The sequence below is a fragment of the Grus americana genome, chromosome 12, assembly GCF_028858705.1.
Source record: "Grus americana isolate bGruAme1 chromosome 12, bGruAme1.mat, whole genome shotgun sequence".
Taxonomy (NCBI): Eukaryota; Metazoa; Chordata; class Aves; order Gruiformes; family Gruidae; genus Grus; species Grus americana.
This window is the reverse complement of record NC_072863.1, coordinates 4514491-4586579: the sequence shown is the minus strand read 5'-3', so window position 1 is coordinate 4586579 and position 72089 is coordinate 4514491.

The following is a 72089-nucleotide window of genomic DNA, read 5'->3' as shown; positions in this document are numbered from 1 at the left end:
ACAGCTGCTTTGCTGCACTGTGCCAAGACTTGCTCAGGAACTCCGCAGTTCATGGACCACTGAAGCAATATACAATAACAATTCCCGTGTTGCCATTAAATTTTGCGGAGTCACTGTGGATGCCAGGTGTCACTGACGGGAAACAGTAATAGTTTTTTGGCAGACTTTTAAAAAAATAATGGAAAATCCAGCAAACATAGTAATTGCATGCTAAGAGGGATGTTCCAGTGCAAATCCAAACTGATTGCAGTGAAACTAAATAATGTGTAAAACTGGTCTCACTGAGAGGAAATGGAGCGTTTTTCATTTATCAGGCTTTTTAATATGTGATTCAGAGCTCTTAGATATCTGTCTTTATTGTTCTGCATACTTTGTGTGGCTCAGTGTATTTCAACTGATACAAAAATTCAGAATTTGATGGGAAGTATTCAATGAAAAAAACCAACCCAACACAGGTATAACATGGAGGACACGTGAAAAGACTTTACTGAACTGTACTGCTCAGTTCTAGGAACAGTTACAGTTCAACTGGAAGTGTCTACAGCTATTAAAAGCAGTCTTAGGAAGAAAGTTTGGTTATCTCCACTAATAGTATGTGAACCAGCAAGACTAGAGAAGGTTCCCTCAGCTTTAATTTCTCCAAGATCTTCCTGTCTCTTACCAGGGCAGAAGAACAAGGACAGCTGAAAGTTACTGAGGAACTAGCACTCTCATCTAGCACCCTTTCCCCAAGCAATAACTTAGTTTGGTAGATAAAATACTAGCCAGTGGTTTTTTGGATAATGATTCTAGATTTGGGCATTTAAACCCATCCAGTGCCTGCTTTTAGTACCTAAGGATTTTACTGGATCCCCTGTTATGGTGCCTCACAGGAATTAAGGGTTTGTGTTGCATAAAACATATCCCTTTCAGAAAAAATAGACATACTTTGGAGAAACTGGTATCATTCGTTATATTTTATTGAGAGAAATGAGGATGCAAAGATTAATCTATATTTTGTTTTTATGACATTTAATTTGGTCTATACAAATAGTAGAAATGAGTGAAAACAGTTTGAAAGTGCTTCAAAAGTCTTAACGTTCTTTCAAAGAAGGTTTTGATGTTTCCTTTGATAAAGGAGGTAAACTGGAAAGAAAGAGAAGCTTCAGTTAAATCTTCCACTTATTGTATGTATTTTAGATTTTTTGACCTAATAAGTGTGGTTTGTTTTGAAGATCTGCAGTTCCACTATTTGCCTTCTCTTTTGGTAGTTTACAAAAATATGAGTATTCTGTGTATTTTGCACTTCAGGTTGAGTAACAAAGCTCTTTTAGAATGATACAATTGCTTTGTTAACTCATGGCATATTTTAACATGTTGAAAAGCAGTATATTTTTTGCACTGAGTCCAAAATCATGTTTTTTAAATAGGAAATATAGTCTAAAATTCTAATCCAAAGACAGTCTAAAACAATTTTTAATTATAGGGGGTTTTTATTTAAATGCACAAGATTGCCTTACGCAGACTTTTGTGTTCCAAGTTAAATTTCAGCTCGAAAGAATCTTCTGCATTTGTTACATATTAAAACTTCTGAAAACAGATATAAAATAAAACTGCTAGTAACTATGTGTCCAAGCCATCATATTGAAGTGTTTTTAATATTCTTTCCATTTGCAAATAATCTTGCCAAGAACTGTTAGCAAATCTCAGAGTTGCAAAGGCCATGGCATTGCTTTAACAACAGCTTTCTTTACACTTTACAGTCAGCTCATGTCAATAATTTCATTTCTTTGCTGTAATTCTAATTACCTGAATTTATTACAAATAATACATGCAAAAGTGATGTGTCAGAGTATTAACATAGTTCTTTTCTCAGTTCTGGTATTTTAATACATAATGATGTATCATTTCTCTTCCTTTTTGTTAATTTTTCTTTTATCAGATATGAATGTTATGATTCTTAAAATATTGAGTTGCTTAAAAAGTGCCTTGAGCATAAAACACACAGCTGCGGCTCCTGGTAATGCACCACCTTAACCCATAAAAGTTAACATCATCAGGCAAAATGAGTTCCTGCTACCTCTTGGGCAATCAACAGAAATTTTTATAGACAAAATATGTTCCAGTGTTAATTAGAGTTCCATCCCAAAGGAGATCAAGGTGACTCATATGCCACTAATGCATATAATATATATATTCATTTATTTTAATCCTTTTGGTTTGTTATGAGTTCAGGTACTAAAGGAATCAATGATATTTTAAGTATGAGGCTGTCAAAAACACTGCAACTAATAAGTGTTTAAAATTGTGTCAGTAGTCTTACATCAGAAAACAATAGTAATGTCCTGTATTTCCTAAGAAAATACAACCATCTCTCCCTAAAACACCTCCATTCAAACTTAGACAGCAGACTTAGCAGTAAGTTGGTGCTTTATAATTAGAATTTCTGAAAAGGAAAATTCAGTGAGAAAAAACAAGAAAAACATTTATTTTGCATATGTGGTGGCCAAGACGGAAATTGTGTGTACCTAGTTAGAGTATCAAACTCTGTAAAAATGGATCGTAAATAAGTAAACCCAAGACAATTCACTTTGATTATATAGGAGTATCTAAAGAAATAAAAGTCAAAAGGGCTGGTCAAATGTTGGATTTTGAAACAGTCAAATGATTTCCACGAAATAAGTTAGCTGTAATGGTCATATGAGTAACAAAAATATATACATTTCCTCTAGAGTGCATCTGGTCCTTGCAACACATGTTAAACAAAACTCCTGGTGCTGTGACAATGAAAAAGCAATACAGATTTGAGAAACTGTCTGGGAGAGAAAGGGAAGCAGTAGTATTATGGCGTCAGTATGTCTAGAAGGGGTAGAGAGATGGAAATTGTTTGCAAGGTTGGCTGGCAGGAAAATATTTTAGGATGCTATTTCTCAAATTGAGAAGTTTGGAAAAAAAATCTTAAGAACAAGCAAACAGTAGTCCAAGTATGATTGCACAACACATAGGTATAGGAGATAAAAGTGAAATGTGAATGGGATGTTTACTTCTCCAAGTCAAGTTATATGTTATAACTCCCAATTATTTAGTCACTGAATGTCCGTGTTTTTCCTGAGGAGCTGGGCTTTCCTCTGCAAATATACTGTTGGGGCACAGGAAAATTAATTAGAGGGCAAGATAGGGAAGAAAATGTGTATTTTTAAAGTGACACAACAGATGCAAGGAGCACATCAGAGGTAAAACTGAGACTAGATCTTTGGTTTCTTTATGAGGAATGTCATGCAGTGCAATGCAGAGATAGTCAAGTTAGCACAGACGTCAGAATTAATATAGGCTGCTACACCTAGGCTAATTACATTGCTGAAAAACTGAACACTTACCCTAGAACAGAAGAAGATACTTAATCTGTGTGTGATTCTGTTGTTTCAGAAAGGAAAAGTATCTTCTATTGTGAAGGTATTCAAAAATGTTATTTTTTTTGCAAAGTAATCTTGAAAATAGCAGGAGGGAAAAATACTATAGTCTCTGAAAATTTTGTTTACTGTAGTGATCTGGGACAAGTATTGTTTGCATATTGCATTACCATCTAAGAGTAATGGCATATTTACTAGAATGATACTAAAAGTAAACACTTCAATATTTGTAGTTATAGTTTCAATTTTTGCCTTTTTTTTCCTGAGGCACTGTAGAAAAAAGATGAAAATTTAAAAAAGTATTGCTTTATGACAATTGCAAGTGTTGGAAATTACAAGTGTTGCTAGACTTCCCTTGAATTATTCAGTGGTTTTTTTAAGGTTTTATGCTCTGTGTACAGCAGTGTCTATGTTTATTTGATCTATTATTTTTATATAGTTGTCTGACACTTCTTTATGAAAAAGAATAAAAGATGTGAAGCTTATCCGTGATGTCAAATTTTTATCATGTCCAAACATTTTACAGTTCTGCATGTTTCAGATCAAAGAATGCTAGGTTATCTTTTTACTTGTTTGATTTAATCTAACTGAGTAACTATTTTAGAGTACATTTTATATATACGGAAGTTTGGCAAATGAAGTGAAAAGTTTAATTGTTAATTTTTAGTACAATATTTATTCTCTAAAAATATTTTGGGGTGGATAGCTTTGTTTTCAGAATTTGGTTTTCTGTTAAAGAAAGAATTTATTGGTAAAGTATAGTTAGGAGATCTTGTTTTGCTAATACATTCACAAGGCAACTGGTAGCCTATTCTAGGGAAGAGCAGTAGTAAAGAATGTTAATCTGAGTTTTTAACAATGTGGACTGATAAACTATTTTTTTAATCTAAATAGTTACAGTTAGTTGTAGCACTTACAATACTGCTTTTGATTCCTGCTTGTGATGACTTTATTTTGTTTGCTCATTGTAGCTTAACGTGTTATGACCGTACAGTATAGTCTTTAGTTTATACCAGCTGAGGGTCTGATGCTGTAAGTTTGTCACTACCCTCAAACAACTAATGATAAGCTAGCAGTGAACTCAAATAGCTTTTCCTGTGTTGAGTTTTACCAAATTTTGAAATACATCTTTATTTGTAGAAAATGTTTGCATTATCTTGGGATTTGGAATCAGTATCTATTCTATTCAGCATATTCCAGGAATTGTATATAGGGAATAAAGTATCATATTAAATTACATAAACTTAGCTTATATATGGAATTGATTAGAAAATCAATGTTTTCTAACAGTGGGCAGGAAGGCATTTTTTTTTTCATTGGTGTTTACTTTTTTTGATTATTTTTGGAAATATCTCACCTCTGCCGTAGCTTTTGTATGCCTTCATGCATCTTGCTTCTGCCTCTCTAACAGCAAACATACAGCTTTTCATTTTATATGAAAATATACGGGTCCCAAATGCTTCCTCAAGGAAAATTCCTGGAGACTATAGTTCTTAGCTTACCACGGATTAGATAGCCTTTTCCAGTTTATCACATACAGAAACATTTCTAAAATAACTTATTTATAAAGAAGGTGTCTGAGACTGTTCAGTTAGGTGGAAATATGTCATTTGCTTTTAGATCCAGTAAAGGTGTATTCTTTTGGGAGTGCAACAGAAGAAATGGCAAATAGATTGACTATATGCACCTGCAAGAAAAACTGTCAGGAATAAAAGTGTTACACAGTACTCTACTATCCCTTGTGAGAGACAAAGAACTGTGTGGGAGAAATATTGAGTCAACATTGTTACTGGCAAACCTGATGTGTGACAGTTTTCCAGCTTCTGTTATAGCCCTTAAAAAATATTTTGCTGTCTAACGGTAATGCACGAATTGAATATTATGTCACATATTCATTGTTTAATAAGGAAATATTTATATTTCACATTTCTAGGGACCGTCTACGTACATTTTTTAGTGATTCAAGCTTTGTAGGGAGTTTATGTGTATGCAACACTTCCCTCTGTGATCCCCCACTGTATAGACCATTAGTGCTGCAGTTGCATTACTTCTGTTACCTCTTTTTGTCAGTTGAGCTTAACTGTCTCCTGGAAGCAGTGATTTCTTTCTACATCCTGTCTGCAAGATTTTTTTTTTATATCTCTTTCCTATCTAAATTGCCTATGCATTTAAGCTGGATTTTTAGAAAGTCATAGATGTTGACCCAAAGCTCCTTCTTTCATGGAAACAAAGATCATATGATTTGCTCTCTTGCTTGTTTGGGGTTAGAAAATCTGTAGTTATTAGCCTCCCAATATGGGTCAGAATATATGGAAGGTATAAAATTCTGAGCAATCAAGACAGTGTTTGTCCTATTAAAGCCTAAAACCTCTATGGTGAGTAATTAAAATTCTGAATGCTAATTCACATATTCTGTACTGATTCTTAAAAATAAAACACAAATTTTTTAAAAAAATTAAAAAATTGTATTTTTGACACCATTTGTCTAAATCTTCTTTTGTTTTATTACCCTTCTACAAAATGTTATAATGGAAAATTTGTAAGAATTAAAATGGATACTGATTCATGGGCTCAGTTTCTTTAGACAGTACATCAGAGACACATTACAATAAAAACCATTCTTATTTAATATTTCCAGTTGATAGATGACCAGTATTTGCATAATCTACTTTCCTGTCTTTGTAGAAGTATCATTTGGAATAGATGCATTAAGTATTTAGAAATGTAATTCAAATACTTTAAAAAAAAAAAGTCACCAAATTGACATTGATAATTGACCAATTAGAAGAAAAGCATGTAAGAAAATGACATCATCATTTGAAAACCAGTGACAGTGAAACCCTTTATGTGCTTTTATGGATTTGTAGTGAAAAGGAGTTTTATTTTCCTAAGAAGTATGCTGTAGCTGAGTTTAGGAAATGTGCTTTTATAGCTGTCCAATTGGATGAAATTGTACAATGTATATTGTACAATGGCTGAACTATCGATTTTCCGAACTTCAGAGGAAATCTTTCTAAATCTTTTAGGATTAATAAAATTATGGCCCAAATCCAAAATTAATGCTCAATAAGGTACATGTCGTAAGAGAATCTATCTATGTTTTCATTCTTTACTGAAAGGTAAGACAAGCCTATTGGCTGTATTTCATTGAGGTCAACTGCAAGAGAGCAAATGCATTCCACGTTTAGATCCTGAATCCACTGGTTTGTGGTGACTGCATTAAAAAAAAGAGAAAACTATGTCCAGATCTGTCTGACTGTCATTCATATCAGGACAATTTGGGTACCTCAGATAAAGTAGAAATGAAACTGCTACCAAAACGAATGTTTCAATTTTTATGTGTTGGATAATTGCAGAAAAGGATCTAACTTGTAAAAGTAGCACATATTGTATCTAAACTTGCATTCAAGTGAATATTTCTTTTTTGACCTAATGTTTGCTGGGAGTTCTCATTCAGGTGTGTGCTGTCAAAGTTTCTGTCTTGTTTCTTGTCTGTCTTTCTGGTAAAACTTTGTTGAGGGTTGCAGTTGTCACCTTTGGGAGTTGGTCTAGCCTGACGGACCAAAGCATATCAAATCTATCAGCCATTCTCTGTCTCTTGCTGCTCTATCTTTGCCTATTTTCAGGGAGAGGGTGGATAGAAATTGTTCCTATTCCATACACAGAAGGATGGAGTACTGCCTGCCTTATACAGTCCAGGTCAGAATGTGGCCTTCCTCAATACTATGTGAAATCAAAATAGAAGAGTTTTTGCTGTGCATTTATTTTTTGAAAGAGATTTAACCATCTGTCTTAGTTTGTAGTGTCCTGCAAAAAAGATTGGACATCCTTTTTTTGATTTTACTACAATGCTGAATTTGACCTGGGGCCATCCTAAAATAAAATGTGTTCTTTGTATAAAAATTAAGGGCAATAGCAAACAAAAATCATTCCTCTAGTCAGCGTATAACCAATTAATTCAGATCAGTGTTTAGGGCAGTACCTGGCTTTGTGTATTTTCCTTACTCTCTTTGAAATTAATGAGACTCATGTATGCAACCTTAAAAAATATTCCTGAAAATCTCAATCAGAGTCTTTTTTCTGGAGATTCCATTTCTTTCTTTAGGTTATTAATTGTTGATTTCCTGCCGTAATTTGCTCTGAATCCAAATTCATACCATTTCCTCTCTGTTTCCTTGAACAGCAGAGCAAGCATGATGGGGGAAATCCCTGTTAGGTAATGGTGTTAGGTTAAATGTAACTGTAAATTAAATGTATAACCACTACACAGAGATGCAAAGAGGGATTATTTATTGTGCTTTCCTTCTTTTTTTTCTCTGGAACTGCTAGTTTCTTTGCCTGTAATGACAAGAGAAGGCTCAATATTGAGTGGATATTTCTGGCAGTAATAGAGCAGCAATTTTAGTTTGCTAGGAAATTAATTTTGAGAAGAAAAATCTGAAAACAACTCTTGTTGCAAGAGTGAAAAGGACAATAGATATGTCAATGAAGGCCACAGGACAAGTTTTATCGATGCTGGATTCAGAGTATGGTTTCCATGGGCTAAGGAGATTTCCATAGTGGAATTTCAAACTCAATAATATATCAGACCTTGCTAACCTGAAAAGCAGGTAAATGAACATAAGCTATGTAATACTGAACTCCTACTATACCAAAATGATTTGGAGTTCTGAGCATTATGAAAATTTGATAGATACATTGGATATATCTGTATTGCTCTTTTTCAGCATAGTGCATTTGTGTATTCTGTTAGATTCCATGCAGTAGCTGCTTTTGTGGGTTGACTTTGAAGCCTGTTACTACATTTCTACTCAGAAATCAGAAAATATTTTACATAAATACTGTAATAAGTAATAAGCAAGTAATAAGTGTATACAGATATGATCCAGGCACAGGTCATAAAAATTTAGAAATTAGGTTTTTTTTTTTTTTCAGGAATATGTATTTGCATATAGTCAAGTATATATTAATTTCAAGGCTTTTTCCAGGCTTCATAATTTTCAAAGTATGAATTGATTATTGCCTAGTAGTAAGTATTGCTAAGGAGATTTGTTTATTAAGCCTGGAAAGAGTAGACCTGGCTGGTTTTATTGTTTGGTTTCATATGTTGACAATTTTCTCTGTGTGACTGCACAGAGCCCTGGAATAGGGTTACCACAGACTTCACCACATTTCTAAAAGAAAGGGAGATTAAATTAAAAGAAAATACCTGATGCTCTGTTCACAGAATTACCCTTGGCAGATAGGATGAAAGAAATCCCCAATTTGTAGTCCCGATTTTCCTTGAAATGCTATTTCAGGTAAAGTATGCCTCATTCAGAAGAGAGAGTTAGAAATTTTACACGATCCTAAATATTTCTGAACATCTGCTTTTCTTAAGTTACATTTTGTCCTTGGAAAGAAAATGTAGACTTCTGCAAAGCTTCCTCTTGTCCAGAAATGTTAGTCTGATCCAATCTATAAGCAGAAATACCACCACCTGATCTGTGAGACAAGATGTAACCAAACATGTCCAGAATTTCAGATGATTCAACTCTAGGTATGGATGTCAGGTATTTACAAAGAATTGTTTGTGATTAGGGCATAGAATGCAGAAAGTGGAAAAAATAGTAATTTTAGGGTTGATATTACAATATTATCCCTTACTTGTTACTGGCTACCTATGAACAGTTCCTTTTCACATTGAAAGTATATTGCTATTTAATTAGATACAATTACTGTTAATTAGAAAGGTTAAAAAAAAAATCTGTATTGGCAGATGGTACAGATTTTGGATTCTAACCTGGTTTTATATAGGTGGGAGTATTTGCAGTTTTAAGCCTCTTCAGTGGAAATCTCAAAAGGCAAAAAGAAATATTATTGTAGGCTTTTAGTACAGGTGTATAGCTATAACTCAGATAAGATGATCTGGGAAGTGCTTACAAGCAAGAACAGCTCCCCTCAATCTGACATTCTCTGGTTTTGGAGAACTAAAGCTCACGCTACTTGAGTGATTTTGCCGGAATAATCCCGGTACTTTGTCTTTGTGCCAGGGTTCTCACTGCGAGTGCTGAGCTGCTGAGACAGAATTCCTTTCTGAGCTCTGAGGCAGGCAGGGGGGCAATTCTCACTGTTATCCCTCTGCTTTTGTAGGAAGCAGAACTATCCAGTTCTGGTTTTGTGGAATGAAAGTGGGAGCAGAAACCACCACCTTCTCAGTCTTCAATAGAGTATGTGAAAATATTGTCTGTGTCTCCCTTGGGCTCTTAGAAAGATGACGCTGCCAGATCACGGATGGCAAAGGCTTCTTATGTATTAGCACATCGTATGCATTTCCTGTCAGGGTTAACTGCTCTGTGAGTGTTTGATTGCTGACAATCAAACAAATTTAAGACTGCCAGTAAACATTCTGGTTTTGAAAGGATATGGTGACGTATTTCCTGGAATGGACTTGTCTCACTAAAATGCCAGTGGTATGATAAAACAATATATTTGAATAACTCTTACACTGTATTTTTGATTTCTTAAATTCCTGTTAGGGGCTTTCAACAGGTGTCTTAAATATGTCATTATTAAAGACATTATAAATAGGATTAAATCTAGCTCCTTTTCCCACTTTTATATTGTATAAAAAGAAAAGAAATTATTTGATTTGGCATGTGTAGACTACAGTGTATATTTCTTACAGCCAGAGTAGAAGTATTCAAGTAAGATAGACTGTAAATAGTGATTTATAGAAAGGCATAGTAATCCAAGGTGCCTTAATTTAGTAGGTATCTAATTTGCTCACATAGCTCCTCAAATCCAGATTTAAATTTCCTGAGACACTGTGACTTGTGTTTCACAATTAGATATAATCTCAGTTTTTAGGTTGCAGCATAGTTCATGTGGTCTGTAATCATAATTATTCAGTTATATTAGAAGTTTTTTCTGTTGTATTACGCTGTGTGTCTGGAATATGGTTTTTCTGAAAAGCCTCTGCCAGGCAATGCTGCATCTTCCATTTCAGATTTCTTCATGACTCATTTCACTACTCAATGGAAAAGTAACAGCAAGGGAAGGAAACTAGCCTGCATCACAGAGGAAAATAGTTGGAAAGCTCTTTGCTTTCTTATAGCAAGGGAAGGCAATTTGTGTTCTGTGTTAGAACGCATCCTACTGAGGTGCCAATGAGGGCATTACTGTAAATATTACATAATGTAAATATACATAATGCTATGCAACCAACCATATCTATCCCTCCTACTTCAGGGAGAACCTGGTACGTTTTGCCAGTCTCTGTATCAGCTTTATGCAAGGTGGTGTGTGGGTCAGGGTGACTAAATCAGCCCTATTCTCAGCAGAGAGGAACAACAGTGAATCCAGCAGCTTGGTAAACTCGGTTTGTGGTGAAAAGATTCACAGACTGGGAAACTTCTTTGCCTTCTGACACACATTGTCATTTTGAGATTTATGGTAAGATGTAAACCCAAGTAATATACCTTAAAAAAATTGTTTCATTTATAGTTGCACAGAAGAGCAAAACAATTCCTTTTAAACTTCAGCACTTAGAATGAATACATTTAGTTAAGGGTGGTATACATATACTGTTTCTTTATTCTGACAAAATCCATAACATTTAGCACTGGCAGAATGGGAGTTGAACATTAATGTTAAATGCTGCATGCAATACAAAATGCATTACAGGCTCATTCAACATCTTCCCTGTAGAATATCTAAATATATATCAATACAGAACCCTTTGTTGCTGGTCTCTTCTGTATGTTTTGCCACCATGGGCCCATGAAATTAGGCATACAGATTATGTTGTTAAAATAAATGCTAAATCTTTGTGAATAACCTACAAAATAGAACTCTCACTGCTCAATACATCTTCACACCCTCTGAATGCCGTTAGCTGAACTTGGCACACTTCAGTGTTGAGCCATACTACTTGTACTTAGTCGCTATTTAATAAATTAAGGTACCTTCTTGATCTCCAAAGTGTCATGCCTATAATTTGTCTAACTAGACACACTTTCATAATCCATCAAGATATGATGGCAGCTTATAAAATTAGAACCATTAGAATATCTTAAAAGTTTCCCTTCATACATACCTTTTCCTGTTGCCTCATTAATTCATTTTTACGTCTTGGAAAATAAATGTTCAACTGATTTGTCATAGTCTTATCATTCAATATATAAAGGCAGCTTATAAGAAAGAGAAAGACTTTTTGCCAAGGCCTGTAGTGACAGGACAAAGGGCAACAGTTTTAAAGTTAAAGAAAGTGAATTTGGATTGGATATAAGGAGGAAATTTTTTACGATGGGACTGGTGAGGCACTGGCACAGGTTGCCCAGAGAAGCTGTGGATGCCCCATCCCTGGAAGTGTTCAAGGCCAGGTTGGATGGGGCTTTGGGCAACCCGGTCTAGTGGAGGGTGTCCCTGCCCATGGCCAGGGGATTGGGACTAGATGATGTTTAAGGTCCCTTCCAACCCAAACCATTCTATGGTTCTGTGAAGTATCAGGATTCGTCACTGCCTCTATCTTTAGAAAGATGGATAAATTGCTGTGAATCATCCAAAAGTGTCTTATAGAAATATGTATGGAAATAGGAAGTTCAGTAAAATTTTCCAGAATCTGATGAACTGGTTAGGATATGCTGTTAAATTACAAATTTTTTTTTTTTCCAAGAGAGTTTCATGTTTTGATAGTTTTAGTGAATCGGTAAATTTAATTACTAGTGAGTATCTTATTAAATGTTTATCTGTGAGTGGTTTAGCCCCAGCCGGTAGCTGGGTGCCACGCACCACTCGCTCACCCCTCCCCCGGCGGGCTGGGGAGGAGAATGGAAAAACAACGGCAAAGCCTCGAGGGTTGGGATAAGGGCAGTTTACTGGGACAGCAAGGGAGAGGGAAACAATCAACAACAGTGCTGATAACAGATATTCACAATGGGTGATAACAAAGAACAATTTACCGATCCCACGACCCACGACCCACGGACCGGACGCTCAGCCTGTCCCAGAGCCACGCCGAACCCGCCCCTGCCCGACCGGCCCCCTTTTATGGTGAGCATGGTGTCCCATGGTATGGAATAGCCCCCGGCCAGCTTGGGTCACCTGTCCTGGCTCCTTGTGAAATTAACTGTCCTTGCCAGAACCAGGACAATCTGATACAACTTTGTCTTGTTATATATTTTCTTTATGGTATCTATGGTTGACAGAAGTAATTTGAAATTATATTTTTGTTTGATATTCACTAAAATGTTCAAAAACTACCCATAAATTTCTTACGTTTTTTTCATACCCATTTGTCTTTGACATCTGCTTCATCTCTCTAGCTTAAAATGCAGCCAACCTTTTTTCCGAGGTGAAACAAAACTGTAATTCCTTCAAAAAATGAAATATTGTCACTAAAAAAAGGGAGCTACGAGAAGGCAACAATGTGATAAAATATTTGCAGTTTGGTTCGTAGACCAAAAATAACAAGTGCAGCTTCCAGTGCTGCACAAGCAATTGTCTGAATCAACTCCTGTTTTAAGTAAGTGGCCAAATTATAACTGACCTTCCTGAAAATACATTCACCCAACCAGTCGCTTCTAACTGCAGTCCTAAAAAAGGAGTATTTAATTTAAGCATTTGTGTATTCATGAAATTTCTTGAATATATTTAATTAAAGCTATGGTAAAAAGTCTTTTTTGCTGTCATGGAATAATAATAGCAGTTTCCTGCATTTGATCATGTTCTTAAATGCTTTCCAGAGGTTTGTGTCTGAAAGCAGGAACTTTCATGGAGGACTGCTAGTAATGGGGCAGCTTTCATTTATTACGCGCATTTTTGCAGAATTGTGACCTTACGTATGTGGTTTTGAGTGTATCACGTTCTTTGTTATACATGCACAATCCCACATACTTTAAAAGGATTAGGGGATGTAACAGCTAAAAATTGAGTTTATTTACTACAGCAGTTTGAACCATTCTTTGTTAGTATCAGTAATTACTCACTGTTCAGCAATGTAATGCAGCATCGTGTTATCAGCTTAATGAAATTATTACTTCAGTGTATGTGAGAAATAGAAATCTTAATCACTTACAAGGACACATTCCAGTAAAAGTTAATAAAAACTTAGTGGTGTAGACAGGTGCACAAAATCAGCTGATTTAAAGCAGGCTGCTTTGTAGCACTGTCAGACAAAATCGATATAGATATTACTAACCTGAGAACAGATTAGTAAGTGATGAACAAAATAAACCTCTCTGTTAAGATTTTCTTAAAACTAGGTGTCACATGCCAGTCTCAAACAACATCCAGCAAAATTTTGCACAGTATTTTAGATCCACATTTCATTTAGGATAAACTAGGAGAAAAATGTTACTTGTCTTTTGTGAATCCAGCCTTACACAGAACTCAAGTATTTCCCCTCTCTTTTTTCATATTAACTATATTTTGGAGTTTACACTCCAGTCTGAACAACAGTCATTGTATTATTCATTCTCATTATTTGTAGTTATGCTTTTCAATTTAGGTGCGTTATAGAGATGAAAAGGTCACCTGTTAATTTTTCTATTTCTTTTTTGTAACAATCGTCATGAATGAATGCTGACTTCCTGACAACAGAGCTGAGGGATAGTGCAATAGGTCTGCATTGTTTATCTTCCCAAGATATCTCCATTCCTTTCCTGTTTGCCATTACCAATCAGGAGATGTGCCTAAAATCATCATGACTATTCTTACTTGTGACCTATTTGCTTTCTAATATGCTATCATTTCATTTGGAACACTCATTCATTGACGTAAGAAAATGAAGTAAGCTTGTTCAAAATTTTCTGAGTGGACTTCCAACCCAGATGCCATTCAATATTTGAACAAGTCTGAAACTTAGATTTACTTGATGAAAATTACTGCTTTTGATCATAAGACAGGGAGGCATAATTTTGGCATTTTCATAAGAAGCCAAATTCTGCTTGAATGCATGAAAATAATTGCTCTGATTAGTGTCACTGTGAAAATAAGTTCTGATTAATTTCATTGTGAAAATAAAGGGAAGCTCATGATTTTGATAATTCTAGGATTCTTCTGATCCTGCATTTAATTTAGAGCAATGTAATTTCACCTGGATAAGGAAAAAAAATGTTTTCTTACAAGTCTTGCTGAGTGAAAATGCCATTTTCCTGCTACCTCTTCTCTTTCACAGAACATTTAGTTTAGAGAAACATAACTATTAACTATAATTTTGTCCCTTCAGGACAGATATCTTGGAGGTATGACAAGATATATTTCCTTAGGAACCTTACATCTGAGTATCTATTTTATTTTTGCTTGTGTTTGCTGTAGAAACCTAATTTTTTAAACCGACAGTTGCAAAGAAGTACTCTTTCTGACATTACTTTGTCTGCTAATATGTAAGAAAGGAGAAAAGAGTTGGGGGAAAAAAGCTTCGTGTTTGAAAACAAAGTCCATAATCAGATATCTGAAGATGGATTAAAAAAAAAAAAATTAGGATCCTTCTGTAATAGTTTAATCATGCTATCGGTATCTGGTGTTTATTTTTCCTAATTTGTAGTTACAACATGTAATGTCTGCAATTCCTATAATTTCTCATTATTATGATGATAGGAACTGAGCTATTCACTTGCTTTTCAAACAGTATCTTGTATAAGTGCACCAACGTAATCAGAGGACTACCTACCATCCTTAGCTTACGTTTCTTGTCTGTGAAGTTCCTTTACTAAGCAGAAAATGGAAACTCTTCTGAATAGTTTCATAGTAGGAATTGACAATGCAGCCATATGTATGTAAATTTTATGGATTGAGAACAATCTCATGAAGTAAAACAAATATGTCTGATAAGAAAACTATACTAGAAAAGATTGGTGTATCTCTTGTCTCTTGTTGATTGCTAATAGAACACTTTTATGTTCTGAATTCACATCAGCAAGCTATTATTTTGACAGGTCCTAGATGAAATATACTCCAGATATTTTTCCTTTAAGAAAGTAAGTTACAAGGAACAGATTTATTCTTTGCCTTGCTCATAAGTTTCAGGCCCATCAAAAATCCCCTTTTATCTGACTTCAGATTGTGTTGGTTGTCAGTCTCTGTACAGTGGTTTAGATAGCATTCTTGCTTGTCAACTTATTTAAAGAGTAATCTGAAATAGCATAAAGGAATTTCAAACATTTCAAGAACTATACAATGGTAAGAAATGTCTACTATGAAACTTGAGATATGAATTTAATAACTTTTACTGGTATGCAAAATAAGGTCATTCTATAACCCAAATCTCTGTAGCCATTTCAAAATGACTTACAAAAGACTCTCAGTGTGCTCTGGGTATCTTGCAGGCAGTTCATCTGTATAAGGAGAATTCTTGCTGAGTATGTGAGACTGGGGAATGGGTTTCAAGTATGCCAAATCCTATCAAAAGGTTGTACTTGATTTAAAAGACTGGATGTCTTTATGGTCTACTTTAAATATAACATTCTATAAAACTGAAGAATACGTAAGAAATGTCACCATTTATTGAAATAAAATTATTGAACTATTGAAAATAGTTTGCATGTTGGTAACTCTAAGGCAATATGATAACTTTCGATAATATAAAATTTCACCTATAAAGTACATTTTTAGGTGTATTACATATTTTGATACTTGTGAGAGAATGCAAAAGCTGTCATTTTTCGGGACAGTGACTTTGATGCTTGGGCATATCTGTGTTCTACCAGTAGGAGGAAAAGAAGAAATACTGGAGAAATCACTGCACACTTTTCTCCTTCTGCCTCTCCTGCCAATTTTAAGAATGATGTGGAATATACTAGTGCTTCACCATAGTAAATATATCTCCATCAAACATCATGTGCAGAGGGGCTTTCCAAGTGTTCCCAAATGTAAGCAATTTTGCATTTAGGAAACTTCTTGTCTAAACTGTTATTGCGTATGGTGGGTCTCCAAACTTTTCCCTTAGTTTTATCCTGTTCCTTTGCATAGGAGCACACATATTGTGAGGGGATGATTTTATCCTAGGTCCACAAAGTAACAGGATGAATGTCTTCAAAAGGACCAACGTGCTGCACTTAGATATGCTGTAAGATGACAGAATGGAAATGTTGTTTGTAACAGAAAGTGATATACAATAGCTAATATTGCAGAAGAATATTAATTCCTGAAACAGTGTCAGTGGAATATGTGCTCTCAAGGTACAGGCATGAACTTACCCAATGGCATGTATTGCTTTGGTATATAGGCCTGAAGAATATGCCATTCTTTCCCACCTCTTGCAAAAATGTAGCATCGTGGAGGTGTTTTTTCTCTCTGATGGTGAATATTTAATGCACTTTTATTTGGTAATCTGCTCAGTTGTGCCAGGCTTTGCTAAAAAGAGATAATTTTGCATGTTATAATAAAAGCAGAAACCTGACTTAACACAAGTATACAGGGAAAAAAAGTAATTTTGCCACCATTCCCTCCAGAGTTTGATTATCTCCGAAAGCACAGTTTAATGACTGTGGAATAGTTTTCTCCTCGGAGCCTTTTCAAAATGGTAACTCATTACTCTTTATCAGACTCTAGAAGTAAAGAGGTAGTTTGACATTAGTGTTGTTACAGAAATGTAGGCAGATGGGTTAAGGGACTTCTCCAGTGAAGATGGTGTAAAACCTGACACTAGAATCCATAAATGAAGTGGTTGATCTACTGGAGGCAACAGTTTTAAACCAAATGTTCGGGCTGCTAGACCATTTTACCTTAGTATGTATGTATATTGCTTTATCTGTGGATACTTAATGAACACAGAGATAAGTACAAACATCCATCCAAATAAAACTGAACAAAGATCTAGTAATCCTTTTTTTTAGCCTCATACGTTCATGTTCTGAAGAATTACTATTAAATGTATGAATTTGCTGAACAGTGTGTCTTTAAAGAAATATATTTCTTTTCCTTCCTAACATGAGAGTATGTTTATATAAGAAATATTTGTTCACATCACTATCTGTGCTCTCCAGATAACCAGCTAGGTCTTGGCTACTAACAATATTTTCAAAGGATTCTGAGTGCTTCTGGTTTGGGAGAGTTTAACCTCTGGACTGTGCCTTATGGAAATGTATACATTCATATAAATGAACTTTTCCTGTTAACCTGATGACATTAATTTGTACTGAGTTTGAGAAGAATTTTGGTGGGGTACATAAAGAAGAGAGATGTGACCCTGTGGTTACTCATAGGGATTTATTATGACCGTAGAGTTTGTTTCAGCTCTTCTTGCCCTATGTAATGTCAGACCGTTGGAATATGCAGGATTCTTAACAGGATTACAGTTTCAGAATTCATCCTGAAAATGTCACAAAAGTAGAATTTTACTCCATGTCTATCAACTTTGTCAAGAGCAATAAAGTTTTCATCATTTCTTTGGGACAAAAGACTTACCAGAGTGTCTAACAACATAGTCAATTTTTGTAGTACCATTGTGGCCATTTCAAAGTTATGTGAGTGTAGTTAGTGGGAGAGAAAAACAGTAGCAGTTACACTGTAGTAGTACAAGATAGTACCGCAAAGCTTCTTATCACTTCTAAGAAAGTTACCCCCTAACTCACAATAAAGAATGATAAAAGCTTCTCTTATTTTTTTAATTTCAAGACAAAAGCTAAAGTAAAAATAAATTTATATAAGCCTCTTTTCCCATCAAGTTAATCTTATCACATTGTCAGTGGTGTTTAACTGGGACAAATATCATTTTACTGCAATGATTTTCTTGATTGGAGTTTAAGGAAATTTCAACTTTGAGCTGTGAAATACACAAGCAGAGTTTTAACAAAAGAGATTTATGTGTTTATGAAATATGGGTAGCTCATTGCAGGCAGAAGAAAGATGTGCTTCCTGCCATGTAAGTGAACTGAGAAGACTGTGGTGTTAACATTTTACAATTTGATTGTTAAAAAAAGCTCTGGGGACCAGGTGAACATAATTTCATATTGGATGCTCCCTTGAAGATATCCCAGCCTTTCTAAACCAGAAGGAAATGAATGTGTTGCTGGATTTTTGCTTTATCATTATTTCCATATTTATTTTTTACATCTAAAATTCCAAGAGAAAGGAGCTACCTCTTTCAGGCATTTGAAAGCTTTATTAAAAAAAATTAATCATTTCTAACTAGAAAGAAATGTGGTCAAAATGCAGATGTATTCGAGGGGAGAAGTAGATCTAATTTATTAGTTTAAACAACAGCTCATATGGAGTGGATGAAAAGATTGATTCTAATCTCCAGCACAACAGTGGAAGCTTAATGGAAGTCCACTGAATGAAATGGTACAGATCAATGAAACGATACTGCTTTGGGGCAAAACCTATTCAAAGTCAGTGAAGACAAAATATGTTGACTTCATTTTTAAATGTATTTGAAAATTTTGGGGTGACTTTTCCTTTAAGTAAAGAATAGTGGACAGATAGAACTGATTGTATTTTAAATATTTATATGTATTTGTTTTTCATGTTTGTTTTACACAGTTGGAATTATTCTTGATTTGCATCCGGATGAGACTGGACTAGACCGATGTTTTCAAATAGGCACATACACACTCTTTTAAATTCTAAAACAGATCTGTAAATAAAAAGATGGATAGATTAAAAAAAAAAAGATTAGAACCTAGCATAGTAAAGGAAAAAAGACAATTAAGAGCCTTTAGTAGTTTCTCTTGAAGTCAGCTGTGAAGTTTAAAATTACTTTCATTTTGTCATTGCATATCTATTCATTGGTTTACATTTCAAAGAATTCTATTCCCTTGGTTTTCTCAGTTTACTTGGAAATTTCAGTCCATTTAGAGATTGCTATATGTAAGAGCATGACTGGTTTTCACTTTGCTGTGTGCTGTAGTCCCCTTCATGGCCTGTCAGTACCTTGGCTCAGGTGTGTTGAGAAGTGCTTCTGGCCCAGCATTTCCGTATTGTGTTCAGAGGCAGAGTAGTGGAGTGTACGTTCAGCTTTGGAGCTGAAAACTAGACAAAGGCTGCAGTGACAGCTTGTCCTGATTTTCAGAGGCTAGAAAGAAACAGATGAAAAGAAATCAGAGAGGTTCTGGAATCTTCCTTTCTATGCTCTTTTTTAAATTAGTTTCTTCCCTGCAAAAATAAATGATCACTATGTGAAACATTATTCCTCAAAAAGTGGTCATAATATTCAACTCAGTTGTTTTGTATCATGGGCGCTCAGTAAAGTACAGTACATTTATGGTTCCATCTGGAAAGAATCTGCAGTAATGAACTCATGTTGTTGTTTTGCCAATTTAACACTTCATGAAATACTGAAGTGCCTCTTGCATGCTCAGAAAGGATTTCTGCTAGTGATTTTGTGAGAAGCAATTCAAATTGAATACAGTAATTTTGAACTGTTTGTTTAATAATATGAAGAGCAATAATAACAATCCTAAAATCATCTGTGCTTATATATTAACATGGAAAGAATCAGAATTGATGTATGAATGTCTTGAGTGCCTTTGTCCCTCAGTGTGTGACCACTGGCTCCAGCAGAGCCACCAAGCTGATTTACACCTCTGAATGATCTGGCTCTTTAGATCTCCACAAATTCAGGCTATTCATATCAGCTGTTCATTTTGTGGATAATGTTTTCCAGAGCTGAATAAATATCATTAAAAAAATGAGCTGGTGAATATTCAGTTGAATTCTAAATTGAATTCATATCAGCCAGGCTAGTGGCCTTTCATTTGACTTTCAATTTGCTCTGAAAAGTAAGTTTTACTTGCTTGAATGCAGATAGAAAGTGAATGCTAAACTGACTTGAGTATTTGCCAAAAGTAGACTTGATTTTACTCTAAGTAGAGCTATTGTAGATCAGGGTAGCAGCTCAAGAATCAATGGAATAAAGAAGTGAGAGGAGAATCAAACTAAATGGCTTTTAATATAACGCAAAGACATGGCACACTGAGACAATATGCTCTGTGGCTCTCTAGGAACACCATTTCCAAAAATCAGTAACTAATATGTGCTATGTGTCTAGGATCAAAATGCATCCCTCACAGTATGACTGTACAAATACAGATATTTCCATTAGTATTTACCAGTATTTTGTTAAATTACGGCAGAGTACGTTTAGAACTGACCTTTTTTTGAAGGAGAAACGTTGCTTGGCACTTCCCATATCTATTTGCCTCTAAACAAAGATCAAATCATCACACTCATTGTAGCTTGTAACTTTTTTGGGTTTTTGTTAAGCAGTAAGCGTACAACCAAAATTACTTCACGTGGCTTCATCAAGTTCTTTTCATTCTGAGGAATGTTGTTTTGTAATACTAAAATTTCAGAAGTTTTTTTTATAGCCAATTTTAATAGCTTTATTTACTATCCTTATATGCATATACTTTCTGTCCTTTCTATGCGTTCTGGCTTATGACATAAGCTATCTCCTAGTTTCATAATGGTATAATTAAAGTATTGTTTGAACTTACAATGTGTTTGAACCTCTATATTTTGAAGGACTACTCATTTTCCTTTTTGATACTATATACACTGAAATCATCTGGGATGCTCAGGTCAGCAACCTGGATTTAAGCCCATGGGGCAGCTTCTGTTAAAGGACCATTGCATAGAAATGTGTTCCTTTTTTCAGTGAAAGTTTTTTACCTTTAAATTGTCAAGGTCTGTTTGATTTCCCAAATATATTTTCTACAGACAAGCAAAGAGTGAATGGATATAAGAATTGTTTTATTTACTTTTTGTTTCACTTGTTTTGTTTCACAGATTTCTTGAGAGATCAAGCATTAAAGATCAGTTTTAATATCAGACATCCGTCAGTGAATTTCTTCTAAAGGAATTGCATATGCAGTATGTGTGTGTCTGTATAAAGGTGTGTAGATATGTTTTAGGTTACTAGTTATTTAGTTTATGAGATGATAGACATAGAAAAAAATACAAGCCATGTGGATGGTTAGTTTGCATATTCTGTTTAGACTTAAATAGCATCATACATACTGCACGTTCTTTCAGGTATGAACTGTCTTTTTCTATCTGGGATTTCAGGTTCTCCTGCAGTTAGGTTATTGCTCATCACAGCAATTCTGAAGTGCTGCTGAATTAATAATAAATAGTAGTTGTGGTGATAATAAAAGTAAGGATAGAATTATTTAAAGCAAAATCTAAGACTTTTCAGGCATTGGTATGCTGTTGGGGTATCTTGAGACATTTTTTGGGCAATATTTTGCACAGGGACTTATGACTACATGGGTTTACTGTGTTGCCCAAGCAGTAGAATAGGAAATGTCTATGATAAAGAAGTAGGAATAGAGATGTAAATGCAGCAGGTAAGCCTGGCATGCATTTGACAGCACTGGAACACTGTTTGCGGTCCCAGATTGGCACCATCTGGATTGCACCATTCGTAATGGGATCATATGTGTACATGCAATTAGTTTATGTCAGTAGCTGTGGGGATTAGATGAAATTATGGAGCAGTAAATGCTGCTTTGAAACCAGCTTGATTTTGTAAACTCAACTTGAAAACCACTATAATTCTGGCAATTACCCTGGGACTGCTGGGCTTAGAGGCAAAAATAGGACACTCATAACACATCATCACCTCCTCTCCTGGAACTGAAGAGCTTCTTAAATGCAAGGTGATTTGGGGGAGGTGTTTTTGTAAAACTGTAGGAGTATGGAGTGGAAAATCAGAAGCTGAAGATAAATTGATATAAGGGAGGACTGGTGAGAATGATGACCAGTGAAGCTTAATGTGTCAAAAGAAAGGAGGCAAAGGCTAAAACGACAGGAAAAAAGTCTTTAGAAGTGATTTCTTTATTAGTGTGAGAATTCCTGGCAGAGATATGTGTAATCAGAGTAATCTTTAATTAACGTCTGCTTGCTTCTCTTCAATGAATTAGCCTAAAATCTACCATGTGGATTAATGATTTATTTTTTTAATTATATTGACAATTACTCTATGACTGTTTTCATGTAATAAAAATCAGTCTGGAGCAAACTTAGAGGCTGAGTCACTCTTCCCAAGGGATAACAGGTGAAATTCTCAGATGATGTCAGTAGTGAATCAACTGATGTTGGCATTAAATCTCTCTCAGTGTAGAAATGACTCACAATGCACATCCAAATTGAAATCTCCTGTGAATTTGTTCTACTTACCTCTGGGGCTGAAAGGGCTGGTCTCTGTGTTCTTTCCAATCTATCAGAAACTTTACATCTTTATTATCCATGTTCAACTTTTTTGATAGAAAATGTAAGAAAAAAATATTTCTCTTTCATGCAGGTAAGATTCCCTTAGTGAATAAGCCCCCAGTCATTCCACTTCTGGACTCTCAGAGAAACAATATATCTGCATGTAACACAGTCTAAAAATATTTGCTTCAGGGATCCAGGAAATGAACACACATCTATATACACACACATATAAAGGCAGAGCAGTTTTCAAAGCAATTATTGATAACGAATTTAAGAAAATCTTTGAACATCAAATACTGTAGATACTGATATTTTCAAAAGCCTAAGGACTTAAAAAGTAAGTGTTGGGCTTTCTGTGTAATGGTTAAAAAGTTTCTATATGGTTGCTCTAATACTCAGGGAAGTATGAATATACAAGACAATTTTAAGAAAGAGTATTTCTGAGTAACAGTTTTAGTTTTTCTGCACTAGATGCCTGATAAAAGTTGTATCTCTACTTAAGCATTAATTTTTTCTCTTTGTAAAGTGTACCTTATAAAGCTTTTAAATTAATTTCCTTTAATTTCTTCACAGAGAGTGAACTAGGAGAGGTAAAATTAAGTTCAAATTAAAAAAAAAAAAAAAGAGAGGATTCAGTACACCACCACCAACAATAAAGAATAGGAGAATTACCAAATAGAACAAATGGTATAACTGCCCCAAAATGTAAAACATGTTGGTAGAAGGTTACACATCACAAATGTCTGTAACATTACAGTGAACTCTTTCCTAGATTGTATCTATAGTGATGAATACTTAAGGGTTTTGATATGAGGCTTGTTGAAGGAGATACATTACCTCTGAAGGTGATTGTACATAATACTTTATTTCTGTCTTGAAATTATTTTTTTTTTTTTGTTTTTCAAATTAATTTACTTTGGGGTGATGAACTGAAATTGGAAAAAAAAAAAAAAAGAGGTCAACTGCTGTAGCTATCGTAGCAAGAGAGTAGATTAAGGCTCTGCACAGGATCACCCAATCGCTGAATTAAACACAAAACCTTCTACGTGTACTGCATATACCCTGGTTTGGCTTTAAGGCTTAATTTTTTATCCATCACTGAGCTGATTTTTTTAATGCTTTCTTCCATTGTGAGAACTTTTTTTCTAAAGATGGTGTGTAAAATTGATAAATTATATTAGACTGTGTACAAATAAAAATACACACACATATACAGTACAAAATGATGCTTATGTCCCTACCCTGGCACATCTTGCTTGACCCGGCCATGAGAAATTATTTTCCTAAGACCCTACAGACACTACTTCTGCAGCAATATCCGCCTTTTACATACTCGCCTTTACAAAGTATAGACAGAGATGGCACAGTGGAGTGCCATATTGATTTATTCCAGCTAGGGCAGTAATGCTGGCTTACAGGATAGCCACATAAGCCTGCTATGCAGGTTTTATTGCACAGCTGTAAGCCAGGCAGGTATCTTCATTAGCACCGCGCTGGGCGAGCCAGGTGCCAGCTTGTGGCATGGCTCACAGCCATGTCCCGTTGTTGTTCCCAACCTCCTGCTCATCATACGTCCCTGAGGAAGACTTCAGGAAGAAGCAAGTTACAGACTTCACAGGGAAGAGAAACAGCCAGTAAGAATTAAAGCAACAATAACAGCAGATACTTTCCACAGAGTGCTATGGTTCCTCTACACTGCCGTCAGATTTCACTTTCATGAAAACTTGACCGTGGTTATAGAGCAAAAGAAAACATGTCTGGATCTTGGCCCAGTCTGGGACTGAGAACACAAATGGTTCTTTTCAGAGAATGCTATTCTTTCAACTAGGCTTACACATGGGCTGGTTGTTACAATCCTTCCTTCTGCTAAACTTCATTTAACTTCTCTCTTTATCTAAATTTCCCTTTCCCCCATGTCTTCTCACCCTCATATGACTAATTTAATTTTCTTTCCAGTAGCCTGATTTCCTCCTAACTCAACTCATAAGTTCAAATGAATCATGCCATTTGTACTAACCCACTGTTCACTCCGCTGTGGCTGCTGTTCCCTTTCCTACACAGTGTCAATCCTTTCTATTTAGATTGCAAATATTTTAGGTACAAATTATCTACACAATCACAGTGGCTGTTTCAGCACCACCGTAATAAGGGTGTTGAATAATAATCCAGTAAAACAGTTTAATCATGCCCCACAGTCATGCCCAATATATTTCACTTACAAGTTACTTTAGAAAAAACAAATAGGTATAAATGACTCTGTGTGTGATTGTGGTCATGTATGCATTCACATTTCTGTGTTAAAATATGTCTCTCTAATGTACATATGTGTGTGTACAAATTGATACAGGCACCACATTCCTATTCCATATTTGTTTTCTTTTGAAAGAAAAGCTAATTATATTTTGATTCACAATCAAAACACTGTACTCTCAAAATTCTTTCATAATGGACTTATCCTTAATAGGTTCACAGTTTACAACTGTGTACTTAAATAACAAAATAAGGGTGCTGAATTTTTGTTTTTCTGTGAAACAGACAGATTTGCCTTTCTGAAAAGAGGAGAAAAATAGAGAAGGAATTTATATGCAGTGCATATATATATGGATATCAGCTTAAAAATACAGACTTTTTTTAACCAGATCCAGGAACCTAAACCTTTTTTTCTGGGAATAAAAAAGCATATACAAAAAACCATATAAGCCATAAGCTTTGGGTTCCTGGATGTTGCAAAATATAACTCCCCCTCTCCTGCCATTTTTGAAGCTGATATCCCAGTATATCTGACAGCTTTGTGGCTGGTTATTCTTTGTTGAGAATAATGCATTGTAGGTATATAGCCTGAGAATGAAGAGCCATCCCGGATATATCTAGCACTGCAACCTCGGGAGGGAGAAATGTGTGCGTTTTACTGTTTTTGTTGAAAGGCTTTAACTCCTCTTATGACTTTTAATATTAAATATTGATATTTTGAAATTACAGTAGTTAAAATCAAATACAGTACTTTGTATTTGTGATAAAATTAAGAAAAAATACAAGCCTCGTTAAAATCCTATTATTTCCATAATTATTTTCCTATGATTTTGCTATAATGATCTCATTCATTTTTATAAGATATGCAGAGCTCAGAGTGCATATACACTCTATATTTTTACTGCTGTCATAATGAAAAATTGTATTTACTGGGAGAAGTGACATTTTTTGCCTTTTGACAAATTCATGGAAATCTCTTTTTTACTTGCAAATATTTGCAAAGTAAGAATTGATACCTTTGCACAGATCTGCCTTGTGAGGTGCTATGACACTTTGAAGTTCTTTGATCATTTTATTTAGTTTGTCACACTCCAGGCTGTTTAAATATACTCAGGCATGTTGATAGACTTATAAAACTGGCTAGCAGGGCTGTCTGTGGAGTAGAATTCATTATTCTGGGATTGGATGTAATGGTTAGAACAAAAGAATGGAAGTTAATAACTGGTATTTGCAAGTTTTACAACAAAATTTAAAAACAGGTGATGCTTCAGTCAAGCCTGAATGCATAGCTGTCTTTAACGTCCTTAAAACAAATTGTAATACAAATTAACTGTAAACTGAAGTCAGATGATGTCTCATACTGTTAGTGCTACACTATTCATTTCATAATGCACAGAAAATTCTTCATGCTGATGAAAAGATTTCTGCAGTGATTTCTGTGGAGCTCTCAGAGTAAACCACAAGGTCAGGGCAGAATAAAGCAAGCAGTTAACAGTGAACCTATCATCACCAGTTGCTAGAGTAAAGCTAGAGTCTTTTAAGATTTCTGTGTGGCAAGTGAGACTTGAAGAAAGACAGCCTTTGGCAAAAGGGACCCTGCTGGAATCCACTGTGGAATATGAATAAAACACCTCTGCATTACTGACAAATGTAACTGCTTTATGTGGCAGACCATACCAGTAAAACAGTGAAAAGTGTGCATTGACCTTCACAAATCCAAAGTCTTCAGATATGTGACCGTGTAATTTTTAAATGTTTTCAGATTGTAGGAATTATATTTTCTCGACAGAGGTGCTATAACTAATATAGTATGGTGTTCTGTATTATTTTGCAATTTCTGTCAGATTGGGTATATAAATATATAAATATGGAAAATATTAGCTTAAAGAGGTGCCAGCAGTGCTTTCTTAAACTTGTATTTATCAGTGTTTAAAAGAGGAATAATTAACCAGACAGATTACTTAGCTGTAGTTACATACTTCACTGAAGAGCTCCGGGTCTTCAGCTCAGAACTGTAAAATTAACTACCAGCAGTTAGAAATATGTACCTAGCACAGTATTTCATATTTAATGGAAATTCATCAGAAATCCATCAGTCAAAACAGACTTGTACAGAAGGAGCAGTATTATTCTGTCCCTTTCTAGTTCATTCTCGGGCTCGGTGATACCAACTGCATATCTGAAATAGCTGCTATGGCTCTTGTGTTTAATGTAACTAAGCTGGTTTATGCCCTCTGAGAATCTGGGCCATACTCATTAGTGGAATTTGTTTTGCTTTGTTTTCCCACTGGTTATACTATGATATATAGAACTTGAACAATTAGCTCAGAAGTGTTGGGCTATGCGAAATGTGTCTTCACTTGAAGAAAATAATGTTTTTGTTGTTGCCACCATAAATTTGACTCACATTTCTTTTTCCTTTTGGCATATACAAAAGGCACCTTTCTCTTTTCCATAACAGAAATTGCTTTCTATTGTAGTAAATGCCTGACTTCCAATGCTTCCTGCAAAGCTGAAGGATTCCTTCTGCAAGGAAAATGTCTCATCTGAAAATGATTGCTAGGTCTAATTTATAAAAATGTGTCAACATGACTAATTGTAAGATGAGTGGTGAAGCTTATTATGTGCGGCATAATGCTGAATATCTTCGCTGAATACTGCAACATATTTCAACTGTGGCAGTAACATCTCAAACCCTTTCTCACAGCAGGTCAGGAAAATAAATGTGATGCTGCTTCAGAATAAATGGCATAAATGGTTCTAAAACACAACTGGCGAATTGATGCTTATTCTGTTTTAGAACTGAGTCAAATTTTAAATACATATTTCACAGTGGTCATAGTTTTTTAGAAACCTTTTCCATTTGCTTGCAATTTTGCTAGCACCTTTCTATAATACTTCCTACTTGTTTTACTATGTATTTTCTTAACCTCTTAGGACAAAAGACAACACAATTCTTAAGGGAGAACTGAGATGCAGCTGTCTTTACTGTGCTGGCATTGTAGTTGAACTACTGATGAATGCGTATTCCCCAAGAGATGTATTTCCCAGGGAAATTTTCCTAATTCAGCATGAATTAAGGAAAATGAGAAAAGAAAAATCTCTGTGCCCCCCCCCACCCCCCCCCCCCCCAAAAAGTTTTGGCTTCCTGTTACTTTAGAAATAAACCTAATCAGAAATAATTACATAGTGTAACAGTGGGAAGACTGTCAGCAGGTATCAAAGAGTTGATAGAACTGACTCCAGTCTTGCTCCACTCTTTGCCTTTAACATTCTCAGTTTTATAAAGTGCCTCAGTACCTTTGGCACTCATTGGCTTCAGTAGAATTTGAAGTGTTCACAAAATGTCTAAGAATCACACTGTTCTTTTGGTTTTTGAATGGTTTTTCCGTAGATGGTAAGTTAAGAATCTGATGATAAAAATAGGACAAGTCATTTTTCCAAATCCTTTTTCTTTAGTTTCCGTAATACTTTTTTCTTTTAATCGTATCTAAAATATTTTAAATCAAGTTAATATTCAGATGCTTTTCCTTATGTGTGGTTTTTCCTAACCATTCCCTTATCTTTATAGCCTTTCAAATGAGACCTGTCACTCATTTCTCCCTTGTTGCTGTGTGAACAAGATCATCTTGCATGCATAGAGATTGATGCTCTTTGCATAGTCAATTTTATTGCACACTTAGGAGTCTTTAAACCTGTGTGACCTTACCAGTAGCTGTGAGGATAAAAGTGTATTGTAAAATTATGGAGAAAAGAAAGTACAAACAACTATTCCTGTGGTCTGTACGTGCAGGCAGGTTATAGTCTGTCAGATATAAAAGCAGGGGAGGGCAAATGCAAATGAGGGAAGTTGTGGTAGACCAAGGCAAATGGTTTTGCATTGACAAATTATTGTATGTGGAAGCTCAGAGAAAGATTTTTGTAACAGCACCATTTTGAAAAAACTTTGTTCTCTCTAAAGATGACAGTCCTCAGAATCCAAAATATTTCACAGTAATATCTTCTCTTTTCAGATAAAAGGGTCCCCAAGATCTTTATTTTCTATCTATCATCTAAGACACTCTAGGTGCTTTATCAAAGCTATAGTCTTATAAATTATTTTCACTTCTGGAATGGAACTAGTGCGATATTTACACATTAGGACTATTAAAATACAGCTCAGATTAACTCTCTGAATGTGTCAAAACCAAGTCTCCTTTCTATGGCGTTTTCAAAAGCTATTACCAAAGGTACTCTAAAAGAAATTGAGCTTCTCAAAAAGTTCTTGTATTTTATTTCTCCTAACAAGCTACTGATAAAGAACAGTATACAAATTAATTGCCTGCTGTAATATTTCATCTGTAGGGACGATCGGGGAACATAAAATCTCAAGAATTTCTCAGTATCTTGCGGAATTAAGCTCTAACACTTTGCTTTGCCACCTGGATGGCTTGATAAAGTCCCAGGTTGGCATTTCTTTGCCTCATCAGCTTTCCATCTGCTTCTTTCTATCATCTAAAAAACATCTCTTCGTTCTGTACCCATGTTTTCTCCTTGTATTAGTGGTCGCTTTTTGTTTTAACCTTTTAAATTCTATTTTATTCAACTATGTAAACAAGCCAACTATTTGACTAAAAGGACAAAAAATTTAATACCTGTTTTTTGACTACAGAGCACAGTATGACTCATTCAGTAGTGGCGTTCTATAATTCCTTCCAGGCAGAATAGTTTATTACGGAATAGAAGTAATGTATAAAACTCAAAACATTTGCTGTGGATGAGCTTTCAAAACTGGCTGCTTAACTGAACATCATTTGTTTGGAAATCAAGCTGGTAATCTCACAAGAACAGAGTTTCTCCTTAATTTTTCAATATTTATTGGTTGATTTGAGGCAGATTAAGATACCAGAAAACTAAAATACATGTTGAACTCCATATTATAAAGGATGAAACATGACAATGAATCCTGACATACCTTCATATGAATAGAAAAAAGCTTAGATAGCATTAAGGTAAACCAGAGTCTCAACTGTCTGCCTGCCTGAACTACTGAGAATGTTCTTCCCAAGTCAGAAGACACTTTTGTACAGGGTCCACATGCACAGAATGCAGTCTTCAGTTTGATACATCTTTAGCTCCAATCTGTATTGCTTGAAACATCTCTGTGGGAAGGTAAGACTCAAATCTCTTTAGCTGTGGGTTTATATCACAGGGTCAGTGCTGCCATTAGAAAAATCCCTCCAAACCCAGCTTTCATTCTGGGGAAGTAATAACTTTAATTTGTCTTTTTTAACAATGATCTGTGATTCTTTAGATTGAAAACATGATCCAAATAGAGTTAACATTACATTTCCTTAAAAATCTAAATTTAAAGTACAGAACCAGCAATCTAGAATCCTGTATGACTTATTTCTTTGTTATTAAAAAAGCACCCTTATAATAAGGAACTCTGCATCTGCATGTTAGGAATGCGTAACTACATACAAGAAAATATTCCTCTGTCATTTTACAAACAATGATAGGTATATTTATGCTGGACACCATCTTAGAATCACAGCAAGACTAGAAGGTTTAAGTTATTCCTGTCATCCCTGGTCCTTTAGGACCCAAAGACCGTGGCATAATATTAAAAGAAAGATGTTCCTTAGCAGGTGCATGATTTTCCTTAGTCAGTGGACCGTTGACTTTCTCTCCATAAGTTCCATTTTTATTCAGAGATCTCTAAGGCCCCAAACACATTAAAGGTCTCAGTAGAGAACACCCCAATGTCTATTAAATTTAACAATAACAAGTCCCCAGACAACAGCAATTAAGCTGCAAGGATTTGCAGACAGTTCATGTAGATGCCTTTTCCTTGAGAGAAAGCACTCAGGCAGCAAAGTAAAAATGAAAGGAAAATAAAAAGCAGAAGGTTTGCTCTAAACATACCACATCATATAAAGCCCACTGACTGTGGAACAGCTACTGAGACTATACCCAGCAGAAGTGTTATAAATCTGCATGGTGCAATCCAATGCTCTTAACTCTTACCTGACAAAATATTTGCCAGCTGAGAGTTAGATGATGCATTTCTTGCTTACTCAGATCTTTTGGAAGTTGTACTTGTGTGTGCATTGAGATGTGTGTGGCACCATGTAGAAATTTATAGATCATCTACACTTCATGTTTGCTAGAATCTGTAGGCACAGAAGAAAGCAAGAAAGCAGAGGTACTGCCAAAAATGGGCTTTCGGTCTGAGATTTAAAAAAATAATACATTTTTCAAAGTTTTTGGTAACATGACTAGCTCACCGTGCAGAGTATTTTTACAGTTTGGTTCTGCTTGCTTGCTCAAGATCTCTTAAAAATAAAAATCCACTTCATGAAAAAATAATTTTCATAATTATTATTTTATATGAGCTAACATAGTTTTATCGTTATGCATATGTAATGGAAAGTGGTTATTCTTGACTCTTGTTAGAGAGCTAGAATTAATTTCCCACTCTCACAGTTACTATAGTAACTGCACTGGAAAGTGCCTATTTGGATATTTTTATTCTGAAATAACTAGAATTTTCAGTGTAACTTCAGCTCCTTCCAGAGTGATGCATGTTAGAAGAAGGAATATGCATCAAAGAATAACATCTCACCCGAGCTGTATGTTGGTATATCAACAGCATTTCAGATTCATGTCTTGCCTTTGGCATAATTTACTGACGTAGTCAAAGTTTCATAGGTACAGCCTACAGTGTAGCTGGAGAGAGGATGTATGATGACAAGTTGCTCAGACTTTTTCTTCACTTTGAAAAAAAAAAAAATCTGATTTGTATTTGAATGAGCTAACTTGAGGTGAAACTCTAAGAAAGACAATGGAGTGTTGAAGAACCTTGCCTTTATCTCATCTTGCTGTTTTATATGAAAATGATGCATGATACACAATATTTAGAATTTTAATTCAAGGTAGACAAAGGTGAGACAAAGACATGTCTCTGACTCCTGGTTTATTCAGAGAAAATAAATAATGTTGGAAATTGTTTTGATATTTTTAATGTATCACAGTACGAACTGGATGGGATTTATCTCACTAGACCTGTTTAATAGCCATCTAGTCTTCCTTTGTAAAGAGAGAAAGAACTTTTACGGCTATACATTTCATATGAAGGTAGATGTTTGAAAGAATATGAAGTTTGGAAGCCTTGGAAACCAGCTTAGCTTCAATGCCTAATTTAAAAATGAGATAAAACTGCCCTTAATATATATAAAAATAATCAGATTTACTTATGAAATTAGTCGTAGCCGTTGTGGAGAAGATTTAAGGGAAGAGGCATCCCTTACTACCTCCCAAGCACCGTGTTTTGCTTGCCTTTCTCTTGAGAAGCTGAGAAGTGTCTGTTACCACGCTATCTACAATAATTATTCACTATTTTCTGTTAAGAGTCCTAATATTAGGAAGGCAAATTCTGTCTCTTAATCCTTTGAAAGCATCAATTCTTTGTTAGAGTGTAATGTGAAATAATTGTGCTTTCCAGTTTTTGATTTTAAACACTTTTTCTTGTTAGGTGAAGAAATTTTTTTCACCCATTCCATTCATTTATCAATTATAGACTCCAGTTTCAGGTTTACAGGTATAGCCAATTTTCCCTACCATAATATCAAGTAACTTCCCAAAGTCATGTTTTTTTAAGTCAGTGTTTGAAAATCTGGATTGTATTTTCCTCAGATCTCAATGAATAAATCTTTTCTGACTTTATTAGATTGTCTAGTTGAAATGCTATTTACACTTCAAAATCCTATAGATAAACTGATGATTTTTTTAGTAATAAGGAGGATTGAAAGGAATTCACAAAAGCAGCTGTTCTCGTATATTACAAAGAATCGATATTTAAATCAAAGCAGATGATGTGAATTCATTCAATTCACAACCACATGTTAGCAGGCGTTATTTTGAGGATCAATGCCGCAAAGCAAAAATGATTCTTGAAACCCGAAAAGGAAAAAAAAAAATCCCCAGGTGTGCTTCATGATTTTAATCTTATTGAGGATTTCTGGTTGTATGGTTCTAGAGGGTAAAGTTAGTAGTAAAGATCCGTTTTCTTTAAAACTTACCTTCTGTCTTTAAACTTCCTTTCAAAATAGTAATAATTCTTCTGCCACTTGAGATGCTTTTAAAAGTATGCCTGGATTTAAAACTGAGTAATAAGAAGGAGAAAAGTCTTTACTTTGCAGTACTTGGAGTCTGGTTTTGGCTTCATGCATACATTAAAAAACGTGGCTTAGCTCCTCCCCGCTTCTCTCTCCATCTCTCTGTTGAATCAATACAAAAGAGCAATTCACTATGAAACAGAGCTTTAGAGATCCATCACTTGCTGATAATGTCTTCAGCTAGATTCAAACCCCAAAAGCAAAGTGATCCTCTTCTGTTTAAAAAAAGTTAATATCCTTCACAAAGTCCTCCTGTGTTGGTCATGTGGCTCTGGTTTGCTTTTTTTTTTTTTTGAGGTGAAAGTAGTTTTTGGGAAGAGACACATATCTTAATAGCATTTTTCTTATCTAGAACTCTATAAATAGTTAATTTTTTTTTTTTCCTGTTTGGTACTAATTTCTGAATCCAGAAATTGACAGGAAAATTGGGTCAAACTTAAATGATTTTTTCAGTATGTTTTTGCTTCCTGAATGTTTTTAATTCTTTTTTTTTCCCATTAGCAAATGTTTCATTAGCCATGTAATGAATTGTTATATTTTTGAGCACTTGTAAGAAAATCAAAGGAGATAAAAGGCTATATTCAGAAAGCTGCCAGGCAGAAAGAGATATTCCTCTCATCAAATAGTTCAGTAGTTAAGGTACTCAGAAAATAAGAGAATTGTTTTTGGTTCCTACAATGTAATAAGATTAGCCACTTGTGTTCCCCCTTTCCAGAGAGCTTTTTAATCAGTAAGGTTTATGTTATTCAGTGATAGGCATCTGGTGGATCTGGTTTGCTTTGTATAAAATAAAGAATGAGGCAATGAGAATCATGGAGGTTTGAGTATTTATGTGGGAAGGTTCTTTCTGCAATGTACTTAACCTTTCTGTAACCTCTTAATAAGAGAGATTCTCACAATGCACAAGTCTCTAAACCACATAGCCTGGTGCCCGGGATGTGAAAAGGGCACAATGTTGGACTGAGTTACCTCAAGCTAGGAATGGGTATTTGCCAGCCTACCTAAAAAAAGTTAGCAGAGTTTGTTAAATTCTGTAAACATAGACTCAACTGTTTGTAACTTCCTAAATTGCAAAAAATTCTGACAAACTTGATACTCCCAGAAAACCTACAGCAAACCAAAGCAATGTTCTACATGAGTTTCTTCAGAACATTGTGAGTTAAGCTGTAATAGCAGGGAGTGGAAGGGTATTTATTTGTTCATTTTTTCCAGTATAAAAATCTAAAGCATCACAGGAGGTGAAACTATAGTTTGTATGTTGCTGGTTTAATAGAATTTAATGCTTTTGCTGATGTTTAATACTCTTAAAACCTCATCGTTTGGAAGAGGAAAATATAGTAGACCTGATTGACAATGGTGACCAAATTGCCCTTTAACTAAAACCTAAAACTTCATAGAAAGAACAATATCTATTTAAAAGGACAAAATGTTAAGTCTTCAATTTTTAAACAGGTAATATTAAGCTAATGTTTAACACATTATTAAGTTTTCATTTCACTTACCAAAGAGTTTGAGAAGTCCAAAATAGTATTTCTTTGTTCCCCCACCCAGCTTTTTTCTTGCCACTGAAGCGCAAGATTGCGTAAAATGGCCAAATTGTTTAATTAAGTCTTGGTCTATCAGTCTATTGACACTAGTAAATCAAACATGCTTGGGAAGATTCCCAGACACTGAGGCCAATTGGCACAGATCAACCCCGTGCTAACAAAGTCTCTTACCTGCCAAAACAGGGTGGCTGCATGTGAATGTTCCTCTGGAAGTCATCACTGGAAAGCTCCGGCTCCCAGCTTAGGCTTGGGAATTATTTGGGAGAGTGCAAATTGGCCTAGGCCAGAAACATTACCTGGATTATTTTAACAATATATAGAACTATATTTTATTGCCTGGGAATGGTATAATTAGCTAGTATGGATGCACTCACAAATACTGTGTAGAAGAAATTTCACTGCCAAAGCATTGCATAAACATAATAGTCACTACTAATGAACAATTAGGTTTGTGGTTTTGATGGCTGATGACAGTAGACATTGTAAAGTACTTTGAAATGTAATGATAACAAGCTATGTAGAAAAGCTGTGTGATGTTAATTGTGGAAGTAAAAATATATTAGAGATCTGCATTGCTCTGCCATCGTTGCAAATGACACAAGTTCTTCTTTAGATGGTTTCTTTGTTAACTGCTTTTGCTCAGATCCCTCAGGATACTTTATCATTCAGCTTACAAACATTGTTCCAAATGTTCTTTTTTTCTAGCAAATGGAATAGCTTGGAAATGAAAGCTTTGAACTGACAGTTGAATCTTCACATCACTGAGAACCTCATTATTGGTTTGCAATAGCTTGTATGAAATTGCGTCTTGATTGCACCAGTCGCACGTGGAGATTTTAAACCCTGTAAATATGCAGTTAATTCTCAATATCAACCTCAGATTTTAGAAGAACCATGGGACAAGTAAGGTTTCAGAAGCAAATTGTGCATCTATTGGGACTTCACAGATGGTGATACTAAAATAAAATGGAAATAATTCAGCTGGAATAAAGGGAAAGATTTATCAATGCTTGTTGAGCTATTCTTCCCCAGCATCCAGATTATTATTTGAAGTATATATAAAGAAAAAAAAAGGGGGGGGGGAAGAGCACTAACTACATTTTGCCTCCTTTAGCACCATAGCTTTAATTAGAACAGATTTGCTATTACATCAGAACTCTGTCTGTCCACCAAACTCCTTGGTATGGCAATTATAGTAAAAGATCTCTGAACTCCACTGATTAAGGAAACATGTTTCTGTGAGCAAACATCGAGCATTTCTGACTCAGACTTGTGCATTAATGCATAATTGACCGATACATAATACATGTATTATCCCTGACCATTCAGATCCAAATGCCTTTGATCAGAACACAGATAACTCAGTTGTTTGTTCAGTATGCAAATGGTCAGTCATCTTGAAGCTGCTAATTAAACAGTTCCTTTTTGTACCGAAGATATTCTTTGATGTGTGTTTTACTAGTTGAACCCATGTGTCATACTTACGCTATGTATTCCTTTCCCTTTGTTACGAAGCTGTCTTTTGAGTCAGCTTTGAATATCAATAAGCCAGCTGGCTGTTCATCTCTGGTTGTTCATCGTTAGGCATTATTTGTCATTTATAGAAGTTCACATATTTCTAAAGGGAATGACCTTTGAAAAATTAAACACACAAGAGTGTTATTTTTGTAACATCTTCAAAGATATGTTACAGTCATTCACAGTGCTCTGGCTGGAAATAAAGCAGTTCATCATGCTGAGCCATCTTTGATATAGGGGGAGAATATGCAGTGTAGAATCTTTTCTGTTTTCATGCATCCCTTCCGCTTGTATATGGTCTGCACACATTCTTTGGTGTGCGTAATTCCACAGGAATAAGAGACATGATTTATTTGTCTGAATAAAATGAACTGGTGCAAATGCACACTAAATAAGAAGTTAATTTGGTCCCAGTTTAGAAAAACAGAACTACTTCCAAATCCACTTGGTTCCTCATGTTAAACAAGCCAGTATTGCAGTTCACATAAATACGCTTTTTGAGTTTTAATCTTGAAATGAGAGAAAGATTGAGATCAAATAGTAAAGGACTCTCTTGGGCAAAAAACAGTGGCAGGAAAGATCATTGACAAGACTTCTAGATATGTAAGGCCCTGCTCCTTCTGAAAGCACTGATAGGGGTTGAGCCCATAATATTCATCTTGTGGTCATTTAAAGAGACTCTATTTAAGTGATAAGGGGCTTTCTGATGATCCTTTGGAAAATTAAAAATAACGGATCTAATATATTAAATTTTATTAGTACTTTTCAATTACCTTTCAGTTTCCTTTCATTAATCATGCATCTCCATGAACAAGATGATAAATTATAAGTGAATACTCAAATATAATAATTTTAAAAGTGAATTTTAATAAGAACTCATGGCTGACATGAAATATCCCTCAGGAAAATATAAAAAGCAATTTTGATAATTCTTCAGGTTTGTTTTGTCTAAAGTCGTCATTGCTTTATGTCAGTAACACAAGAGTTCAGTTTTTACATCTGATTATATTCTTGCCTTTTTGTAAGGGGAATACATATTACCTTTTCTTGAGGAATTACAGCTGATATATTGATAATGCTTATAGTTTCTGCAAGACTATTTACTTACAGTTAATCTTGGTGAGTGGATCAATATTTCAATAAGAGATACTAGCTCCATATGTTCCCCTCCTACCTCAAGCATTCAGCAGGGAATTAATTACTCTTGTATATTGCTGGGTTTGATAGATAATGAATGATTTAGCCAATAGACTCTCCCAACCAATTCTGGAGTTATGGCAATAGCATGAGTTAAAGTAAGGGTATGGCAAGAAAAGCAGCAATATAAAGACAAGGCTTCATACCACAGGTCAGCCCGCCCACATGTGATTTTTCTACTCCACTCTGATCAGAAAGGATGGATCTTACAGTTTTTAGTGCTTTAGACCTGGAATCATAAAGGAGACAGTATCATTGTCAGGTTTTTTTTTCTTTCCTGAATTTGTTGTTTGTGATACATGGGCTTTCTTGGAATCATATTGTGCAGATCAGTTACCTCTGTTTTGTAGTGAGAATGCCACTGAGAGTGCCTGGTTGATTCATCTTAACCTGGTGGATAGGCTATGCCCATATATCTTATTGCAGACAGACACAGGCAGAGATTCGTTTATATGATGTACATGTCACATACACTACGGCTTTTCAGACAAAGGAATTTCATATTATCGGTAATTTCAAGGAATTAATCTCAGAGAATTTCCAATTATTAGTTTCATTATCATAACTGTATGTACTCTGATGATTAAAATAATTGTAGTGACTGAGAATCTACCAGATTTAACTAATTTTGGTAATATGGCATAAAAAGTGAATCTAGAGTAGAAAAAGAAATGGGAAATTCAAAATCAAAGGTAAAAAATGCAGCTTGGGAGCTCTGTGGAGAAGGGAGTCTCTTTTCCTCCATCTCTCTTTAAGGTTCATTCAACCACTGATTAAAATGCAATTTCTTTTCTAAAGCATACAAAGTATTTTATGAATTACTAAGTTGTTAATTCAGCACTGAGGATTTTTTAAATGTGATTAAGCATCTCAAATTTGCTCACATTTATTAGTCTTAGAATTAGAATTATATTTTCCATTAAAAAAAACCCCAAACTAAAAACCCACCAAACCACAGCTCAGACAAGTCAGTCAAATACATCATGCATTCCTAATGTAAGGTAACACACCCATTTTTTTTCTAACTACATTAAAAATCAGATATGTCACATACTAGAAAAGAACATTGTAATTAAAAGTTGTAAATAAGAGATCGAATAGTCAGATGATACACAGGTAAATTTAATTCTAAATTTCAGAGAAGCAGCAGCAAGAGTAAGAACTTGTTGCTGGAGTACTGCGTCCAGCTCTGGGGTCCCCAGTACAAGACAGACATGGACCTGTTGGAGCAAGTCCAGAGGAGGCCACAAAGATGATCAGAGGGCTGGAGCACAAGAATATGTTTCTTGTTCTTATGTATCATGGAAAATACAATCTGCAAGGTGACACCTGCCTGAAATTGCAGGGAACGTGAAGCAATGGTTCTGAGGGGAATTTTTAGCATTTGATGGAAGTTATTTCACACATTTATCAAGACATATTAATGCGTAGTGTTGTATTATTTAGCACTCAGATCTTGATACATTTTTAGGCAGAGTGCATCGCACACATACAAGCATTTAATACATTTAGCTTTTTTATGTATGCTGAACTCAAGGTGTTTCATGTTTCTTGAGTCCATGAAATACCCAGATACTTTACAATGGGAATCTATGGATGGACTGTTATTTCAAACTATTTGATGTAACATCTCTAGGCTGTTTTTTACATATCTCAGTAGAGCTCTGTCTAGTGACACCAAGAATCTGCAGGGAAATTATTAGCTGTGAGGTTGCTGCAAACTACCAGATGCTTTCCAATTGAATACAGGGTCTTGCTGAGCTTAATCAGAGAGGATTTTTACAATATTTCTTCAAGAGAATATAGAGGAAGATTCTATGGAATTAGAAACAATAGAGTGGATGCATATACTCAGTATGCAGATGCCAACGGTAATGGAAAACAGAGTAAATATTTGGAGTGGGCAAAAACGGATGTGGTTTGATTATTTTTTCTGAAAGATGTATCGGTTTCAAATAATTGGCAAGCTCTACTTTTTGGGAAACTTGAGAGAGGAGCAGGGGAAGCAATGTCCAGGAGCATTTAAACACAATGTATATCTTCATTAAGCACACAATATAAATCTAACTGCCAGCTACTACAATGCCTTTTGCAGGTTGTATTAATCTCAGTGACAGTTAACACAATGCCCTCAGTATGAATCTAAATGCCAGTTGCATTTCTCCTGCTTAACTTCTGAGTAGAGCTGTGCAAAGGACAAGAATTCTGTCTGGGGAAGGATTGAATTATCAGCATACGCCTTCATGCTAGGTAGGACAAACTCAATAATTCAGAAATTCTCAACTGAAAAAAAGGCAAAGAAGTTTCAGGTTAGTAAGTGGAAATCTTTGATTGAAAGATGACAGCAATAGTAATTTAGATAATACTTTTATCTCTTATTTGGTTGTACTATATAATCTAAGTGAATCAAGCAAGCATATAATAAAACAAAATAGGATTTTTTCATTCCAAAACAGTATGGAGGAGTTTCTTGACCTTTTCTACTACCAGTACTTTTCCCTTAATTAAAATTGATAACCATATCATTAAATGTTTCAACCTTGGCAGCAAGTAAGTCCTTCTATAAAGGTGATTCACATGAAGATCCACACTTTATCGAGGCACAAATGTCCAGAGCTTTGTATGTTTTCTAAGTCTCTTTAAGGGAAATGGGAATCACAAAATTAGTCCTTATTTGAACAGTAGAAGTTACAAGCAACTAAAACTAACTTGCCTACCTAAACAAGATCACTCTTTACCTTTTACCCCATTCTCTTTTGCTCTGTGTGCATGGATACTACATTAGTAAATAGATGGCAATCTGATGCTACTTAAAGGAATGTGGGACACATTCAATGACACCCCACTCCCATCTGGCTAAACGCTATTCAGTATCAAAAGATCTAACTTTTTTCAGGGACTGACCAATTTTGCACAAACTTGAGAGCAGACCAAGCAAAGTATGTATGAATTTTGGTATATTGAATTAAATTAATTAAATTTAGAAAAGCATGTATGAATTTTGGTATATTAAATTAATTTTAATCAATGATTGCTAAAGCTTTTCAAAATACATGTATGTGTGGATAGCTCAGAAGGACTGATTATATAACTTAGTGCTTCCATTTTTCTAATACTCATTTAAGGAAAAAAAAAAACCCGTTCCTCTGAACAGTTTTTAAGCATGTCTCGGAGAGAAAGGTATTTGTGCCTGGCTTTTAGAAAAGACACATGGCTGTACATTCCCTATGCTGGTGTTAAAAAGGTTTATAGTAGCTACTCAGTGTCTTTATTTAAGCACTTTGAGTAGTTTGGAAAGATAAAAGTAGTGACAAGAAGTGTTTTAATTAATCTCTAAAAAGCCTTATAAAATAAGACTTCTGACTGTTCTTGAGCCAAAGAGGAAGCCCTTTAATGTGACATGCACAAAACAGTTTGATGTCCTATTTTTTTAAACTACATTGTTCTATTCATTTCCATAAAAGACTCAATGAATGTAATTAAACATATTGAAGTAGTTTAAGTAAACAGTCATTCTTTTTGGCTTCAGTTTGATCAAGATTTCTACTGAGAAAAGATATACTTTCCTTTAGATAAGAACCACAGTGTAAATGTGGAATGCTATATTCTGAAGGTCAGCCTTGAATCACATTGACTTTAGCTTAAAAATGCTATCCGAGTTCTAACATAGAAATTAGTATTAACTTCTCCATTTTAAAATGTATGAATCCCATTTGTAGAGCAGAAGATCAAACAAGGGAATGCTTTTGTTTTCCATGGCTGTTTCTTTCCATTTTTATGGTGTCTAGACCAATAGGTCAATCTCCTTGGAACCAAGTATGAGAGGGAAGGCACAAAGTGTCGTCTCACAGAGTGTTTACTTGATTCTCTCATTTTATTTCAGTTTCACAGCATGGGATGTTCTTCTTGTCTGAAAGTGTATATACATCTATCTGTATGTATAGGGGGATGTAGGTTTTTATATATATATAGGTGTGAGTATATATAAAGAAATATATATATATTTTTTATTTTTTTAAGGCATTGCAGTGCATTGTGCTTTGGTCAGTGGATAGGAGTTTTCTGCCTGGTTATTCTCACTGCCTTTTTGAATATTCCTGGCCTCATTGAGTTCTCACTGTATAGCATGGTAGCATGGGGGAGAGATGCTGCCATGAGTGAACGTGCTTTTTTTTTTTTTTTTTCTTGTCTACAGTTTTTCATTATAAATCACTCAACATGAGAGCATTTAATTTGGAGAGTACCCCCTGTGCAATGGTTGTATTGTAAAGTTATGCTTATAAAATAGGAGCGCTGTTTGGTTACTGATTGATGTTATGTTTGAAAAGCAGAAGAATGGTGGGTGCCATGTTGACTCTTTCGATCCTCAGAAGCACTCTGGACTATGGCCAGAGCCGCTCTGAACTATAAACCATTAAAGCATTTCAACAAATACTTAAGAACTACCATTTCTCTTTTATCTCTCTTAGATTTTACATCCTGCTACGTGCCTCTATTATCTGAGCATCTTCCAGCATTAAATGCAGGACCTTCATTCTGATTTTTCTTCAAAAATTGGCCCTTTGAAATGTCTTTTGGTGATGAACAGAAACTTTTTTCTTAAAAATATGTTTTTATTTCAATATCTTTCCTCACATAAACATCTATAATTCCTGGTAAAAGCCTCTTCTGTAGCACACTAAGAGTTGATGAATCTTGTTTCATGTTAGGTCCTGAAAGTGATGAACTTGATTAGCTCAGAGATGTGCTGGAACTCCAGTTTGTAGTTGCTGGGCAGCTGTCAAGGAAGGCATGGCTCCCTGGGGAGAAAACAGGTAGCTGTCTTCTCCCCAGGGAGCAGAACAGTCCAGGACAGATAAGATACTTCTTTCAAGGCCGATGCATAAAAACCCAGATATTGTGGGTTTGGACTGAAGAAATCTAAGGATAATTAAATTCTAAATTATGAAGAAGTTATAAATTACATTTAATAAAATTGTCAGAAGTTGGGAAAATCCATATTGTGTAACAAGACAGAGGTAGTTAAAACATATTTGGTTTATATATGTTTATATATATATATACAAAGTAGTCCAAGCTACATGGCTACTACCAGCATCAACAAGAAATCCTGAATTTTTTCATGGTAGTTTGGTGGTTTGCAAACAGATGTTCTCCACTGAAGGAAGCACGCGGTGCTGTCAAGTGTTTCTTTCTGACTACTAACATTACCCATGTCTTGCTTAGATTTACCAGCAAGATACTGGACTAGCTGGTGGTACTTCATATGGTGTGAAAGATAAATAGAACTGACTGCTACCTCCATATGGTTGGGATTTGACTTCAAGAAATCTCTCAAGTGCAAATAGAATTTCTGTAGGACAGAGAAGCAGCATAAGTTTGAGTGAAGAAGTAAATTTATAAAATTGATTACTCTGTCCTCTGAAATATTTGCTGTGAATAAATGACTTATTTTTTAGACAGGTAGTAGCATTCAGATGACTTTTGTCAAAACCTGATAGTGTATGTAAGTTGTATGACCTCTAGCTGAATTTGATTCATTAGTACCATTATCTGTTCATAGCCAGGCCTAATCTGTGACTGGAAGAGATGTAGGAGCTTGGCAGAAGAGTACATTCTTCTGTGTGGTTCTTACCTTGGTCATGGAAAGGAGATTTAATTCTGTTTAATAACTGGCGAGTCCAGGTGTATCAGAAAACAGTTTCTTAAGAACTATGTTCTATTCTAGAACTGTTTTTATAAATTGTACAAGATTGATGTATTTCCCATCGTATTTGCTGTTCTATAGCGTTTTATATACTATTAATGTTGCATAAAATACCACCTACATGAATGCCCAGCTGCTGCAGGAGAATGGGAGTTAACTAAGCCCTATAAATGTGAAATATGAAAAAAATCATGTCGACATTTCAGTGTGTACTTTAATTGTACTGAATCATTTACTAAATCAATGACTGCTGAGTAAATTGATCATTTCACTAGAAGTTCACTATTAAAGGAAAACATCACTTAGAAGAAAAATGGAAAAGTTCAAACATAAAGATACGTTTGACATCAGTAAACCAGGACTGATATGTTCGCCAACAAAGGGCATTCAAAATTCTCTTGTTGCAATTTGTGAGTGTGCTACTTTTTTTTGGTAATGATTCAAAAGCCATAGAATATTGGGGAAATAAAATTTTCATTTTTGTTGCAAGAAGTCTTTTCAAACCAGGATTCTTCAGCTATCATGATGATTTCTATTCTATGGACTTATTTATTTATTTTTTATTATTATGTAGCTTAGGAAGTGTTTGCTTCAGCTGTAGAACTGAAAAATTTTGCATCAGACATTTTCACCAACTTTCATATATGTTAATTTTATTCTCTCATCTTTTACTATGTTAAATAAATGTTTTTCTCACCTTTATTTTTTTATTTTCTTCTAGAGGGGAATGATTGTAGATTATTAATGAAGCTAAAGGGAAACAGACCCTTTAAACCTTTGTTTAGTATTTGATCTTCTAACATATATAGCAACACTTTTCAATCACCCGCTGATTGTAATTCTGAAAGTTTCAATGTAACCCAAAAATCAATATTAACAGATGTTGTTTGTTTAAGTCTGAAAGTGTTCCAGAAAAATGCTCGTCAAATGCATCCCATCTATGGTTTCATAAAGTTTCAGATTCACAGAATCAATATCAGCAGATGTTCACTACTTTTATTTTATTTTTTCCCAAGGCATTGCAGAAGTGCTTCTTCCAGCATAATTTTGAAAGAAAATTGAAACCACCGAGTGTATGACAGCTTTCACTGTTGCCAACGAATATGCACTTGTCGACTCCTTGAGAAATACATTGTCTTCATCTAATATCATTAGAGACCAATAATTAAACAGAAAAAGGTGGTTTTAATTAGTGCATGATGAATGATTGTCTAAATCAATCCATAATGTAGTCCATACATGTTAAATTCTATATTAGGGCTAGATTAGCATTTCTTTATCTACTGGGAGTGGTAATGCAGAAAGGAAGTATTACAGAGATAGTTAGAGGTACGATAAGAAAAAACTCACTTCAGTGTGCATTGGTTTGTAACAGTGAGTTTCGGAGGGAAACTTGGCTCAACATCACTGCATTTTACAGTCTAGTATTTTTTTTAAAAGGCTGACGTGAAATCTGTAATTTCTGCATAGAATATTATAAGGTCTCTGTTTTAGACAGTATGTCAGAAGATTCCTGCCAGCAAAAACCAAAATAATTAAAAAGGAAAAAAAAAAAAAAAAAAAAAAAAAAGAAATAACCCCCCAAACCTTTTTATTGGGCAATTTGGACAAAAGAGTTCTTAACTGTTTTATCCCTCTTCTAGTACGTTAAAAAATGTAGTGGCTGAAACTTTGAAGCTGGCCTATGTAGTGAAGAAAGTGTAATCTAGTGAGGTTTGGGCTTTGGTGGGTGGGGTTGTTTTTCTGGTTAAAATAAAGTACGTATACCTCAAATTAGTTATATAAATGTGTATGTACTTCTCTGTGTATGTGCATGATAATTTCTGATATTTTTTAATTGCAATTAGGTGACTTCGTAGAAACAACAACACACATTTACTGCAAGTTCTGGAAAAGTTATCAGTACTAATTATAAAATATATTTTATATTAATACATATTTTTATTGCCTATCATAATCTTTATGTGTGTATTAAATATGCTTCATTCTCAGTACTATATTAAAATGACAATGACTTTCATAATAAGTAGGAATATAATAATACACTGATAAATTGCAGCAAGATAAAGCCCGCAGACAGATCTGCTGTAACATGATTATGTATCTCATGTCAGTAAGTTTTCTACAAATGGCATCATTTCAGTAGGAATAGCAGTTGGTTGGTGGAATTATACATGCAACATCTCCAAGCTGATTACAGGTTCTAGTATATCATGGTTATAAAAATGTGGGGATTTTTTTGTGTGTGTGAATTTAAACCATTGGTATGTTTATACCGTACATCTGGGATTATTCTGTGTGAGCTCTGAGCTAAAAGAAAACTGTGCAACTGTGTTAGCGCAGCAGCAAGTCTACACAAATAAAGCTGCCTCTCAGCAGGGTTTATTAATGTAGGCATCACATCATGCTACTGCAGTTATATAGCTTCTTTTTTTTTTCTTCAGGCTCAGAGGGTAGGCAGAGTTGCTTACATCTGCCTGCAATACATAGCACAAACATATGCCAGAAGACTTGGCCCTGAGTTGAATTTATTTTAACAAAATTGTGGCAGTTATGATGCCTGTTTATTATATTCAGATTTAGCACTCATCAAAGAAGGAGCCAACATTCATAAATTAAGTGGGTTTTTTTGTTGAATGGAGTGTAATAACAAACTGTACAGTTTTACAGCAGCAACTTTTTCTTTGGACCCTTTTATATATATCTGTATCTGTGGCAGCTCCAGTGTGACTGGAGGTTGTTGTATATGATGTATTTTATTTTCATTGTTTCGTGGAGGACAGACTAAAAAGAAAAAAAAACCAACAAACAAAACCTTTTACATTTCCTCTGTAAACCTGAACTTGAGTAGTGGATTATTGATTATAAAGTTTCAGTATATCTAGGATCCTAGGTGATTGTTTTTAATTTTTTTCCTCATAGATATAATTCATTTCCATAATGAACAGTATAATTTTTAGTATGTACATACTTGTAAATAGTAAGAATGTAGGATGTGGAGAAGCATGAGTATTGCCACTCTTTGGACACATTTTTTTTTTTTCTATTTAAAAATCAAAAGATAATTTCCCCTCATTTCATTTCTTCCCATAAGAGGAAAGTGAGAAATTTTCTGCAAGAAAAGGTGAAAAAAATCTGCAAAGAAAAATAAATACCTGATCTAGGTTGTAACTACAAATCAGCGCCCTTCATCAGATGGCTGAGCATCTCCATACTGTGACTTTTCTGACTATGCTTAGCCTCATGCCAGCGTAGCCTTCGTAAAACCATATGGGCAATCCCTTCCAGTAAAACAGGCTTTTCTGAAACAAAAGGGAGCCACAAAGCCTTGTGCAGTTGTTCTTAGTCTAATTGCCACTGGTTTGGAGTATAATAATGTATAAGTCCAGAACTCCTCTACATATTTTCACCTAATATGAGGAGCGCTCTCTCCATCCATGTAAGTGAAGCTTTATACCCTTTTTCCATCATAACTGTCTATCATGTTAGTAAAAGAAATTAATTTGGAATCTTCAGTACTTCAGTGGACTTTTGCAGGTGCATCTGTGGCCAAGTGGAGGAATTTTCATTATATCCTTACTCAAATATTAAAATAGGGATTTTTTTTTTTTTTAAACATTGAAATATGTAAAAGCAAATGATTTCACAAGATAGCACCTTTGAGCAGTCAGTCCATATTAAACATTTAGGAAACAAGAAATGTTCCATATCTATTATTAAAATAAGTATCAGCACGAGAAATTTTAACAGACTGGTAGTCTGTGATAGGGACAATGTCATCCTCTTTTCAGACATGAACCTAAAAACTAATGTTCATTAGTTTCAGCTGATGGGTGACTGTATTGCATGTGATTATAAGCAAGAGGGTAGAAGCTTCATGAGTATATGAAGTGTAGACCTAGCTGTTAAAAAATAGGAATGTTAGGATTAGCTATGTACGTAGAGAATTTTTGAACTGAATTTTATTTTTCTAAACTTAGAAAAATATGTTTATTATGATTCTACTGGCTAACAGTAACATAAATTGATACAATGTCTAGAAATTCAAGCACTTATTACAGTTCTTCTCACAGTCACCTCTGTCATATCGATCTGTTTTTCAACTAGTCTTAAATTTTGGAGTGCTGGCCCATTGCTAGAATAAATAGGTGTAATTCATATTACCAGCTGCTGGGGACTACTGTATTTGCCAATAAATGGGTATCAGGAATAGCTGAATGAAGAGATGTTTGAATTGAGAAGAGAAAGTTTAAAATTAGCAAACAAGATGAATGCTGTGAGATCTAAACTAATTTCTATCCAGATTCATCAAGGACACAGCTGCTGGAGTGTGTGACATGAGAGAGAAAGTCAAGGAATGTTTACTTGATAGAATGAAATATAGCAGGGATTTGCAGATGGCATTAACTGAAATAATGTTGCATGAATACTTTTTTTAGAGATTGTGAAATAATCAGGAAGAAATGGAATAAATATTTCACAAATAAACCTTCTCTGTAACAAGTAGTGTAAAGATAATGTTCCGTACTTTAAAAAGGTGCTGCAGAGGAGATGACTAGTTAAAGCCAGTTTTGTTTAGAGAATGGATATTGTATGACTTTAAATCCAGATAAGTTCTAGCACATAAAACACAAACTTATTCTTTCAAATAATTTATATAAACATTATTTTTCCTATTTTCACAATCACCAGAAATAATAGAATCATAGAATCGTGTAGGTTGGAAAAGACCTTTAAGATCATCAAATCCAACCGTTAACCTAGCACTGCCAACTCCACCACTAAACCATGTCCCTGAGCACCACATCTATGCACGTCTTTTAAATACCTCCAGGGATGGAGACTCAGCTACTTCCCTGGGCAGCCTGTTCCAATGACTGACAGCCCTTTGGGTGAAGAATTTTCTTTCCTAACATCCAATCTAAACCTCCCCTGGCACAACTGGAGGCCATTTCCTCTTGTCCTAGCGCTTGTTACTTGGGTGAAGAGACCAACACCCACCTGGCTACAGCCTCCTTTCAGGGAGTTGTAGAGAGCAAGAAGGTCTCCCCTCGGCCTCCTTTTCTCCAGTCTAAACACCCCCAGTTCCCTCAGCCACTCCTCATCAGACTTGTGCTCCAGACCCTTCACCACCTTCACTGCCCTTCTTTGGACACGCTCCAGCACCTCAATGTCTTCCTTGTAGTGAGGGGCCCAAAACTGAACACAGTACTCCAGGTGTGGCCTCACTAGTGCTGAGTACAGGGGGACGGTCACTGCCCTAGTCCTGCTAGCCACAAGATTTTCTAATTAGGTAGGATTGCAGGTATCAGAAAGTTTTAAGTTCATGACACTTTAGGTTTGCCTTCAAAATCTTGAACCTAACTGTCAGATTTTGAACTTCACAGATTTTGAATAGTTTCTTCTAGACTAAGAAATTACTTGAAGGGAAGGGGTGGGGAATGGAAAACAAAAAATGTTTTATAATGACAAATCCATCTTTAGTTTAAAAAAAAAGTAAATTTTAGAGAACAAAGAAAAAAGTCCATGAGACTTTGTAATATAATACAGTTATGGAGCCTCTCAAATCAATGGGCATCTGCCTGGTAATATTGTTGGCAACATATTCTCTGGCTTAGGAGAATAATTTTCAATCACAGAAGAGAAACCATACAGAGTTTTGTGAGTAACAGTCTTGGCCTCCATTCAGTGGTGAACTAGAAAGTCACAAATAGAAGAATTTTACTTTTCATGTGGATCTGACAATACTTTGAAATTAATTAATATTGAAACTGAGTATGAATGATGAATTTGATCTTTCTAAGGAGCCTGCCTTTGAAATGGAAGAGATTGAGAGAAAATACGTTTCGGATTAAACAATCTAAAATGGGTTATGCAAAAAGCATGATGATTTTGTAGATGAAATTATTAGTTCTAGAACTTGGAACAGTGTAGCCCATTGGTAGTGTGGGAGTTTAGGGCTGTCTTGACTTCGGAACTTGTATAACTTTTGCAGAATTCTCTATTATGTCCAATTTTTATTGACTGTCTTTTGGAAGATTATGAAAATAATTTGTTTTGAATAATGGACCTTTTGATGGTGGCATATCAGGAAGTCCTATAGAATTTCTGCTAAGCAGGGTCTAGTCATGAGAACAGGCAAGGAAAAGTGGTGTAGATCGGGAAAGTATAGAGCTAGAGCCTATATAAGGTATAGCCTTGCTGTATCCCACAAGAAGCGGATTCTGCATTATGAAGCTGGATAATCTTGTCAAGAAGGGCTGATGGGGGCCTCACATTTAAAGAGCTGAAAAAGAAAAAAAGAATGTTCTTTTGGGTTTTGGAAGTGAGAATAGGCATATTTCTAAAGGGCAGGAGAGAATAATGAAATCAGTAAAAGTCTGAGGAATTTGGGCTGCTGCTTTTATTATTTATTAATTGACATATTTGAAAATCTTATCTTTGAAGTTATGTAACAAAAATAAGCTGCTATCTCATTTTCTCTTTATTTTGTTACTGCTGAATAGCTCAAATCACAGGCCAGCTGCTGGCCAAAACAAAAAGTCCTTTTTTTCAGAGAGCTTATCCAGTAGGCAAATGATAGAAAACTATTGATCCATGATGTTCTATTGCTCTTCCAGATATTCATTTGAAACCACAAGACTCTTCCTCATGTACTTTTACTATTTTATTATTTGATTTGTTCAAGCAGAAGTGTTGTGTTCATTCAAATTGTGCCCCGAGAAAGGGTCAAAATGGAAGTTCCAAACAGCTTTGTGAAACCGGCAGGTCCTCTGTGTTTCACTCTCTTCATTATATTTTTTCTTTCTTAGAGGAGAATTCTTGATCTTCTGTACTGAAGAGACTTTTCAGATACCCTTTTATGTGCCTAACAGAATTTAGTGTTCTTTTCCTGTCTTTTCCCCTCCAGGACACAATTCATTCATTCTTGAGGTTTGTATATATGTTCAGATAGGGTGATATTTTCAGCATGATGCCACAGCTGTGTTGCTCACAGTCGCTCTGAACCACAGTTTGCTGAGGTTGTCAGCTTCAAATCATTCATTTAAACTATCTATTCATCTCTGCCACAGGTCTCCAAATGAGATGTATAGAGATTTTTACATTTTTTGGATGTCTAATAAGAATGATAAAAATATGCACATGGTGGAGAATGACCACATATTTTAAGTGTGATTCATTACAGACTCTTGTCCAAAAAGACTTCTCACTTGAACTAGCATCTTCTTTACTCTCAGCTGCTGCAGCTGAAACTGTATGGATGGGGTATGTAAATTCAAGGCAAGCTTCTTATTTAGCATTTCTGCCTTGCCAAATGAATCATAGATAGGAAATCACTCAGCTTGCCAAAATTTATCATACTGTGTCTCCAAAAGTGAAAACAGGTTTTTCATATAGCAAAGCAAATGCTGTGTTTTGCCACAGATAATATTTTGAAAGTTGGTACAAGGTATCTTTGTAGCACAGATATATTTTTTCCCAAACTGATTGCATACTTCAAAGTACCAAGCTTTTTGAGATCCTCTTAAAACTAATTAATCAACTTTGCAAACTGCATATATTCCTTTCAAGTAGAACCCACAATCCCTCTACCTTGGGGAATAATTTTCTTGTTTTCCTAGTTTTTTCCCAATCTAATTATTGTACCTCTAAATAGGAGTTTTGTTATTACACAACATGATTAATTAGATATGTTATTTCTTTATCAGGTGAGAAATCACCAAAGGATTGATGATAAGCTTATGAAATCAAGAAAGACTGTATAAGGCAAAATGCAATTACTTCTCAATTAAAAATCCATTTGACATATTTGAGAGATTAATAAACAAATTGGATTTGTTTCTAACAAAAATGATTGGATTTTTTAAAAAGATGAATCGTATTTGATACATCTCATCTGAATCTAAAGCATAAACCAAAGCAAAAGTATAAACTTGGTCAACTGGAGGTAGCAGAGACTTAATTTTTCAAACATGAATTCTAAAATGACTGAGTCATCAGTCAATATGTAACCTGGACTGTGCTACATTCATTAACTTGCCATTTAATCACTTTTAAACTCTTTAAATTAGGGCATTGCATTCTTCCCCCTTTAACCTCATAAAAGTCCTGAAATGCAAGTAGTCTTCACTACTTTTCTACTTCTGGCACATCTATATACAGTGGATAGAGGTCTGTGAAGTAAAAGACAGTATATTCAGCTTAAAAATATAAGCTTGAAAGTATTAGCTAGTAGATAAAGTATTATGTTCATTCTGGAAATTAGGAGTTCTTAAGATATAGGAAATCAGCTGCTTGCCCTCCTAAGCAGCCGCAAAACAATCTTAGCAATGCCCAGTGTTACAAAAAAGTACCTAAGCTGTCCACACCGTGAACATTTTGAGTTATTGCTTAGAAAATATATACAGTAACAAATTTGATCTTACCACAAATATAAACAGTAATGTCAAAGAACCTCTCGGCTTCATCAGACATCCTCCTCCTTTCACCCTTAGTTCCTACATGCAGCCTGATTGCCAGTGATTCTGCGTACTAGCAACTTCCACTGCCGTCTTTTGCGCTATTGTGTCGCTAAAGCGTCACAGTTGGGTCAGACTGTGCCTGGTTTCACTTACAAAATCAAACAATCCATTTGATATGTCATTTAGGAATCTTGAAGGACTTTTAAAATAAATGGATGTTTACCCATTTTGCAAAAAACTGTAGGAAACAGAAACCTCTTCCTATAGATTTGGTGCTTAAATCTGATGGAACATATTTCCATTGTATTTTAGCAGAGTTGAACCTTTCTTGATCCTATGCTGTGGCTTTTCCAGGGACAATTGATTCTTATAGTAAGACCAATTTCTTGACTTGTGAAGAGCCTCGAAAGCACAGATGAATGTTATGATAATAATTGACTGTCTTCTGGCCAAATGAGAATGTGTTCTGCACAGAAAACTTGTTCTGAATTAAGTCTTATTAATGCAAGTTTCAGGGTGTGAGGAGTGTCTGAAACTGTAGGCTTTTCAATCAAAGAAAACTTTCATCATATTCAAACATTATCTAGAGAGCCATATGGATGGCGCTCTGGCAATCTGCCATTTATCAAGCATCTGATTTATCAGTTTCTATGTCTTCTCTTGAAAGCCTGATAGTAAAGGCACACTGATTTTTCTTTTCAATCCTTAGCGATCAAGTAGGCTTTAAAATAAGAAAAGACATGATTTCATTATTTTGGATTCATAAACTCAGGGTTAGTGAATAGCTTCTTCCCGACTTTAGCTTTAAAGAATGGCAAAAGACTTTAATCATGATGTAGAAATCATAGCATGTGGGGAGAAAAAATTGTCTGGTAGGATTTTATCCTAAATTTTAGTCCTAATTAATCTTACAAATACTGTACAACAGAAATGCAGTAATACTTGTTTCCAACATTTTCTCTAGGATGTGGAATTATTGACATTCTTTTAATATTTTGTTAGAGTAAAAATGAAGATATGAGCAGATCAAAACTATTTAAAAGTTTCTGTCAACTTTTTTAAACTATTCTAGATGAAAAGAATTTTTGCTGTTGTGACAGTCCAAATATTCTGATGCTTTTAAGTAAATGTAGTAATTTTTAAAGAGCTAAAAGAATAAAAAAAGGAAAGGAACATCTTTGTCTTAAGGCAGGTATTTAATATTGTAGTATATACTTCCTAATAATAGTTAAGTAGAACTTCAGTGATTAGACTTGTATACAGACTGACTGATGTAGGTATTTGTATAGCTTTTTATGTGCCAGTGAGCAGGCTGTATTGTTAGTAATCTCCCTTTTAATTTCTGTCTTTGTGCTGTGTGAAATACTTTATCTAATGAGTTTCAAATACAGGTGAGCAATGGAACTATTCCCAATCAAAAACTGAAATGGGATGCTTTTCAACCTTTTAACTACTTCAAGCTCCAGAAATACTCAAGGAGACTAAATTATTTCTAAATTGTGAATACCTTAGCTAAAAGACAAGTAAATGACTCTAATGCCCACATATTCTCTGGATTTCATCTCTCTCCTATGCAATAGCAATAATCAAAGGCAGTCCAGGACAGTAGTCTGGGACAGTCATTACATAATGAAAATGGCCTTAATGGAGAAGAAACCATTAGTGCAGGACAGTATATTTTTTTTTATATGTTATGTAAAGGGACCCCTGGATACTAGGCAAAAAGGGGTCTTGTGCTTTTTAGGCTAAGTGGAGATAACAATCAGGAGGAATGATGGTGGAAGCTCAGGCAGGACTTTTTGAACTAGCAAGCATATGACTAGCAGCTCCTAATGCAAGTATAGGAATGCTATCTGAGTGGCATGTGTCCGTCATTCCTAATTCCTAAATTCGTGTTCAAATGGAGAAAATTCGCGTGTCTCTGCGTATTTCTTTATTCAGGCTTTTGCACTGGGAGCTGAGTGTGGTTTGGATATGTTCTTACATAACTTACATTTCTTCCATCGAGAGTGGGCGACAAGTACCCTATAGAAGTAAAGTGGAAATTATCTGTGCACTTAACATGGAAAAAGAATACCTCCAACCAGTAGAATAAGGAGATTTAACTTTTTTGGCAAAAGGGAATTTTGTCTAAATTTCTTTAAAAGAGATTGGCTAATCTTGAGATTAAAAAAATCATAGTTCAGTCTTACAACTGTCAGCATCTGACATCAGCAAGTATTTTGGTTCATTCATTCCCAGGTTTTATGCAGTGTAAGGGCTACATATTTTCCCTGTATAACCATAGTTGATATTCCCATTGCTCGCAGCATGCCTAGTGCTATGGCATATTTCTTTCCTCTATTTTAAAGCGAGTGTTTGAATTTGATCCTGCATTCCACTTGGACCATGTTTCACTGGAGATGATAGAAAGCCTGTGACTCTGAATGCTGTTGCAGTTTTAGTTGGCTGTTTGATAAATGGCAACATGCCTAAGTGTTCTGGGATTTTGTTTCATTTCAGTTTACTAAAGGCCTAATACAAAACCTATGGAGGCAACAGAAAAGCTTTTGTGTTAGGATTGGGCCCTAAAGAATTGCCAATATCTATTGAAAAACCATGTTGTACTTTTCAAATGAAAAGATCAGTCATGATTTCTAACAGACTGCAGTAACATCTTGATTGAAATAAGATAACTTGGTATTTTCTATTATTAAAAAATGAGATTTTTTTTCCCTTTAAAGTTTCATAAGGAAATACAGACTAAACTTAAAATTTCTGCGTATGAACTAATAGCATTTTCTTTGTAATCTTAATGGTCTAAAGCTCTGGATCTTTGCTCCTCCAGTTTCAGCAAATGAATAATACCTGGAGGGATAAAAATTTCATACACTTTTTTTCCCCCAAGGTTATCTATTCTGCTGACTGCATGGCTGTCTCTCTAAACCATTCTATCAATTGCTCAAGTGTGAATGCTATGTAATATGTTTTATATCTGGAAGGTTGAAGCTTTCTTCTCCTACTGGGAGTTTCATATTTTGATTAGACAGCCTGTTTCTTTATTTTTCTACCTCCTTGAAATTCTTAAAAAAAATGATATTGTTGTACAAATAGTTTAGCAACTACAACTTTATAGTTACTTATGTAGAATTTACTTTCCTCAGTAAAATAGTAGAACTACCCGCCAATTTATCTTCCACATCAGTAATGGCGGGGTACAAGTTATTTGCCATTGTAGTAAATATTACACTCAAATATATATTTTAAAATATTATCCTCTCTAAAGGTTTTGGTCTTCTAAATATGTTAACTTGTTTCTTTATATTACCTGTGCACTGTTACACTGTTTAAACCTCCTCTTGGTCAGCAGCAATCTAAGACTAAAGACAATTGTCTGCAATTTAGAGGTCTTGCATTGCAGTTGCACAAAAGCAGATCTGAGAAATCCAGTTGTTCTGATTTATACATACCAGAATAGAGGAGTCTTGGTCTACATTAGGATGCTGTTATTTAGGTGCAATGCAAAGAGTAATGAGTATGTGAATAAATGTAGTATTGGACTTAACACTTATCTAACCAGCAGGAACTATATTATTAACTCCAGTCACTTACACAGTGAGTAGATTTGAGTAATGATTTAGTCATACTTAAATGCTTTATATCCATGTAATCTCGGAAGGGACGAAAACTATCATTTCTGTTTTCTGGCTATGTGGCTCAGAAGAGAACAGACAAGTTCACAGCAAGGAAGTCCTGAGAGGGTTATTAAGAGATGATGTGGAGTCGAGCAGGTTGCGGAGCTGAAAATGGTTGGAGGTTGAGAGTGCATGAAGGGAAAGGAGTGTGTATACGTGGCCTGGCCTTACGCTCAGCACAGGACGTTCCTTTTTGGCTGTTCATGGAGAAAGGAGAATGAGCTCAGTGAACCTTTGCTCTGACTCAGTAATGCTGTCCTTTTGTTTATCCGTGTGATAATGGGAAGTAGAAGGAAGATAGGATGGTTATAATATTTTATTGAATTCAGTTGTTAGGACTTGTTTGGCTCTGGGATTTTTGGTGACTTCAGGGGCTTATCTGTGGGCCTTAATTATGGAAGAACTCTCCAAAAGTGTGATTCCCCAGAGTGCTCACTACCTGCTCAGACAGACTAGCGTAAGAGCAAGGAGGTTCCTGTTCCTGGAATCAAGCCAGCCTTGCTCAGGGTCCTTCTGTGTTGCTGACTGGGAGATATGCTAGTAGAGGAGAGGCTATGTCACAGCACAGATGGTTTTTTGCCACCAGCGATGTGCATGGTCGCTATTGCAAAGGGCAAGTTTTGTGTGTGGGCTGCTGGCTTTGGAGTAAGTAGTCTGATCCAGTAGAGGGTTAGTTAATGAAACTGGACAAACCCCCCTCTCTCTTTTGATTGTAACTGCCAAAAACTTATCAGACTGCAATGTTGTTTTTTAAAACTGAAAAGACTCTGTTTCACTTATTGACCAAAGGAAAATAATTTGTGAGTTTCCACGGTGGCTGAAAAACAAGGATGTTTAGGCTTTTAGTGTCTCTCTTTCCTCCCCTGTCCCCACCTCCTCCCAAAACCTGAGTCTAAGTTACCTTAATTACCGACTAGTGGTGCATCTATTTCAGTGCTTTGTCTGGCAGTGCCCAGTACTATCTGTTTCAGAGTAAATATACTGTACAGCATGAAAACAGCACTTAGAGAAACCTTTCGTAGACAGTGAATGGATGGTTTAAATCTTTCAGCGGGACTTTATATTAATATACACATTTGTAATTCATTCCATTATGATTGTTTTCTACCCAGTTGAATACACGTTTACTTTTTTTCTCGCTGGTCTCACACAGACTCATATGGCAATTAGTTCCACAGGTAAATTGATGTAAGATGGAATGAAAAAAATATTTTGTTTGATGTTTAAATCAGTTCTATTTACTGTGATCTTGGCCTTGCAGTCAGAGAAAAGAAACAGAAGTACCTGAATTGCCTTTTCAATATCTTTTTTTTTCCGTGACACTGTGATTTGTTCCATGCCATATGTACTCTCCTGTGTATAGCATCCTTGCTGCTTTCTATGGGTTTGGGTGGTTTGGATTTTTTTTTTTTATTACTTGTACTTTTTAAATGCTGTGTAATTTACAGAGTTAAATGCGATACATAAGAAAGATGCTTTCCATGAAACAGCAACCAAGCGTCTCCTTTGCCTGATGTGATTGAGAGCAGAAAGGCATAATTCCTGAAACGATACTATTTGTAAAGAACGAAAATTTGAACTCTGAAGAGATTATATCTACTCATTTATAACTTCTGCCACATTAAAGGAACTGAATGTGAATTGACTGGATTAAGCAAATATAATGTTGCATTCTTTTCAAGTATCTGTTATGTAAATACTGTGTTTATCATTTAAAAGCAGATTTTTTTTACCTTTATAGTGTTTGCAAAAGATATAGTTGGTTTAAATATTTTTTGTATTCAGAATGGCACACATTATAAAGAATATCTTGTGGGAAAAAAAAATTGGCTGCTTACACTGGGTCAATATATATTTTAACACAAATTGAGCAGTATATTGCGTCCTAACTGTAATTTGAGTTTGCAGGCAAGGAGAGCTATTCATCCCAGAAATATTAATCCCAAACATACCTTACTCAAGATTATCCAACCTCATCAGTTCTTGAAACTAGTTTTTGAAATCACTCCTTTGCCTCTTCCAAATGTCAATAAATCCAGCACAAGGTCTTATCTGGGCTACAGTTGCCACAATCATGCAGCTCTCTAGTCACAGTTTACCATGAGAGCTTTTGCTGATATGCCTCTTCCAAATGAAATGCACATTTTGAATGGTATCAAAAGGATCTCAAGAGTGTACCAGGGGTTTAAGACCAGAACGTTTGGCCAGAAATGCATTGGTATGAAGATGCTTATTTTTCTGATGCATGGAGAACGTAGGATTTTTAATGATTGTTTGGAATAGAAAGCCAAGGAAATGCATCAGAAAGCCCTTAAATAAACAAAGTGTTGTTGTTTATGCAGTGTCTGACAGAGTGGTGATGCATTTTGTTTTCATGTTTTTTTCCAGGACCACACTGTTTTGCCATGCTGCTGAGGACTTCTGTAGTGGTAAACCATCTGCAAGGTTGCTTCCAGATCAACCCCTTGTGAAGCCCAGGTAGTGCAGTATGGAAATTACCACGTTGCTCTAGGGTTCTCAGAAGTCTCAATCCCTCAGCTTCTTTAGGGCAAAGCTCCTTAATGAAATCACAATATTTGGATGACACAGTCCCTAGGATATGTAAACATGCTGCCTAAACAGCTGTTAAATAATTGTAAATGTTTATTCAGGCTCTCAGTCAGGAAGAGGTAGATTTTAACACACTTTATGGTGGGATCTCCATAGAGAACAAAGTTAATCCTTCCTGCTATGGAAGTATTTCAGAGCTGCAGTGCTCTTTTCTGATGACAGTGATTTACTGTGTGCTGAGACAGTGCTTTCTATCCATTTCCACCCTACTTTGTTCAGAAGTTTTGTACTAATGTTGGATTTAGATGATTATTAGGTATATTCAGGGAACTCCATGAAACTCTGTGCTTTTAACAGACGGTGCAATCAAAACTAAAGTCTCAGCACAGTGATCTCTAAACAAGGCATGTTTGAACCAGTTTGTGTCCAAAATTGCATGCAAGAGTTTGCACTTGTTCAAATGCCATGACACAGCGTGTAATATGGATATTTGCTGTAATACATCTGTACAGTTCTATGCTGCTAGATGCCTAAGGTTAGGCTTGATGCTCCATACAGAGCATAATTTATTTTCAGACAGAAAGATGTTCCAAGTGATAGAGCGTGAAGTTAGGAACAATGTGCAAATCCACTGAAAGAAAAACAGTTTTTAGATGTGTATTGTGTGTTTATATCTTTGCAGCTTTGCACTTTATATTCAGGTTTTGTAAAGTGAAAATAATGAGAAAAACCCCACAACCATTCCCTGGATCTTGTGGGGAATTCCTTTACAAGTGGAAGATCTAGTTTCCACATTAATATCAAGTATCTGATCACAACTTATGGCAAGGTTTTGCTTTGGTATAAAAATTAAAGTTTTGGTTTATCTTTATGCTTCAATGCACTTGTGAAGTTTTCATTAAGAGTTAAATGAATACAGTAAGGTAAGACATGCTTTCATGTCTTAAAAGTCAAGATCCAAAAAGGTAAATATAATATGAAAACTGTTATTGGATATAAGATCTAAATATATGCAGTGTGATCGCTGTTTTCTAAATATTAGCTGTCTGACTTAGTACTTTGCACTGTGGCATCGTGACAGCATGAGGCCTGATGTGATATAAATGATGCCAATCTATGCACTGTTGGCATGAGCATCTGTCTCCTTGGCAGACTCCAAAGGCAGCTCCTGGCAGCTTTGGAGTTGCCTCTAGGTCTATCATATGGTTAAGCTTCTGACTTTTCCTCTTTAGCTAAAGTCCACTCCATCTGGAACCTATTTAATTCTCTTTCACCTTTGATTCTGGAGAAACGTGTATGGTAACACTGTACATTCTGAACTGAGCACACTGAAATTATTTAAATGCTTATGGATGTTACACTTCTGCTGAGATCTGAAACAAACTCTGGATGTTACGCACTAGAAATGAAATCTTAAAAAGAATGAAACCAAAAGCACTGTTTTATGTAAAACTAACAAGGAAATTACAGTACAATTTCTCTTTTTGTTTTGTTTGAGGGTTTGCTGTTTTTTTTACAGTCAGTTCAGTACTACTGTAGTGGTGTTTTACCTGTCAGTGCTCGCTAGGCTGCCAGATGAAATCTGAAATGTATATCATTCAGCATCAAGGAGTGGGAGGAGGGTAGAAGCAGGCACAGTAGATCTAATTGAGTTCTGGATTGACACAGAAGGTTGTTACAGATCAAGGTATACTGCAGCCCCAAGATTTATCCAACTTACGCAACAGTTTGATTCAACTATGGGCATTCAACCTTAAAAGTTCTAGTGTAGATCAGGGTTGTATTGTACCACATACCACAAAATTAAATTATTCTCCTCATTCTTGCTTCTCGGACCAGTTTCTTTGGTCTAAGAACCAAGTTTGAATAGTTTCCAGTCACAGCTGTAATGGGATCTGGCTTTCTTAGATAAACCAAAGATGGTTTTCCAAGGAGATTAAGAAACTGTCAATGAAGGGTTGTTCATTTTTTTATTAAGTCCTTTTCTTTCTTTCTTTTCTTAAGTCCTTTTCTTTCTTTCATGCTCCTATATTGCCATTTAAACAATCTGGTTCCTTCACAGTCTCCTGGTAACATGAATGTTTAGCACATGAAAAGGGGAAGGCACATCAAAAGCGGAATTTTTCATACCCATAGTTACTAAAATAAACTACCTTTGGTCAGAGGTACAAAACCACCACCAACAGAGTCATATGCATTGGAAAAAAACAAAGAAAATGGAGGGTGGGAAGAAACAGAGCTTCTGTGTGGTAAAAGGAGACAGCTTGTTCACTCATCCTCTGTATCCCAGCACACTTCTTAGGGTCTCTGTGACATCTGGCTCACTTGCTTTGGTTTCTCTTCACTCTTTCTCTCACACCAGGAGAGGGCTGTACATGCTGCTCCATCCTGCCATGCCAATTACAGCAAGGGGATAATGACACTGACTCCATTCCAACGCTGTCTAGGCTTATAGCCGATTAGACAGATGGGCAAAAACATGGGAAAGACTTGACTGTAACTTTGAGGACTGTGATCTGAAAAGCCAGAAACTTACTTTTCCTTCTTGCTTAGGTATAGCATAGATGTTCATATAACCAAAATCCCAGTTACTGGCTCTTTTTCTGGCTTGTCTAATATATTCCATCTCCTCCGTCTGTGAAGACGACTTATGTAGACAGAGGAAAAATGCTCTTGGGAGCTACTGTGTTGATAAGCCTTACCTAAAGTTCTTCATTATGTCCTCCCAGGCACAAACAGTGCATCTCAATGTTTGGACATTCTTTTTCTCAGCACAACTTGAACCTCATTTGATTCCGTTAGTCTCTGAGGATCATTCAAATCGGTCTGAGCAATCCGTGAAACCTGACATCAATTTGTCTGCCAAAGTCACCAGTTTAATAAATAATGGTATTAACCAGGTAAAGGTTATGTCCTTTAATATCCATATAATACTTCACTGTGCATGTTTATATCTTGTTTGAGTCACCTGAAAAGATAGCAAGCTTGAAAAGCCTCTTTTGAAGAGAGCAGTGCTAGATGCCAGGTTGTCACGCAGTATGTTGTTTCCCCTCCTCTGCTGCATATCTAGGAGGTGAGCTTCTGTGATGGAGATGACTGAAGAAAGACACTAATTTGGGGTATGACATTTGACAGACAAAAATAGATGGAAAATGAAGAATGTCGTTACAGGTATAAAAATAAGCAAGAAATCAAAATGATCGGAAACAGAGAGAAGCAGGTGACTCATTGTGAAAGAAAAGAAACTATTAAGGATAGCTTACTTTTGAGTCTTCTCTTGATTTACTTTGGGGCTTTCAAACCACTGCTGATTCCTCCTCTAAATCAGTTCTGATGATCTTGATACTTGGAAGTGAAAACCTTTTTCTTATTCCACGCTGGGTTTAGCATCTTATTTACTTGTAAATGTAGCTGCCAGATTATATAACTGCCAGATCATGCAACTCCTACACAAATTCCCAACAGAAACAGGATTAACTGAGGAGGTAAATACTTCACCAGTCAATGTCTTTGCAGACCACAATTGGCAAAGGTACAACAGAAAACTTAGTCCATAGTCTTTAGTCTCTGTATTGCTGTCTTGTTGCTGCATTGTAAGAAAGGGTTAGAAAATTAGAATATCTGTAAAGTTATCGTATAAATTAACTGCCACTTGTAGATAATTTTAAGATCTGAAGACATATGTTTACAAAGCCATGTACGCATACCTTTAAAATACAAAACTGGTCTGTTTTATGAAAAACAGATATTTAAGAAGGGAAAAATATTTCAAGAAACCTAACAGATATTGTTAGAATACTGATGACTCTCTCGTACACTCAACCTGGGAATCCTTTGGTGTAGATCTGTCACTTTTTTCTTGACAGATGTATTTTGTTTAAGGCATGTTCTGGTAATAGATGCTGTAAGTGCAGCCTGCTGCACAACACCAAGGGCCATCTCAGAATAATAGAAAGTTTAGAGCTTGAATCCATCCATCACAAGGAAAGACTACTTAAGATGTGTGAATCAAATAAATGTCTGTATACAACTCAAAAACTGATAGCAACTTCATTTCTTTTGTGCTTTAAAGAAGATTAGGATAACTTCCACCCTAACTTCACCAAAATAACCCTAGCTTTTAAACTTCATGTCACTAAATTCGGGAATGAAAGAAAGGGGGTAATTTTTTGCCCTTCATGGGTTGATTTATGATTGATGTGAGATAAGTTTCTCCCCTTCTTAAAAAAAAAACAAACAATGAAAAACAAACCAGCAGCATGAAATATGCAAGCAGGTTTTTTGTTCTATGAACAATAGTCCTTTTATGTAGCCAGGGGATGTCAATTTGTGCTAAATAGGAAAGAGGAGGAAAGGTCCCTAAAAATGTAAAGGTTTATTATTCTACAATATGTGCCCCTGGTTGTTTCTATCAAACTACTAAGAAATGTTAATGGAGCATGCTCTCCGGTTTATATTTATTTGTCGATAATCATCTTCTGCCATTTTGCTGGTGTTTTAAACTAGCTAATTTAGAATGTTCAAACCCCTGCAGTTGTTATGGCTCAGTTCAGGTATGTTGTGGTGTAGTCTGTCTAAGACTTAACTCCATGAAACCGCTGTGCCATTAGAAGCAATGGCACATTCTAGCTCTGAATTATGATTATTTTCCCAAAACAGATGAGGAAAGTCCTGCATTTCCTCTGTGTGGAGATATTTTCAGTTCTTAAGGCGGCCTGATAGAAGAAGTAGGACATATTTCAAAACACTTAGAATTTATTAAGTAACATTCCACATATAATAGCACACATCTAATTAGCACAGAAAGACATTTCTATAGAGATGGCAATAGAAAACCTTATGTAAAATGCATTTAAGCTACATGGACTTGTGCAGTACAAGAACAAGAGGGTATAACAAACAGACTATATACTTTTTCATACATTGTTTTCTATCCTGTTCCTCAGAATAAAAACTTCATCATGAATAACTTAGAAGCTCTATGAATTGCCAATTTAAAATCTAATTATTATTAAAATTTAATATTTCTATTTTAAAAGTCTACAAGGAGCCAAAAACTACCTAGTCCTTGCCCCACAGATCTGACACTGTAGATTAAAACCAAGTGAAATAAGCAAAAAGAGCTCAGTCAGAGTAAGGGTACAAGAAAGGCACAGCACAAGGACAACTTCTGGGACATGTATGTTCTGACGTGTTGATTTTCTTGTGGCTTGAAAACAGGAGAATCTTAGAATAATTATACTTGGCAATCCCTCTCTCTTTTTTGTTGTGGAAAAGCAGTTTCAGTCTAAAAGGAATAAATGCCACAGCACACACTATTACAGTTCCTTAAATACTGCTGATAATTTGAATTTCCTTAACTATATCTGATAGTTCCAAGTGTTTTACATGTATAGTTTAAAGGCATATGAAGAGAGGGGAAAAAAATAATTTAAAAAAAAATTATGATATCCTACCTACTATGTGTTGTTTCAATTAAAAATTTAATTAATGAAAACAACTGGATTAATATCTGTCTTGTCATCGCTAAGCATGTCTATAAATAAACAAAGGAAGAGCATTATGACCTTTAGCATTATCAGATGTGTTTGGGATTGAGGGTTATTACAAAATTCACAACTCTTCCAGGTATACAGCATTAAGTAAGATGGATATTAAAATGTCGTTGAGTCCATGGCTCAGGTCTTCTATGTAAGAGAGGTGCTCTATTCTACCAACCTTTAAAAAAACCCAAATTATTGTTTCTTTACCCTAGAGGTCAATGGAGGATGTCTCTAGCCCAAGTTCAGGCCTGTGCTAGCCTTTTTTTTTTTTTTGGGGGGGGGGAGCGGGGAAGAAAGTCTCTTCTTTTATGGTGGTTGAGAATGAGAGTGTGAAATATATTTTCTTGGGGAATAAAATCTTGAAGCTTAAAACAGGTTTTCCTTTGGCAAACTTTCTAATGATCTATTTTGAACACGGTTAGAAAAAGTAGCTTCCCAGTAGGAGACATTTATAGTAGAAGACAGAGAGTTCCAATTTTGTGAAGTGTTTGATGAGGGAGAACAGTATATATGAGGAAAGGAATAAAATCGGAGTGTTGCCTCTCTCTCTTAAATGCTTAGATAAACAGCAAAGATCCTACTAAGCCAATGTTTCTTTTCAGGTGTAGATAATATACAGTTTTGCTTTCATGTTTCAAAGAGGTTACGCTGCTTGTACAGGACCATGCAGACAGTCAATGCTAGAGACAGAAACAGAATTCCTGATTTTTCTGCCCCACAGTATGCTCAAGTCACTGTAGAACAGGGTTGTACAACAGGGCCAATAACGAGCTCTACAGTCAAAATACAATAAATCACTTGGGGTACGTATTTCTTTTGAAATTATTTTTATTTCCCTTGCGTTAGCAATCCTTTTTTATAGTAATTTCTCTAATCATTGATCTAAGGTTTTTTTTAGAAGCCATATCAAAGATGGAAGAACCATAGGAATAAAATCCATGTGTCTTTGGAACTTTTATTTCTTTAGATTTAAGATAAGTGAATATTGATGTGCCTAACCAGGTCTGCGCTCTAAAAATTAGAGTGATAGAGAAATAATTGAAAGTAAGTGTGGAATTTGAAGTCAGCATATGGGAAGAATTTTATGCAGAATGTATGGCAATGAAATTTCTGCTAAGAATAAGAGAAAAACATGACAAATTTTGCAAGGTGGGGGGTGAGGTGGGGTGGGGGGTGTGTTAGAGTATACCGAATAAATTTTCTTTATGAAAAACCTACGTAACATCTCAAAAAACCAAATCCTTGATCAGCTAGATAGTCTGCACAGCTCGCAGTGACTAAATTCCTTTCCACCAAGGACAGCAGCTTATACACAGCTTGAACTGAGACCCCACTCACTGTTCCTTCTCTAGCTCACATGTCACTTTGTGTCACCTTAAGCAATAAGTCTAGTACTAAGCTTGCAGGGAGGAAAAAAGAGGGCAGATATTAAAAGTAGCACTTTTCAAAGTAGAATGATGGTCCAAAATCATCAGCCTTGCCTTAAGAATAACATACTACAGCACCAGTTAGTATCTCTAATATGAAACTGATTTCCTCTATTATAAAAAGAATACTGATTGGTGGTTATTTTTGCTGTCACATATTTCTGAACTATGAATCCTTATTAATCTGTAAAAGAATAATAGTTAGAATGTAGGAACCAAAATACTTAGGTGCCTTTATGATGGAAAAAACCTACACAGGTTCACATCATACATACAGGTAAAATTTAGCTTATCTTTGTAGAGAAGTCTGGTCAGGTCACATACTATCCTAACAAGTATCTCTTGCCTAAAATATAATGGATTAGGACAGCCATGTCAAATTCAGTTACTCATTTCGGTTAGACTCTGCTTCCTTGATGGTTGTAGGATCATTAGGGAACAGAAAATTGATATAACAATGAAAAGAAGTTTTGATATAGGGAATAAACTGAGAAATCACCAAAAGATTATTTTGTGGCTAGTTGACACAGTGGCCTGTTAGTAGCTTAGCCAACTTGAGGCCATTTTTAGTATCTCAACATATTTGGAAATGAGAAAAAAATCTCATTTTCCTGCAACTCAAGAATTACTTAGATAACAGACATTTGGGGTTATAAACAAAGATATAGTGATGTTATCACAGGAGACAGGAAAGCACCGTGAAAAATCATCCACTTATTTCCAATGTACCAGGAACATTAAAGGGCAATGGTCAGGTAAGACAGGGATATAGATATGTCTGGCCATTTTGTGCTGTGGAGAGAACCAGTTAGGTTGGGAAAGTAAAAAGAAGGGCTCCCAAACTTCACCTCTTAATCTGTGATCTCTTGTCAGATTTTGACTGAGTAGGAGTTACTTCGTTGTTGTATATTTATTACTTGATTTCTTTGATTCGAAGAACTAATTTAAGTGCCTGTTGCTTGCATGGCAGTCTTTCAGCCAGTTAGAAATTGGGACTTCAGAAATTTAGCTTATTGGAAAAATGAGCAAATCTCTAGCTGTTTCTGAACTGACTATTTTTATGTTCCTGAAATATTGCTGGTTCATATTAGCTGAAGTATTTGGCCTGGAACTAGCAACCAGGAGGCTATAACTAACGGGACTTATTTCTTCTGAATTCTGGGAAGGTAAATTGTCTTCATGGCTATTTGTGAAATATGTACGTGTCTGGGAATTAAGTTATGCTGTTTGGCCTTCCTTTGGCTGTTTCCAGGAACTCTGGAGTCCTGAATGCTTTGGGCCCACCCCTAACACACTTGTTACATATTCCATCTTTTTTTAGTCATTCAAGGACAACCATCTAACCATTTAACATAATTCTGGTGCCAAACCAATCAACACTTGATCATAATGAGGGCTCACACATATTCTTGTTTCACAATAAGGATCTTTTTTTTGATTCATGGGTTCAAATTCTGTTAGCATTTGTATATCCTGGCATTGCATGGCATAGAAAGTAGAGATGGGATGACCTCAGAAAGGATATTGAGAAGACAAGACAAGAGATGACAAGATATGTATAGAGTCAAGGTCAAGGAGACGTTACTGTTTGAATCAGAGATGTTCTGAAGCGTGAAAAGAATACGTGGAGGAAGAGTGGAAGGAGGAGGAGGTGGAAATAGCTGACAGATGATGTAATTTTGTCTTTCAGGAATTAGTGGGCTCTTGAGATGAGTAGTTAAAAAGAAGGTGGCTGTACAGAAATAGCTGAAAGCCATTATGCTTTCCTGAACAAAGAGTTAATTGCTTTGTGAGAAATGCAGTCTGTAAGTGTATACACTTTATAGTTGGGGCATATATTTTGCTTGAGTAGTCATTTGCAAACAAAAGGAAGTTTCAAGGGAATCAAAAGAATCTGTGAGTTCAAACTGAATTCAAGACATGGTTTCAGTCAAAAATGAAGGAAGAAGGAAATTGAAAACACACTGTGAAATAATTGTGGTTTTAGTTTAGTACTGCTAAACTGTTTCATTTCAAAGTGTTTTGCAATTAACTTTTTAACCTGCAACATAGTATTTTTGTTTTAAAGGTTAACAAAAAGAACAAAAGCTCTATATTTTTTGGTTTAGATCAAAAGAAAAAAATTGAGTTGGCCCTAAAATTCCATCGTATGAGATTTTGTTTTGGTTTTCTTAAATAAAGTGGAGGGGAAATACTTCACTTTCATGCCTGAATTGTTTTTCTTGGATGCAGCTCTCATATTAAACTTCAGCATGTAGTTGCTTATATATACCATATGTACCTGTGGCTGTCACAGTAGGAAATTCAGGAGAAATGCCTTTTTTCTGGGAAACACTCTGAAAAGAAAAGTAAGATCAGAGTGCTAAGTTGTACGAAGAATGCTAAATGCTCATATATGATATTCTGAGTATAGTAAGTTATCTGGTATTCTTCTCAATCTTCTGCAGTACAATAACATACTTAAAAGTGTGAAAAAGAGAAGATAGGTCATATTTCTGAAAGTGAGGAAGTACTAGGAATTTAATCCTGTCTTTGTATTGAACTTTTAAACTTCATAAAAAAATGAATCTTCCTTAAAGGAATGCAGACTGTTCATTCATCAGTGCAAATTCTTCCTGGTTTCTGTTTTCTCAATTATTGTAGCTGGAGATGTCAACTGCATAGAGGTTGGGAATAAAGAATATTTTCTGTTATGATTTGCAGTTTATTCTCGATAAGGTCATGTAATTTTTCACGTATGATGCATCATTGTCATTGAATTGAATTCGGGGAAAATATTTTTTGGTGAAAATACACATAATTCTGAGGAAACCACAGACTCAAAGAACTTATTTGATTTTATAAGCATTTTACAAGTCTTTATAGTGAGCTTCTCCCCAGAGTCTGAATGCCTGGCATATAGCTAAAAGCAGAGTAGTTTTCATTTGCTACAATTCTTGAAGCTGGTTTTGATTATTTCTTGTGGTGGTGACGGGTCTGTTTAACCTAGTCAGATCTGATCAACTGCCCGAGCAGTCGTCTTCTCATAATTGGTGCTTTTGGGGGCTTCCTTCTGGAAGGGACAGGCAGAGTTTACCTGAGAAATCATATGTCAATTGGCAGGAGCTTGATCTATCCCCTACATTTAACTTAGGCATTTACCTGTTTTAAATGAGGAAGTCACTGCCCAGAATGTTTTCAATTTAATGCCTTGGTAAAATCATGCATTTTTTGTGTTGGCTTCTGAATTAGTAGCAAGAAGTAGTAAGGAGAAAATTAAAAAATTTGTTTCTTCCAACAGATTTTTTTGACCTCTTATAGCTTCAGATTTTCCTTAACAGTAAAAATAATAAGGAAACAGATACATATACCATTGGAATTATATGTGCTCTCTTATAAACTGAGCATAGAATCATAGAATTGTAGCATATACTGAGTTGGAAGGAACCCATAAGGATCATCGAGTCCAACTCCTGGCCCCACACAGGACCAGCCGAATCAGAGCATATGACTGAGAGCATTATCCAGATGCTTCTTGAACTCAGTCAAGCTCGGTGCTGTCACCTCTTCCCTGGGGAGCCTGTTCCGGTGCCTGACCACCCTCTCAGTGAAGAACCTGTTCCTGATATCCAACCTAAACCTCCCCCTTAACCTCGCAGCTTCATTCCGTTCCCTCGGGTTCCATCACTGGTCACCAGAGGGAGGAGATCAGCGCCTGCCCCTTTGCTCCCCCTCGTGAGGAAGCTGTAGGCCGCGATGAGGTCTCCCCTCAGTCTCCTCTAGGCTGAACGAACCAAGGCACTTCAGCCTGTCCTCATATGTCTTCCCCTCTAGACCCTTCACCATCTTTGTTGCCCTCCTTTGGACACATGTATATGCACAAAGTCAGAACAAATAAAAAATTTTGTGATAAATCTGTCAATTCTAATAGAATAGACAAAACTAGATATTCTGATATTATGTTAAGCAATTAAACAAGTATTTTAAGTATAGTTTGATGGCAAAAAAAAATAATATTTTATTAAAGATACATAAAACAAAACTGCTAAAACATTAGGACTATTGTATTAAATAGTCTCTCTTTCTTCAACTAAGGCAAGCTTTTGTGTGGAATAATTACAAAACACTCCTTATTTTCTTCCTCTGTCCCATTTCGACAGTAGTGATGGTGGTAGAATTGACTCTTCCAATGGAAAAATAAGAGCAAGCCTGGAGTTTCTTTGTTTAATTTGAAGCCTTTTACTGCCAAGCTAAACATACACGAAGCAAGAGAGAAAAGAACAAAGCAGGTGAAAGTAGTTTGGTTCAGGTATTGAATCTACTTTCTACGTCCATTGCTGTGGTTAGTAGCTAGGTGGAACACACTGTCTTTTCAGGCTTACAGAGATCTGGAAAATTTGTTGCAGAACAAACTTCTTTAAAGTAATAATCTATGTTGCCTTTCTGGTAAGGAGTTCACAGAGGTCTTGTGAGAACTGGCTTGCTAAGCCATTAAAATTAGACTGAGAAGAGGGAGGAGTAGAAACCATGGAAGAAAAATATAGTGTAAAGAGAAGAGACTTGATGAAGAAGGTCTAAAAAATAGCATAAGGCTTATTTCATCTGTTGTTTAGAAAGACTAAGAGTAGTTAGCAATGGCGCTTGTACGATATCTCTTTACTTCTGTGAAAATATCTCTAAAAATTGTGTGATAAATGCAGCCGTAAATTCCAGAGTCACAAAATTATTGTATACCTTGCTCTGTTAGCCCATTCAGTCTTTTCCTCCTAAACACAAAGAACAGTGATGAGGGGCAGAAGAAGATCCTCTACATAGTATGTATTTGTGGCTCACACATTTTGGGTCGCTGAAATCCAGCTCCTCATTCCTTACTTTTACAAGTTGCAATTTTAAGCCGTCTGATACCTGTAGCAGATGGATTTGGATATGTTAAGTTATCTAGGACAAAATATCTAGGACATTTTAAAATACAGATTTGCACTAAAAAAAAGCAGACTATTTAACTGGAAACAGATGTCATTAGCCTTTTTCCCAGTCAATTAAAATTTCCCCTCTAAATGATCACAGTATATAAATAAATCTGATAGATGGAAATCTCTTAGATTTCTGATCATATTTCTGTATTCCAAATCTTATTATACAGGTGTGAGTGTCCATTAAATTTCCAACATTAAAAATATATTAAATAAAGGTAGGCAAAAAATCATCTATGTGTGTATATGTACATATTTGTTGCAAAGTTGAAGAGCCTTATGGAGATATATTGGCTGGATGAAATGGCTGTTTTTACAAAATCCATTATACAAATATGATAGAAGAATTCCAAAGCAGAAGGAAAACAAAAACAAATGTCCAAATGTTAAACGCTGTCATGAAACAAAATTGTAAGAGCCATCGGGGAGGAGGGCATTAAACTCCCTATCAGTTTTCTGTAAACAGATTAGGCATTTTCACTCGGAAATTCATTGCGAAGTAAAGTAAGAATGATTCCCAAAGTGCAAATTTAAACTCCTATTGTTATCTGTGGAGAATGCACTGCACGTAAGAACTTTAGCTCGATCACATACTGGAACTTGCAGCTCTGCTGTTTGCAAAATCGTTCAGATGAAATCCTGCAGAATCTCTGCAGTATGCTACGGAAACAGCGGTGGAGCGTGGGTCAGAATGTATATGATAAAAACTACTTTGTTTAAAATTCTGTGATCATGAAGAATGAATGGATTTTGGACTGGAAAAGCAAACAGTCAAATAATTTGTATCATCTTTGCAATATGTATGGTACAGCTTCTAACGTTTCTAATGTGTCACAGATGGTCTGGTTGGGCAGAAGGACTGCCAAAAGTGAATGTATGAAATTAATCTCTTTTTCACCATATCCCACCATCTGTTGCCAGTTCATTGCGTCTGTTACTAATAACAAATAATTAATAATAATTGCAATAATTTAATTAATAAGTTCCTGCTTCATTTGAAACCATTTTTATTGGGATTTACTGTTTTATTCTCCTTTTTTCATATGTGTAGGTTAAGTAAAAAAGATTTAACCCTTTCTCTGAGTGACAAAAGCATCTAAGTTACTTGTGTGTCTACTCTTAATGCTTATATATAAGCTCTAACAAAGTATCTTTGTCTAGAAAGCCACTGTGGTCACTGAGGCTGAAGAATGGATTTTAGAGTTTTGCTGGATTTTGATTATAATGAGCGTACTTGTCATGTTAATATTAGGTAAAGCAAAGGGCATAGCTGGCAATGTCATTGTTCTAATATTGTTCTTTCACAGAAATAATGATACTCAACTTGGAAAAGATAAAATTGTCTTTCAGTTTATTCTCTTTCCGCAATGTATTTCTCCAATATTCCTTTCTGCTTTCTCATTCTGTTGTTTCTGCCCACAAATATAGATTTCTCATTCATTTTTCTTGCATACCTTATGCCCTTTCAGTGTCTTCTGATTATTATCATATTAACTCTTCACCTTGTCTTAGCAAATCATTGCTCAAAAATTTCTGATACTATAATTTTGTATCGGTGCTACAGGATTTCAGGCATCGAAAATAATTTACTATGGGTAATAACTGCAGGTTTTACATCTTTTTCTTGTAAGTGTGTTTTCAAACTTAATAAGGCATAGCCATATTTATAATAAGAATAAAGGTTCCAATAATAACCACAAACACTGTTCTTCATTATTTGCCTTCTTCATATATGTATGTTAATTCATAATTTGCCCCGGGCATATTTAGTTCCTTATTTTATTTCCTTTTACATTAGATTTTTATTTTTCTTATTTTTCTTATTTACCATCTTTTACACGTTCATAATATATTACTGTGGTATCAGTTTTTAATGTGTGAGCATTGTTTACTTTTGGCATATATTTAAAAGTGGTCTAATTGATGTCATGTGCCACTGGCAAATGATTCTTCTTCGATAGCAGCATCTGCTCCTTTTTTTTGATAAATATTTACATCCAAGAATTATAATCCCATAAACCCCCTCTTTTTTAGAAAACAGGAATTATTAATTCTGTAGTACATTCCATGCAGTTTACTTTATCATAATCAAACTCATATGTTTCAGGTGAAGGTGAAGGAAATGCTGACGTTACGTATCTCTGAAGAGAAATTTTCCCTTCCTTTCTCCTCCCCCACGTCTGAATTTGCTCATAACTTTGGCGATGACATGCTAGTTTATACGCTGCCCGATACATCTGGGCAGCAGTTCTTGCATCAGAATGATGAGTAGGAGTTCTGGTTTTGAATTTAGAAGTCCCCAAAGAAAGTTTTCCTGGGATGGTGCTTTTTAACCTTCAGTATTTCATCCGTCCCTCAGTGTAAATGCTCACTCTTAAAAATTCACTAAACATATGGCCTAGATACACTGCAGCAATGGATCCCATGTGTTAATTATGTATAAACCAACACAGAAACAAGTTGGTAAGTGTTCTAGGTGGGTTTTGTGTTGGTTTTTTGCCTCTCTTAAAAAGTAGTGTATAAAGTTTTGAAGCAGTTCCTAAGAATGATGCTGCAGAAGAATAAGATGGGGAA